This window comes from Acinonyx jubatus, chromosome B2 (genome assembly GCF_027475565.1).
Source record: "Acinonyx jubatus isolate Ajub_Pintada_27869175 chromosome B2, VMU_Ajub_asm_v1.0, whole genome shotgun sequence".
Taxonomy (NCBI): domain Eukaryota; kingdom Metazoa; phylum Chordata; class Mammalia; order Carnivora; family Felidae; genus Acinonyx; species Acinonyx jubatus.
The window spans coordinates 25,569,984-25,642,072 of record NC_069385.1 but is presented as its reverse complement, the minus strand read 5'-3'; the positions used below and the strand labels follow the sequence as shown (position 1 = coordinate 25,642,072).

Below are 72,089 nucleotides of genomic sequence, written 5' to 3'. Positions count from 1 at the left end.
TGAACTCCTTGTCATCATCTACTAAGCTGACTATACTCATACCCCCTGACCTAGCATTTTGATTTCTCAATATATTTTCAACAGAAGTATATTCACAGCTGAAAACTGAAGCCAGCACTGATAAGCAGTTCAATGGATAAATATTTTTAGTGTAAATCTTATAAGTGAAAATGCCTTATAAATGCCTTATTGATTTATCTCAGATACATTATATTGCACAGAAATCAGACTTATAAGAATGCACACTCTGTGATTCCATTCATAGAAAGATCAAAAGCAGACCTAAAATCTTGTGATAGATATCATTATAGTGGCCACTTCTTAGGTAAGGGACTTGGAGAAGACTCCTTTGGTTCCGGTAATATAAATTAAATTTTTATAAAATAAATTTTTAATTTTTTGGTTCTGGTAATAAAATATTCTGTTGTGTGATCTGGGTGGTGGTTACGGTGGTATGTTCACTTAATAAAAATTCTTCAGTCTGGATACTCAAGATTTATACTTTTATGCCCTTATAAAAATGTTTACAAAAAAACGTCATTCACAACATGTACACAAAATGTTAAGGAGAGTTAAGAATCTGGAGGAAGGGATGGGAGAAGAGAGAATGGTGTGAGGATGGGATTATGAACGCGGGCTGAAATCTCAGGAAATTATCCTAAAGATTTCAATTAATGTTGATTTCCAGTGTGTAGGAGTCATTTAAAAATCCTCACACCTTATAGCAAATAATGTTGCAATAAACGTAGTGGTGCATAGATCCCTTTGAATTAGTGTTTTCGTATTTTGGGGGTAAATACCCAGTGGTGCAGTGTCTGGATCATAGGATAGTTCTATCGTCAACTTTTTGAAGAACATCCATACTGTTTCCTACAGTGGCTGTACCAGTTTGCATTCCCAAAAATACTTCATGAGTGTTCCTTTTTCTCCACATTCTCACCAATGTTTGTTGTTTCTTATATTTATTATTTTAGCCTTTCTGACATGTGTGAGGTGGTATCTCATTGTAGTTTTAATTTGCATTTCCCTGATGAGGAGTGATGTTGAGTATCTTCTCATGGATCTGTTTGCCATCTGTATGTCTTCTTTGGAGAAATGTCTGTTCATACCTTCTGCCCAATTTTTAAGTGGATTATTTGGTTTTTGAGTGTTGAGTTTTATATGCTCTTTAAATTTTTTTTAATGTTTATTTGTTTTTGACAGAGAGAGAGAGACAGAGCATGAGTGGGGGAGGGGCAGAGAGAGAGGGAAACACAGAATCCAAAGCAGGATCCAGGCTCTGAGCTGTCAGCACAGAGCCCGATGTGGGGCTTGAACTCACGAGCCGTGAGATCATGACCTGAGCCGAAGTCGGACACTCAACCGACTGAGCCTCCCAGGTGCCCCAAGTTTTATATGCCCTTTATATATTTTGGGTTCTAACCTTCTATCATAGATGCCATCTGCAAATATCTCTCTCATTCAGTAGATTGATTGCCTTTTGGTTTTGTTGATTGTTTCCAAATTATGGAAGCAGCCCAAGTGTTCAACAACTGATGAGTGGATAAAGAAGATGTGGTGTATACATACACAATGGAATATTATTCAGCCATACAAAGAATCAAGTCTTGGTGGATGGAGCTAGAGAGTATAGTGCTAAGTAAAATACATGAGAGAAAGACAAATATCATATGATCTCACTCATATGTGGAGTTTAAGAATCAAAACAAAGAGGAAAGGGGAAAAAAGAGAGAAACCAAGAAACAGACTTTTAACTGTAGAGAACAAAATGATGGTTACCAGAGGGGAGGTGGATAAGGGAATGGGTGAAATACATGATGAGGATTAAAGAGTACACATGTTATGATAAGCACTGAGTAATGATGTAGAGAATTGTGGATACACTATATTGTATACCTGAATTAATATAATACTGTATGTTAGCTATACTGGAATTGTAATAAGAAACTCAATAAAATATTTAAAAAGTCCTCATACACAGCAAGTGGTCAATGCTGGGAATAATTATTTGAGCATCACGGAGATTTGATATTGTCAGAGAGCTACCTGAAATGATTTTGTCTTCATGATCTTGATAACCCAAGATAGTTCAGAACTTGTGCTATGATAATTGATAATTTGGAATAGTTCTTTTGAGAAATGCCTGCTATGTGCCCACCAAAACCCATCAGCCAGTTTTTTATCCACTAACATAACCTAACCAAACTTCTTCTTTTTTTTTATTTTTTTATTTTTTTATCCCTACACCATTGCCTTTTCTCCACTTCAGTAGGATTAGTGTGGTTCCTGGATGGAGACTTGAGTGCGTGCTACCTTCCAAATTAATGACATATTTGTCAGTGTTTTCTTCTTTTAAAGCAAAACAGGGGTGCTTGGGTGGCTCAGTCGGTTAAGCGTCCGACTTCGGCTCAGGTCATGATCTCGCGGTCCATGAGTTCGAGCCCCGCGTCGGGCTCTGTGCTGACAGCTCAGAGCCTGGAGCCTGCTTCGGATTCTGTGTCTCCTTCTCTCTCTGCCCCTCCCTTGCTCACGCTCTGACTCTGTCTTTCAATAATAAACGTTAAAAAAAAATTAAAAAAATAAAGAAAAAGCAAAACAGTGTAACCAGATCAATACCAATCTAACTACTTACTTACAACATGCTTACCTCCAGAGTCCAGCTTGATTTTTTCCTCTTTCATGCTTTGTTTCTCTTGACCGCTTCAACCCATTTTATAAACAGCAGTACTTGCAATCTTCGAGCTCGTGTTTGGATGTTAACAGACTTCTATCTTTAAAAACTTTTATAGCGCTTATGATTTTTCACCTTAAGACTTAGCATTTAATTATTATATTTTTTAAGGTACTTAGTTCTTGCTATGTTAAGAAAAGCAACCAAAATACCTCAGTGCCTTCACACAGTGAAGTTTTCATTCTCACTCATACTACAGTTAGACGCAGATGTGGATTCAGAACTTTCCTTTAAAATGGTGTATATGCCATGTGTGCTTCTCAAAGAACTCCTGTTTGGTCATAACCTGGTAAAACATATGTTTTAGTTTTTCTTTGTGTGCACATGCCCGCCTTTTAAAAATGGCTGAGTGTATTAAATGAATAATATGTGAATGTATCTTCCTCCCCTGTCCTCTTTCCTTCCCCACCTTTTTTCCCCCCCCTGCAGATCTTTTTTTTTTTTTTAAAGTTTATTTATTTATCTTGAGAGACAGCAGGAGATGAGCAGAGAGAGAAGAAGAGAGAATCCCAAGCAGGCTCTGCACCCCTGGCACAGATCCCAATGTGGAGCTCAAACTCACAAATCGCGAGATCATGACCTGAACCAAAACCAAGAGTTGGATGTTTCACAGACTGAGCCAACCAGGCGCCCTTTTCCCTGCAGGTCTTAAGCTACATTCTTCCCTACAATGAGATTTCCTTTCCACAAGTTTTTATTATTTTTTTCATATTAAAGTTCTCCACAATCAATTATTTTTAAAGACCTCTCACTTAGTGGCACAGGCAATTGTAAACAAAATACATTTATTGAAACAACAGACAGGAGATAATTAGCTAATGTGTACAGGTGGTAATGACAGACTTTTGGAAGAATATCGCAAATAACAGTTTGTGAAAATTAGTTTTCTTTCAGCTAGGATGATTTGACAATCTTTGCCAGAACATGCAAAAATTTTATGATGAAGAGCTAAGCAAAATGCTAGCCAATTCTTGAGTATTTGCGTATCTGACAGCTTCTATTTTCAGATTTTATTGATGAGATTAAACATACTAAGTCATAAAGTACTTTAGGAGTTCTTTTCTAATTTTTATTTGATTTTATTCTCTCACAGCACCAGCAATGAGCTGGAAAGCGTTTGTAATAATTCTGAGATAGTAGGAAAGTAGGGCTCAACCGGAAAGGTACTTTATTACCATATGTCGGGTAGGCCCACTTGTCTCTAGAATATATGAGGAGTACAGAAGATTCTGAGCCATGAAGTAAAAATGGGTAATGTGGAAAACTTTCTGTTTTTCTTCAGACTGTCTCAGGATACGTTCATTATTCAAAGCCTGAATTTCTGTTACTTTTCAAAATATGTATGTATCAGTTTCCAGGTACAGCACATTGCAAAGGCAAATAAAAATGACTTTGAAGCCAACTTACTTTAGCCTTACCAACCTGTTCTCCAGTAATTGAATTGCTTCACATGGGCATCTCTATACTTAAAACTAAACTTCAATTTCAGATTTTGCTGAAGAAATAATAAAAAAAAATCTCCATCCCTTAAAACTCCAGTTTGTATTATAACCAAGGTCAAGAGCATGATCTCAAGGGAAAGTATTTGAAACAACTCGGGCAGTCATAATAACCTTATGCTATTTTTCTTAAATGTAATAAAAACTTATAGATTAATAAAGATTTATAGCTTTCATGGCATTTTTCACTTCCATTTTTATTTTTCATTCTATGGAAAAGGAAACTGAGATTTGTAAACACTAAGTATGTTGCCCGAGGTCACTCAACTATTAAAATCCACACAAGTCTTTTGGCTCCTGGTCGAGTATTTGTTTCAGTACATCAAATAATAGTTTGAAGAAAGAAAGAAAGAAAGCAATAGGAGGAAAAGATAAAAGGAAAAAAGGAAAATATGCAATCAATGTCACTGTGAGGACATGTATTGCTTAAGACCTATGAATTACTAAGATCTACTTTTTTAAAAAATTAATTTATGTATTTTGAGAGAGAGAGAGAGCAGGGGGACAGGCAGAGAGAGAGGGTGGGGGTGGGGGTGGAGAGACAGAAAATCCCAAGCAGGCTCCACTCTGTCAGCACCGATCCCCATGCAGGGCTCAGTCTCACCAGCTGTGAGATCGTGACCTGAGCCAAAATCAAAAGTCAGATGCTTAACCAACTGAGCCACCCAGGCATCCCCTGAGATCTACTTTAAGAGACTGTTTTCCCATATCATTTTAGCCTTACAACAAATCCAGAAATTCAGTCACTTAGATGAGAAAAACTGGAGGCTTAGAGAGGTAAGTTAGCCAGTTTACATGGCTTTGTAACTGGCACAGAAAAGCTAAAATTCGGGTCGTTCGATTAAGTCTACCATTATGAAATGCAGTGTTGTTACAATAGCATAGCGAAATATGTATGCATGGATATGTGTATGTAGATCCTCCTAGATATCTCTAGGTGGGAGAATTTTAAGACAATGTTTATATGAGGAGTTTGTAAATGTCAATATAAGTGTTAGAAATACTATACTAAAAATGGACACGGATTATTTTTAATACACTACCTAATATTTAGTCTGTCTATAATTCGAATGTCACTCACTTATATTCCCACTTATAATTAATTACCCACCCATAATTCAAACAAACATTTATTCTTTGGCTACCGTGTGCAAGTTCATTGAAAATGAATCATTCCGGATTCTTCCCAGAAGCTTACAGTCTGATGGGGAGATAAAATGTCCACAAAAAATTATTATAAGTAGTTAGCAAAAATGGTTGCAAAAGAGATATAGAGTACTATGCTTTAGGAGATTAGAGGGGAGAGTGATTGCTGCTTGAGAACTCAATGAAGTTTGTGTGTGATTAGTGTGGCAACTCTTTCTTTAAAGCCACTAGAAAGGTGCTGATGGCATGTTCTGTTACAGACAGTAAGAATGGAAGGAATGGGACATGTAGAAGATATTGATGAGGTAGAATCCAGAGACTTCAGATTCCAGACATGACACAAGGAAGGGCAAGTAGTCAAGAGATCCCAGGGATGTTGTGCCTCTCGGCCTGGGAGGATTCAGGGGATTCATTTCCAGATAGGTTGCACTGCATGTACTAGTCAGGACACCAGATGACAGTCAAATCGACAAGTACTTCTATTTATTTTTAGATATTATTTGTTGTAAAAATAATTTCTATATCTCCCACCGGAGACTCAGACTCAAGACATCGCTATTCTCCTTGACTGTTCCTTCTTCCTTGTCACCATTCTCCTACTCCTTTCAGTTCTATTGCCACATGGTCCCATCTGCCCTCTCCTCTCTGAATCCTCCCACGCTTTTCTGGATTGTGGGTACCATGACGCACAGGTATGCGCACCCAGCCTTTCCGGTCAGGCTATTTCTCGCCCATAAAACGCCGGGACTCAGGCTCCACCCACGCATCGCATTTCCTCTGTTCTCTGACATCTTGTTGTCTGGTCTGCCGTGTAAGCAGCTGCCAGTCATATTGCTGTCATTGCCTTAGGCTGATGCTGCTGTCATCCCTTGGCATGCCACTCAAGGCTGAATTCTACCTGCTTGGCTTGGGCCACCACACGAAGCAGTGCTATGCTCTGCTGCAGGACTGCTTCTTGCCCCCCTGGAAAGGGGGAGGGAAACAGCCCTGCCTGGGCCAGTTCAGGCTGTTTCACAGGGTCTCCACTGCATTAGAGTTTAAGCCTCAAAGTGTTCTTTTGTTAAGCCTTATCCATACGCAGCCTTACTCCCCACAAGGTCTTATATGATATAAGGCTGGCCAGGTTCTTGCAACAGCTATTTTCACGCTATGCCTTTGCCGTCTTCATTCTCCACTCTAGAATCTAACTCAAGGTGCTAGACTTTATCATTTCTCATGGTGAATTTTATCCTTGGAGCCTTAAAGAAACTTCCAGTTTCCTCTCCTTCACCTTCCGTATCTGGCACTTAACTTCTGTTGGGCTCCTGCTAGCCAGGTAAACATGCCTGAACCCCAATCGTTGTTGTAATTAGAGTTCTTTTCTAAAGACAATGCTTAGCCTTCACAAAAAGAAGTTGATGGTAGTGGTAATTGGGTTGGAATTATATCATGTCTGGCATCAATGTCCCATATTCAATCTTCTTAGGCTCAATAGCCTGCAATACATTAAATCTGAAAGAAAAATACTCACTTAAAACACTCCTACCCTGAATTGATTTTTTTACACTTGCTCTCTGTTATATCTCAACTTTTATATATAGAAAAACGGCATGAATTTGCCTGCTTTCTAAATATATTTCTGTGTGTGTGTGTGTGCGCACATGCAAACACATGCATGTATGTATCTATATAAAATAAATTGAGACATAACTGTTTCTTAGTTATCTCTGCTAAAAGTCAAAAGGCCATGCCTGGACTACCCTAATGAGGTCCCATTAAGAAGCTGGAAGCAGTTACCAGAGGAAAGTCTAAGTACCTGGGAAGGATTAAGAAATCTTTCCTGAACTTAGTCTATAGCCTTATTCCCTTTTCAGTGGCTGGAATTTAATTATCTTTCTGTGTCCCTTGAAGTGCCCCTGACTAGATGGGAAGACAGGAGACCTCAAGGCACAAAGTGAAACTGTGCCAGTCTAAATTTACTTTACTTTATTTAAAAAAAATTGTTTTTAATATTTATTTTTCAGAGAGAGAGAGAGAGAGAGAAAGAGAGAGAGAGAGACAGAGCATGAGCAGGGAAGCGGCAAAGAGAGAGGGAGACACAGAACCAGAAGCAGGCTCCAGGCTCTGAGCCGTCAGCACAGAGACCGATGCGGGGCTCGAACCCACGAACCGTGAGATCACCACCTGAGCCAAAGTCGGACGCTCAACCGACTGAGCCACCCAGGCCCCCCTAAATTTATTTTAGTTTAAAAGATCATGTAACTTTGCTCTCTAAAACATCAGCCGTATTTGTGAAAAAAAAATAAATTTAAAAACAACGTTAAACACCTCTACTCTCATCTCTAAACAAGATGTGTGAGGGAGATAGTCTGGCCTATATTGATACGAAGGACTTGGATATCCTTTGGTGTACAAAAACTCTAGTTTGAAAGTGATCATCCGAAGGAAGAGACCCGGAGAAGATGGAGTACCCAGGGAGGAATTATAAATATTATAAGTATTTCCACCTCTACCTATTTAATGATTTTCCTCCAGATTTTTTTTTTTTTTTTTTTTTTTTTTTTTTTTTTGCTGCCTGTGTTTGACCTCCTTACTTGATTTTCTAATGTCTCTGGCCCTAGAGAAATGTATTTCTGTTTCTCATTGTGCATTTTCTATTCTTATCTTCAACTTTTGCTGCTCCTTAGACAAAGCTTTTCTTTTTTAACAATTTGACTTCCCCCTTGCTCCAGCCATTAACTTTTGCTGACTCCTGAGTTTTCAGTTTAGGCTCCTTTCTGCCACTCACAAAACCTATTGTGAGCAACTCTGTTTTAATAAAACTCCTGTGGTTTTTGTATCCCAGGATAAAGCTAAGGGGATAATGGAAAGCCTAAGAATTCCTTAACTACAACTACTTTAATAACAGTGAGAGCAACTTCCACCTGGGCATTTAGGGTGAGGGAAGATATATTTAATCTGAATACTTTTCTACAAGGCACATTTGACATCACGTCATTTGTTATCTTTTCTGGAGTTGAAAGTCTTCGCTTCATGGACACTTTTCTAACAAATATTTAGACATTCCAACATTCACATTGATGAATTGTCCTCGGGCTTTACCAGTTAATGAGAGACATCTAATTCAGCACTTAACCCATAAGGAGACTCCGGTCGGTGTAAGTTTTCTAGCACATTTCATCAGAAATAACCAGATTGAACTGATTCTGCCACGTGAGGAAGCCTCGCAGAAAGACTAGTTGTAGAGGAGGAGCAAATTGCTATCTAAAGAACATTGCTGTTGTTCTGTGTGCAATGTGTATAAAAATATTATCAGCAGTGCACATTTTTAATCTAGTGAAAATTTGGCAGCCCCGCTGAAATTCTTTCTAGCAGAGAGTTCAGAATGACTTTCAATAAACAGAGCCAGCAGCCAGGAAATGCAAACTTCAGCAGATTTACTGCAGTAAGTGATAGCTACCAAAAGGCTCTTATCCCTGGTTAGAGTTAAATAATTTACTCTTCGCTACCATTAAATGTTTTAAAATTATCTCCGTGTGCTTGTATGTGTGTGTTTATTTCGGTATAATTATTCCTTCTTGCCACTCTTGATGTTAAATCCTGAAAATGGATCATGGTTCTCCCTAGGTTATTGGTATATAATTTGCCCTCCAGTTAACTGCCCTGTCCTGAATGTCCAGAGCCACAGCTGTGAATGGCTCCCAGAGTGTCTTTAACTAATTAGCAACCAGACACCCTTACATAAAAAAGTTAGAACAGAGTCTTTAACCAGAAGGCTTCTACAAGCATTTTGGTAGCAGATTCTGACAAATTCTAACAGCAAATTCTAGCAAATTCTAACAGCATGGGGTCTTCCACATATTCATCAGCAGACTTTTTTTTCCCCCTGTTTCTTTTTCACATACTTTGGTTCTTAATCCATTCTTTTACAGAAAATTAGAAACGTATCTTTTCACAGTGATTCTACCTACAGAGGTTTTACTTTTGCCTCCTTTTCCCCTGTCTTGTAGATTAAGAAAATTTACATAGTTTTTCTTACGCAGGAAGAAAGTCAAAATGAAAGAATTTCAAGTCATTTTTCCATTTTATTTATTTTTTATTGAAAGGATTTTATTTATTTATTTTTGAGAGAGAGTCAGAGTGCGAGTGGGGAGGGGCAGAGAGAGAGGAAGACATGGAATCTGAAACAGGCTCCATCCAGGCTCTGAGCTGTCAGCACAGAGCCCCACGCGGGACTCAAACTCGGGAATGGCGACATTATGACCTGAACCGAAGTCAGATGCTTAACCAACTGAGCCACCCAGATGGCCCTCATTTTTCCATTTTACTTATCCAACTTTCATTCAACATACTGCTTAATCTGTGTCTTGAAATCCACTAGGCAATAGAGATATAGATTTTACATGCATTTGGAGGACTTAATGGATTTATTTGGAACACACACAACACTGCCTGTCATGTGGAATTAGTGCTATACGAGTCTCTGATACTATTATTACCGTTGTTACTTATAAGTGAGGTCCAAAGAGATGAAAGCAATTGCCCCAAGACATTTCCTAAGTCATTCCCAAGTCATTTTCCCAAGTATCTGATTAGTATTTGACTGAGATTTTACTTGTAACATTTACAAATGTTATGTTACAATTATGCCCTCCTATATTCTTGCAAGATAAGCAGGGTAGGTACAATTATACCCATTTTACAGATTGAATTGAAGAAACTTGGGATCTAAAGACCTAAGGACTAGTCATAGTTCTAGAACTAATAAGTATAGAGGTTGGCCTACATCTTTGCATTTGAATATGTAGTCTGGTATGCTTATTATAACACCAGGAATACATACATAGAAAGATGAATCTTGTCATGTATATAACTGACAACATCAATTTGAGCTGCATGAGTCCAATTATACATGGATTTTTAGAAAAAATATTGTACAGTACTGTAAATGTATTTTCTCTTATGATTTTCTTAATAACATATCCTTTTCTCTAGCTTAACTTTATTATAAGAATACAGTGTGTAATACATGTCAATCTACAATACAAAATACATGTCAATTGATTGTGTTATCTGTTAGGCTTTTAGTCAGTAGTAGACTTAGTAGCTAAGTTTGGGGGCAACGAAAAGTTAGGTGTGGATTTTTCAACTGTGTGGGGGTTGGGGGCCAGCATTTCTAACCCCCCATTGTTCAAGGGCCAACCGTACTTGCTGAGATTGGACTGAGTTTAAGGCTTTGACATTTGTGTATTGATCACCTGTATTGTTTAAAAAAATCTACACTTAAAAACCCAAAGGTCAAAAATATAACTAAGAGTGATGGGCCATTGTTACCTCCTGGCAGTATTGTCCACATTAACAGTGAAGGTTTATTTCCCATATTCTCTCATTCTAGAAATATCCATGTGTGAATCAGAGCATCCTAGTTAATCTCTTTTATATTGATGGAATGCAGTGATACTTGCACTCAAAGTGTATCAACTCATTGCATAGTGATACATTTCTACCAAATGATAGTTTCAGTTTCAAAAAAGGAGGTAAGGTATGTACCCGATAATTATACTCCATAACTGCAAAGCTAATAATCTGTAAACATTGTGTGACGTACCTAGGATTCCTGACTTACTTAGTCCTACTGCCTAAGAAATCTACCTAAATACACATTAGAAAGTATGTACTCATAGGTGTTAGAATCTTTAATAATAGAAAATTTAAATATGGTTTTAATTTTCATGGTTTAAACAATTGACTTCTCTTTTCTAAGAATTGAAACGTAGGCTTTTTTATAGTATATACGCAAATTTACTTTCAAGGTTCACATGCTGGCAGCATGTTGTAAAAATTTATTATGACTTATTAATATGATAAGCATACTGGTTTTTATTATTTGTTATACTCTACCTAAAATTCCCATACTATCCTATTAAAAATAAAGTTCTATATTTTGGCATTAAATTCAGTTGTCATAATTCTCCTTTCAAGTGTGAAATCACACTGTGTTGCTTTATCTTTTTAATTAAGTGTTAATCAATAGTCTTTTATTGTATTCAAAGTAGGATATAAGTTTCCCTGAAGATACCAACACAATTGCTTATCTTCATTCCCTGGAAAACTATTTTTTAATGGTCTAATCTGGTTGTGTTTTATTGAACAATGGATTCATGTTGATGTGAGCAATGCAATATGTTTTATTAGGTCATTTCTGTAGGAAGTGATGATTCAGTCTCTTGAAAAAGTAAAATAGCTCTCTCTTCCTAATGCCGAGCAACTGGTGAATGATGTTTTCCACTTTGATAGCAGATTTTTCCCTGAGTTCATTAAATTAGTGTTTGTCCTTATTTAGACCTAACCCTGTGCTTGTTTAAACCCACAAATTGCTGAGGTAAGAACATACTTTTGGGTTATATTTTAGCAACCATACTGCCAAACAATAAGATACATACCTAATGTCTGAGTTCTTAGCATTGATTATTCCCTCTCCCAATATCTTCTCTTAGGAACAATGGTCTAGTGCACCGGTAAGGTTTGCTAGAGAACCCATGATTTTATAGCTCTGATAAAGCTATTTTGTCTCTACCATATCTTCCTTCTCTTTCTACATTGCCTTATCATCTTTCTCTGGGGCAATTTTAGGACTTTCAAAGGTTCGTGATACTCTTATTATAGATTCACTACATATATCATATGAAACATGTTAAAACGTTTCCTTTTCCCAACTTAATATAAAGTTGATAACGCAACTGTTATATAGGTATAGGATACAATGGATTGGAGAATGTGCTATTAAAATTTGTAAACTTTTATATATTGTAAAATTTTATTTTTCAACTGTCATTTTCAAATCCAATACATTTTCTGTTAAAACTTCAGAGATGTCTGTGGGCCCTTGAAAAATTACAACATCCTTGCCTTGAGTATGTGGTGATAACTCTTTTTCTTTGCTTTTCTGACTCTACATTTTGGACTCCTTTTTCTATCACTTCCATAGGTTATTTTTTTCATTGTCATTTTCATGATCTGCTCCCTACAACAATTTTATTTTTTGCCTCTTTTTCTGTGTTTTAAAATCTCTAAGACTGGTCACCTCTTTTGAAATGTTTTTTTTTTTTTCCTTTTTTAGATTCAGTTGTATCTTCTCCCCTTTTATTAGTATGTACAAATGATGTGCTCTCAGACATCAGTTTATGTGAAGTGGAATATATATGGTGTTTTCCTGGTCAACGAGTGTCTGCATAATCACGTTTTTCTCTCAGCCAGATATATCACCAGTGAATAGTCTCCAAACATTTTGTTCATTTCAGCTGTTGTTAATAGTTGCTGATATCTATTCTAACTTTGACTACTTCTTCTTTGCTCATTCAGTAAGTCAACAAATGGGCTTTCGGAACATATATACTTTGCTGATTTCCTATTTAAATTAACACATCTTAAAATGGAGGGTATATTAGTTTTCTAGAGCTTCCATAACAAAATACCAGAGACCGGGTGATTTAAACAACAGGTATTTATTTATTTATTTATTTATTTATTTATTTATTTATTTATTTTTTAATGTGTATTTATTTTTGAGAGAGAGAGAGAGAGAGAGCGAATGAGTAGGGGAGGAACAGAGGGAGGGAGAAGAGAGTCCAAAGGAGGCTCCAGGCTCTGAGCTGTCAGCACAGAGCCCTCTGCAGGGCTTGAACTCATAGACGATGACAGCATGACCTGAACAGAAGTCGGATGCTCTAACAACCCAGCCACCCAGGAGCCCCCAGATATTTATTTTCTCACACTTCTGGAGGCTGGAAGTCTGAGATGGAAGTGTCAGCAGGCTTGGTTGATTTCTTATGAGGTCTCTTTCCTTGGCTTGTAGATGACTGCCTTTTCACTATATATTCACATGGTCTTTTGGTTCCTTGTGTTGCTGTCCTAATGTCTTCTTACAAGTACACCAGTCATAAGGGATAGGGCTCACCCCAATGAACTCATTTTAACCTTGATTACCTCTTTAAAGGTCCTATCTCTAAATGCAGTCATATTCTGAGGTAGTGGGGGGTTAGGACTTCAATATATAACTTTTGGAAGGAAAAGTGACACAATTTAGCTCATAATAGAGGGCAATAACAAATAAAATATATGTCACAATATATACAATCTCCTGACCACCCATAGTGGTAATTGTTGTCTGAAGAGGTGAGATTGTAGCTCTTATGATGAAATCATTTTAGTGAGAGGATAATCTGGACTTTTTTTTTTAAACTTATTATGTAGGACCTGACAATGTTCTTTTCTACCAGAACCTAAATCTTGTAAGGGCTGGTGCCCGGGGTTATATTTACATACTTAACTAACAGAAAATACTATGTATTGGCTATAAGTCATTAGCTCATGTTTGAATAAGTCCTCCCTGCCTTACCCACTCATGCTATTCAGTTCCCCAAATTTTGAAATGTCATCTGCATTGCTTACAATGGCTAAAGATGTGAGACATCCTCACATTTCCCTATCATCACCTCCCTGTTCTGCTCCCTGCTACTCCCATATGTGTCGTTCCTACTGTAACCAACCTAAAATGGATGGTATACTTATCTTTTGGCTACTGACAGTTTGGAAAAGTCTAGTGTGCCTCTGTTCTGTGCTGGTCTGCTTCAGTTATTCCAACCCAAGAGAGATGAACGTTTCTTCTTTTTCTTCCCCCTACTTACTCCAACACAGCACCAGGGACTGGAACCATAGCAGGGAACCAGTCAAAATTCTTATTTTCAAGTTGGTCCAAGTGTCAGGGCCTGAGGTATCCTCCCAAACCCTCCACCTCCTGGTGTCTCCAAAGGCAAACCATTCATCAAGAATTTTGTAGCCAAGTCCCCCAAATTTGTAACCCAAGATGATGAATGCTGACATGGCTGGAGTTGGTGCTAAAAAGCAGGTGGAACTGGAGGGGGAAAACACACACACACACCTTCTCAATCAAGTGTTGGAACTCCAACACACGCCTAAAGGGTGTATGCAGTTAAGGAAGAAAATCTGAAGAGTATATGCAGTTGAGGAAGAAAATCTGAAGCTAAAATCATAAAACCAAATTCTTGGACACTATATAGAAAATCTCATGTCATCTTCCAGTGTTTTTCAAAGTGCTGACACAAAAAGAAAAAGAAAAGTAAGGGACTCGTCTCCTTTCTGTTTTATGAGATTGCTGCCAATCCTTTTATTGTTTAACATTTGGATCAATTCCAAATGTTATAGTACCTTTTTGTGTGGCTTCGTTGAATGGGTATGAAGTTAATGTCAGATCTGGGCAAAACTAGGAGCATAATAGAAGACTTGCATGAGTGTGTATTATGAGTCTATGAAAATGTGCAAATGTATTGTAGGAACTTTATAATTAGTAATGTGTATTATTTATGAAACATGAAAACAAATGTATTTCAAATTTGCTTTGATTTATAGATTTAACACTGTCTTTTATTATAGGCATAGTAAGAGATACAAGGAAATAACCATTATGTTGTGAGAAGGTGACCAAAATCATGTACCGAATGCACAGCTTTGTCTACCCTTTCCACCATCTTGTGCCTCTTTTCTATTTGCTTCTTTTTTTTAAGTGTATTTATTTATTGAGAGAGAGAACATGCACGTGTGCCCAAGTGGAGAAGGGACAGAAAGAGGGAGAGACAGAATCCCAAGCAGGCTCTATGCTGTTAGCTGGAGCCTGACGCGAGGCTTGATCGCACAAGCAGTGAAATCATGACCTGAGTTGAAATCAAGAGTTGGACACTCAATGGACTGAACCATCCAGGTGTCCCCATCTGTTTCTCTCCTCCCCATTTCCCTTCTCCTAAGGAAAAAAAAATTGGTTTCACATTTATAAAATTTCAGTAGTTAATCATCTATGAGAGCAGCCTAACCTCTAATTGTTGAAACATAACCAAAATAAGGTACTTGCTCAGTTAGAGCTCGTTACATGGAGTAATAAAAGAGGATTGTTGGTTTCTCTTTAATCAATTAAAAACAGAGGGTGTCAAAATGAAGATTTTTCTTCAAACTGAGTTGTAAATTTGGGAAGATTTGTTGTTAAAAACTTCCTTCGCCTAAAATAATCCCCTTGGTATCTGAGAAAATGAGTGCTGGTCGTGCGTATGTTTGAAATGTAAAATTTTGAGGAAAAATAGAAATAGGTTGGAAAAAGTGCTTGGTAAACAGTAGTAACCAACTCCAAATGTTTTTACTCCAAATCTGTGTTATCTCTGGCACAGAGGAGATCTTTGGGGAACATATATGAAAGTGGATTAAGTTTGACTAACCTTATATAAACCACATCTAGAAGAGAATGGTCACAAGAGTTTGGTCTCAAGGTTTATTTGTAGTACCTGGCAGCTCAACTTTTGCAAAATCCCTTAAGAGTATATTAGTGTCAAAATCATGAATAAAATGGGAGAGTTTTACACATGTACTAATTGATACTTTCTTGTTATTTTATCTCATTACTTCTCCCCAAATTTTCTGTGAACCCTACTACCTTGCAGACTTGTAGTCATTCTTTGACAATTTTTTAAACTTTAGCTTGTAGATCCCATTAGGTAAGGGCATTAGTATCACAAAATAATGTGAAAATGTTAAATAGAAAAAGGGATCCATGAGTACAACTTATGGTTGTTAGATGTGGGCTACTTTTAATTATGGAATAATCTTATGTTTGTATTGATGCAAGATTTGATGAATGACTTCAGCTACATAAATATAGAAAATAGCCACATTGCAAACATTTTGCATCCCTTTTGTGGCCTAATATGCAAACATTTAAAATTGTGTTACAATTTTGCTTTGCTGTTTAATAAAAACCTCTTTCAGGATTAAAAAAGGAAGTCCTTGTCTTCATAAAGATTTATTCTTTTAGAAGGGTGGGGAGAACAAGAAGTAAATAAGAACATACAGGGGGTGGGGCAGAAGGATCTTACTGTATTATAATAACAGGTGAAATACCCCCATTGATAATTAGACAAATGCTGCTAATAAAATTGTAAAACTAAGACACGGATTTCAGAAAAAAGTTATTCTAGACTGAGAGAATAATAAGTAAGATCTTAAGGGGAAAGAGGGTTACTTCTCTTGTTCAAGGTCTCAAACAGTCATTTATTCATTCAACAAATATTTAATTATTTTGTTAACACCTACCACATGCTAGAAAGGGGGCTGATGTTTCAAAAGTGGACAAACATAGGGAGAGAAGGGTCAAGAGGAGTAACTAGACTTTAATTACATAAATATATATAAAATTATAATTGTAACACACGATGTGATGAGGGAGGTTGGAGAAGTGATAACTTCTAATAGAAGAATTCGAACTGTCCAGAATTGACTTTGTGGCTGAACTGACACTCCAAGTTTTAACTGAAGAATATGTGGGAGTTGCATAAGTGAGGAAGAGAAAGCATATTGACCGATAAAGAAAGATGATGAGATTTGATGGGGAGAATTTTTTCCCCCCAGATAATGGAAATACCCTGTGGGAAGTTGCTACCAGAACATTCTGGAGAACATCCCCCTTTTGTGTCATTCTGCCATGACACAAGGCGAGTTACATCACTATGCCACTCACAAATCTGTACTGGAATATTAAAATAGCACTGGGTCTCCTGTCTTTATTAAAAGAGTTGTTGGAATAAGAGACCTTGACTGTGGAGTCAAGGTGAGGAAGAAGCGTGTCAGGGAAAGTGTGTCCTGAGTGGAGCCTGAAGGGAAGGTGGAGATTTGGTATCAGAGGAAAGGTGATTGCTTCACTCACTGTGGAAGGAGTCACAGACTTAGAGAAGAGAAACTCATGGTTTAACATAATCAACCTGTTAGTCCTCCTTTAAAAAAATAATTATGGGGGCCCCTGGGTGGCTCAGTCGGTTGAGCGCCCGACTTCGGCTCAGGTCATGATCTCACGGTTTGCGAGTTCGGGCCCCACGTCGGGCTCTGTGCTAACAGCTCAGAGCTCGGAGCCTGCTTCGGATTCTGTGTCTCCCTCTCTCTCTGTCCCTCCCCCACACGTGCTCTGTCTCTCTCTGCCTCTCAAAAATAAAGAAAACTAATAAGAAAATTAAACAATAATAATTGTGGTTACCTCTTTCTTTTTCTTGGCTTTAAAAATACTCAAGGTCATCCTGCTTTCTGCTTTTATTATTTATATTCACTCCTCAGGTCTTCTACCTTGTTACTGTTTTACTATCTCTTACATCGCATCTGGCTTTCTCGCTTCCAAGAGGTAAACCTTTCAATTATACCTTGGTTAATATTCATTGCAATGACAGTTAGTCCCCTGCTTATCCATAGTTCCACTGTTTACAGTTTTATTCCTCTGGTTGACCATGCTCTGGAAGCAGATGATCCTCTTTCTGATGTATCATTAAGAAGGTCATTAGAAGCCTAACACTCTGTCACAATGCCTGTGTCACTCACCTCGCGTCATCTCATCATGTAGGCATTTTGTCATCTCACATAAGCACATGAAGAAGGGTACAATAAGATATGTGAGACAGAGAGAGACCACGTCCACAGAACTCATTACAGTATATTGTTATAATTGTTCTTTTTTTAAGTTTGTTTATTTATTATGAGAGAGAGAGGCAGAGAGAGGGAGAGAGAGAGAATCCCAAGCAGGCTCTGTGCTGACTGATGTGGTGCTCAAACTCACAAACCGTGAGATCATGACCTGAGTGGAAACCAAGAGTCAAAAAGCTTAACCGACTGAGCCACCCAGGTACCCCTATTGTTATAATTGTTCTATTTCATTACTGGTCATTATTAATCTCTTAGTGTGCCTAATTTGTAAATGAAACTTTATCATCGGTATGCATGTATAGGAAAAGCATAGTATGTATGGGGTTCAGTATCATCTTCAATTTCAGGCATGCACTGGGGGTCTTTGAAAGGTTATCCCCCATGGATGCGGGGTGGGGAGGGAGTACAGTACTATCCTTTCAGACTTACGTGTTAGCCTCTGCTTTTTTTAGTTATCTACTCTTTATAATAGCCCTTGCTTACCTGGGCTTTTTCGTAACTATTTTAGCATGGTTCCATGTGTGGTTCCTTTTCATTTCTAATTAAAAATACTTTTAATATTATTTTTATAGGATCTCATCTTGCAAATGATCATAGCATTGTTTATTCAACAGAAAAGCTTCTATTTGAAGAAGCAGAATACTTATATTTATTTTAAGTAGTCATGTAGATAAAAAATGACAAATGAGAAATTAATAGATGAGTTTTCTTTCCTTATCTATAAGGGATTTTTCCTTATCTATATAAGGTATTTTTTTCAGACAGAACAAAATATATATAGTATTATTTTATAGTAAATAGTTGTGGGCATTATATATGTGTGTGTGTGTGTGTGTGTGTGTGTGGGTGTGTATTTACTATAAAATTTACAGTAAATTTTCTGAAGGCAAAGGGTTTGTCTTATTTAGCGCTCATACTCAGCACCCAGTCCTAGTCTGGGCCCATAAAACATGTTTAATAAATGGCTACATAATAAATGGGGAAGGGCAAATGAAGAAAGGTCTGCATTGCATATCCAGGTGAAGGCTGGGATCTCATATAGATATCGTATTTTATGTGGGTTATGTTCAGATTCTTTCCTGACAAAGTCCTTTTAAATCAGTAGTTCAAACTTATGTGTCCCTCGGTGTCACCTGCGGGGCTGGGTAAAACATGGCTTGCTGGGCCCAACACCCAGAATTGCTGATTCAGGAGGTCTAACAAGTTCCCTGGCAATGCTGCTGGTCTGGGAACTTCACTTTGAGAACACCTGCATTAAATGCAATATCACAAAAGGACAGGGAAGCAGGAAGAAGCACTGAGATTTTCCCGGTCCTTTGATTAAGCATGTATTTTCCTCGTGCAGTTTGGCTCTCTAGTTGGGCTGCATAACCCTCTCTTGATTTCATCTACTGATTTCTATGTTCATCTCAATCATGAATAGGATTAAGATTTTGAGGGGAGATTAACCTTTGATTTGTTTTTAAGTTTCTTTATTGAGAGAGAGAGAGAGAGAGAGAGAGAGAGAGAGAGAGAGAGACAGAGTGCATAAGCAGGGGAGGGGCAGAGAGAGAGAGAGGGAGAGAGAGAGAATCCCAAGCAGGCTTCCCACTGTCAGCACAGAGCCCGATATGGGGCTCAGACACACGAACCATGAGATCATGACCTGAGCCGAAGTCAACAGCTGGACACTTAACCAACGGAGACACCCAGGCACCCCTGATTTTTTATTTTATTTTTTTTAACCGTGAAAACAAACGTAGAAGATGAAAATCTGCTCGACTTTAGCTACTTCTACACAGATGAAATAATCGCTACTCCTGGGTCTTTCCAGAGAAGTGAGAATGAGGTTGTAATAACTTTACAGATTGAATTAACTAAAAAATAATGTGCATATAATAATTCTATGAGGTAGCACATCTAGTCAGTGAGGGCAGGATGGCTTATTTAATAAATGTATTCAGAATATTGGTTGACTTTTATCTCATACAATCAACATAAATTCTAGTATCAGTTCAATGTTTTAAAAGGTATAGAGACTTGAAGAAAATAAAAGTTCACCTTAAAAATTCCAATTTACTTTGGTGATTTATTTCTGTATATAGTACTTTAGTATTCTTGGATAGGAAAAGCTTTTCTAAACATGAACTCATGAAAGCAACCCTAAAAGAATATTGATGGGTTCGAGTAGGTAAAAAACCAACCAAACAAACACACAAAGAAGTACTCTGTCGAAAACCACAATAAACAAACCCGCTGGTAGAAAGGAAAACGTTATTGCAAACTTTCTAAAGTATATTTTAACTGTTTATATGACAAAGTCTTGGAGATTTTACCTTTTGACAGATTTCAAATAAATTATTCTAGAGAAATATTTATGGATGTACGTAAGCGGAAAAGGTAAGGATTCACAACACAGACGGTTAATGACAGCAAACCACTGACAACAGCAATAGAGAATTAAGTCTGTGAATGAGGGACAAGGCTGTATGAGTGTCAAATAGCAGTTGAAAGGTGTTGTACATAAATACTACCTGAAATATATGGTCACAATATAGTGTCATGAGAAAAGCAGGGCACAAAGTTACATGTGCAAAATGATTCTCTTTTTGTTTTTGAAATATCTGTTTTTGGGATATAGATTGGAAAAAAACATGAATCAAAATCTTTAAAGTGTTTGCTTACTCTGCATTGTAGGATTACATGTGATTTTCTCCTTTTGAATTACCTGTTTCCTGAATACTTTGCAACAAATTTGTCTTATTTTTAAAATTAAACAATGTGAAACAATTTGCAAACTTGTATTCATTTTTGTCTCACAAATAGTTACATAAAACCCCTCTTGACCCCATCCAAACACTCAGCTTTGAATTCTTTCATTATGTAGAGGGGAAAAGTTGAGAATTTATCTCTGGGTCCTTAGGAATTTTCTCTATGCAGTTCAAAGTGGATTTGGTTGGCTGGCCAATATAAACTCCACTCCATGGCCCTCTGTCCCCCCTGTCCATGTTGCTATGCGAAGACATAAAAATCTAACTCTCCATAATTACTTTACATGTTGGCCCAGAGAAAGGGTTTCAGAGGAGGTATCTAAACTGTGCTTCTCTTGTATCTGTTTTGCTTTGTAACCCTCTTTCCCTTAATTGAGAAAAGAAAAATGAAAAATAAAGAATTTTGCTGGTTTGGAAAATACTTGTAGAGATCACCGCCTTCAACTGTGCGTGTTCTTGCTGTCTGTTATGGTCCATTCGATAAACATGGTATTCAACGGCCAGGCGGTTGTTGATATATTTGGCAACGCTGATAACGTGATCTATGTTTAGGAGGAAGTAGCTGCGTCATTCGGTGGGGGCAGAGGTTTTCTCAAAGCAATTGTTCCCTTCTCAAGGAAAAGTTAGGTCATTGAACCTGAAGTTCTCACTCTGAGTCTGAGCATTTTCATTTTGTCATCTGTACTTTTTTCTGTTGCTTTTATTGGAATTTTAGATTAATCTTTGGGCTTGTTCTCAGAAGCTGCAAGCACTAACTGAAAAGAAATGCAAACCTGGTCAATTCTGACTTTCAGGGTATAATTAGAGTAATGAGGAAAATTATAATCAGAGTAATAAGGAAAATATGCATCTTAGCATATTTCTTAAATATCCACCGATCACAGCTTTTAGTGTTTTCATTTGGGATCTGCAAGTTTAAAAACATATATACACAAAAAAGCCTTGAATCTCAAAGTTCTCTCTTACATATATATATATATACACACACGCATATATATGTATACACACACACACACACATATATATAGTCACACACACACACACATATATATATGTGTTATATACATACAAAAACATAGTCTGCATGTAATCTGTGTGTGTGAGGTATACAAACACACACACGGACTAGAGAGAGACAATATATGTGTATGTATGTAAGCCTGTGTGTGTGTGTGTGTGTATGTATGTATTTACACACACATACACAGATGTATATATTGTATATACATGTATATATATGTATATATATATTCACATATATAACAATATATATGCACAGACTATATGTACATATGTGCATCTATAAATGATGTGTGCATTCTTATATTTACACAATATATGTATATGAATATATGATCTCTCTTTATACATAGTCCTTGTAGAGGGATTTGAACACATTTTATCAAATAAAAGTGTTTGGACATCAAAGGGCATGAAGTCTGGGACAACACAATGCCTTGTAGTGGCCAGCTGAGTTTTAAATGGATTTCTAGCATTTTTCTTGAGAGGTAGTTCCACTATCTAATAGTTTTCATTGGGAGGGAGATCCCCAGATAGGCTTAAGTTTCCTCTTCTAAACTGATTTTATTAAGCCACATCACCCCTCCAAAGCTGAGTAATTCCTCTCCTCTTGGCATTTCCATTGTTACAGGGGAAGGCAACAACCAGCTCCTCAGCTGTCATCAGGATATTTTTAGCTTTTCTGATCTTCCTTTTTAAGTGGGATACGTACATATACACACATATGCAGATCACACTTATGTAGTCACCACCATGGCTTTATTTGGCATTTACAGAACATCCAAATGTTATCACTATTTCAGATGTGCTATTACTATTTCAGAAATAAGATTCCAGTGTTCTGTAAACTCATGAGAAGCCATTTTTGCTTGCCTTTGTGTGGTGAATCGTTTATGTTCACAAGAGGCCGCTAACAATATACTAGCTTTCACTCACATTTTGTAGAAGTTGGTTATATGTGTGACGAGGCAGAGTCTAACAATCTCTAAGCTTGTTTATGACGAGTTTGGGCTGGAGAAGATACAAAGAAAGTGGAATATATAATAAATGCCTTCAACCCCATTCAGTTCCATTAGGAATGGAATTTTTTTTCATGGGGAAGATAGATACGTTTACTCACCTTCTCGAAAGAGACATTTGAAATCGGTTAGGGGAGTTGGGACCTATAGCCTCTACTATCATGGCAGGAAGCTGTTATTATTTTTAAATGATTTACAAGTATTTCCCTATTTCCTGACATTTTTAGTTTCACAGTGTCTGATTTTGGGTTTTAAGCTAGCTCATTGATGGGGAAAGAAAATGAAACTGTGCTTACCTCTCTGTCCTCCTCTCCTTTCTCTTCCTTTGGCCTCCATTTTCTTCCATTACTCCTTTTTCCCTCCTGCTCCTCTGCTTTCTTCCCATACTCCTTTGCTGACTCAAACCTCAGTTCCTCCTTTTTCCTCTCCCCGGCCCTTTCCCTTCTCCCTCTCTGATTTTTTCCAGTTCTCCCTTAAGGAGATTTATTTTTGACCTTCAAGCACCATATTGCTGTCAGTCCTTGGGTTTCCCCACCTGGGGATTATTTCCTAGGCCCTCCAGGAGGAACTCTGAGGAAGGAAGGATCTTTTCTCTTATGCTCAGATCACTTCTGTATCATAGCATGGTCTGGGTACTAGATGATCTAAAGTAAATGGAAAAGATATCCTAGAAGTCTGTGCATATAAAAAAAAATATTGAAATTTAATACGATGACCTCAGAAGTATTTTGGTTATGACCAGCCTCTTTAAAATACATTAGGTAACATCTCTCTAATTAGAAATAATTTAAAATATATAGAGATATCTTAAGAAAGCATATTTACTTTGAGTGAGAATTGATGTGTTCTGTTGTTATTTTTAATCAACTTTTGTCTAGCCATCCTGGTCTACTCTAAGAACTGTGAATGTTGTACAACTTATTATTAGTTATGGCTTTCTGAAATTTGAAATTGAGACCATAATCACAAATGACTAAAATACCTAATTTTTTCTCCTATTTTTATTTGTTCATCCAGGTTTTAGGAGTTTATTGTTATCTTGAGGGGAGGGGTTCTACCATTAAAAACTCATTAAATTATTTTGAGGCACCTGGGTGGCTCAGTCGGTTAAGTGTCTGACTCTTGGTTTCAGCACAGGTCATGATCTCATGATTTGAAGGTTTGAGCCCTGTGTCATACTCTTCACTGACAGTGTGGAGCCTGCTCAGAATTCTCTCCCTCTTTCTCTTTCTCTACCTCTCCCCTCTCTTGTTCTTTCAAAATAAATAATCCTAAAAATTTTTTTTTTTAATTTCATTAAATTATTTCAACCCAAACTGCTTGATAACTATTTTGGACACTAGTAATTACCAAATCAGCTAGGAAAATAGTTTATTTCCTTTATGTTGATTCAGTGAATAATTTTCACATTGCAAGACAAGTCGGTTGTGTTCTGTGATTGTGTTGACATCTATACCTTGTCTCTTCCCCATCTTAACTGGGTGTTCTTGGGAAAGTCACTTAGCCTTTTTGTGTTTGTTTCCTCTTCATAAAGAAGGATAAAACCATAGAAACAAATTCATATGGGTGCTTCCATGATTAAGTGAGGTAATCTATGAAAGCACGTTGAATACTACCTGACACATTATAAGTGTTCCGATGATAAAGATGGGAATTCAGATACTGACTACATCCCGAGTAACCCTGTTTCACAGAAGAAAAGCTCTATGTGTGCCAAAGATTAAGATTCGTAGTATACTGTTACTTTTTTAAAAATTTCTTTTAATGTTTATTTATTTTTGAAAGAGAGAGAGTGTAAGCGGGGGAGGGGCAGAGGGAAAGGGACAAACAAAATCCGAAGCAGGCTCCAGCTCTGAGCTGTCAGCACAGAGCCCAGCGTGAGGCTCGAACTCGAGAATTGGGAGATCATGACCTGGGCCGAAGTCAGATGCTTAACTGACTGAGTCACCCAGGCATCCCCAAATTCACAGTGTAAAGTTTAAGGAATCTGTTTACAAGGTAAGTAGAGAAAACAAGAACAAAAACAAAATGCAGTTCCTAGGAGGCCCATTAAATTACATACTTATCTGTTCAATTTTAAGTCCAACCCCTTTAATCAGTTTCCACGACACATGTGTCAGCCGACATACCTGCAAGGTGACTCACCTTATTCCAATTAAACTAGATTGAGATTAAAAACAAACAAGCCAACAGCTGGAATGTGACATGTGGGTCAGACTCTTCCGAGTCCAGTGGGGTAACTCCACGGAGATCAGAATGCTCTTCAAAAACCAACAACCAATTGGCACATGTCTCCAGGCATGCTTGGAGTCTACAGGGCCAAATGGTAGAGTGTCCTGGCAGGGCCCAAAATTCTTCCTTGATGACACAGAAAAGAAAACTTTCAAAGCAGTTATGTAACCCGAGAGAACACAATGCATCCACTGTATGCATCCTGGGGCTGTCCATGCAGACATTATTTCTATATTTTTCTCTTCTGTAAACTTCAACACTAAAGATCAACATCATTTCAAGTAAACATCCTTTCTACTTTTTCTTTGCAAAAACATGCCGCAGAGAACACAAGTTATTCATTTTTCTGGCTAAAGAAGGCATTCCTATTTTAATGGTCAATTATATCATAATCTGAATTTGCCACAAGTCTTCTTTTTTATATTTAAACACTCTTTGCACTGTTTTATTTTTTAATCCTTAAATATAAAAGTAAAGTCTAGAACATGTACAAAACAATTGCTCATCTTATGAAACCTCATTAGGGAAGCAGTTTTTATTCACTCCATACTGTTGGCATTTCTCAATTTCAGTAATCATTAATATTTTTAAAAGCTGCCAGCAGATGCTTACATTTCTTTTAGAAACTATTTCCGTCAAAGACAGATTTCAATTACGTCTTTAACTCTTACTGTCATTTCCGTATTGTTTTCAAAGTATTACTAATTCCTCCAAGTTCATTTGTATTCTGTGAGATTCTTCTTGCATCCAAGCAACTCTCCTTGTAAAGTGACTTTTGCATGTGTGTATGACATTCAGAACATAACCCTGCATGTACTTAAAAAATAATTTTCATGAAACTACTCAAAAAGAAACTTGAACTCTGGGAACAAATAGTGGTTCTTTTGAAAATTCTCTCATCTATGGCACCCTGACTATCAAAACAATTTAGATGTCTCTGTCTTGACAAAACTTTAAAAAAATGTTGATTCTTTTCTGTTTTTATTTTTATTTTTGATTCTTTGTTTGTTTTTAGAAGGACACAACTCTTAAAACAGAAAATGTAAAAGAAGAAAATAAAAACCTCCCCAAACAACCATGGGACAACCAAGGCAATAAGGTGCTAACTCAGTAAATACAAATTTGCGTAATACTTCAGATTTGGGCAGTTAGCCAAAGACCTAGTGAGGCAATCTGCTGATTCTGATGCAAATGAAAAACTCGAATGACTCCTTACATTCATCTTGACTGAGAAAACCATTACAGACTCTTTCACTTCCCCTTTTCCTTATGAAGCATATCTTTGAGATTGACACATGCAGAATTGTTAAGAATATATTTATGTAAAGTATACAGTTCTTCTATGACAGCAACTGCAGCTAAGAGTTTAAGGGAGTGTGCTTGGGGTGGAGAGGTGAAATGTGTGAGGGGGGACCTGATCATGCATGACTGAGAAGTAATCCAACAGTGTAATGATGGGTACATAGGCTACACCAGCTGTGGGCTCAGACACTTTGCAGTTGTGCCATTTGGGTTCTGTTAATCTTTCTCTGCTGCGGGCTCCTCCTCATCAAAAAGGGGATATGAGTATTAATGTCTGTCTCAGAAAGTTGTTATGAAGATTACATAAATTCAGTTTCATAAAATATATAAAGTGCTCCAAACAGTGTCTACTGTTCATGTTCTATGTAAGTTTTTATTTTTAATAGATTTGTTTATTTATTTATTTATTTATTTATTAAGAGAGGGACAGAGAGAGCATGAGCAGGGGCAGGTCAGTGAGAGAGGGAGACAGCGAATCCTAAGCAGGTTTCGGATGTCAGTGCAGAGCCTGAGGTGGGGCTCTATCCCACGAACCCATGAGATCATGACCTGAGCTGAGATCAAGAGTTGGATGCTTAACCAACTTAACCACGCAGGTGCTCCAACAGACTAACTTTTTAGAGCAGTTTGAGGTTCACAGGAAAATTGAGATTTCCTATATGCCCTTTGTCCCATATATGCCTAGCCTCCCCCAATCTACGTCATTCACTGGAATGTTGTATTTGTTATGACTGATGAACCTGCACTGTCACATCATTATCCCCCAAAGTGTATAGCTTACGTTAGGGTTCACTGTTGGTGTTGTACATTATGTGGGTTTTGACATATGTATTAGGGCATTATTTTAATAATCAAAAGTGGTTTGAGTGTTAGGGGCTAAATTGTGACACTTTTGTTACAGATGGAAGGAAATTTGGGGGGATTGTTAATGAAATTCCTTTCTATGAGGAAACTGGTAGTTCTTCCTCAAGTCCCTACACCACCCACTGGAAGTTATGATGGAGTCATCAATTAGTGGTCAAACATACATGACCTAATGGGGAAAAATGTGGTTTTTGTAAGAAGAAATCATGGTGACTGGGCCACTATGGTTCTTTGGAAGGTCACAACAAAAGGGAAGGAGTAAAGTTTCAACTTTAGAAAAAGTAAATGAAAGTCTTCATATCAATGAAGATAACATTTTGATGTTATTGTATTTTGTAGAAGGAGGTGAATTAAATTTTGGTGAATTGTTTATGGTGAATTCTAACAAAAATTAACTGTATTATTTTGGAGAAAGGAGAACAATGGTATGGAACTCATTGCCTGGGAGGAGACTAGGTTGAAAACCCAAATTAATGTAAGATCAATTTAGATAAATTCAAAAATTACCAATCTATACTAAGGGAAGACAGAGATTTACTCACTTTCACCCTGATGTAGATACTTGTACAAACATAACCAATATCTTTATCTTTCATAGTGATACCTCTCAACAGACTGCCATATTAACCTTCAAAGTGTGCTTGCCTCAGTCAACTGAAGCAAAGACATACAGAAACAGACCCGATTGAGAAAATGTTCTTAAAAAAAAAAAAACCTACGGAAAAAAGACAAAGCTCATTCCCTCCTTTAGCTCAGAGAAAAAAAATACTGGGACAAAAAATGAAGGAGAATTACGTGCATGTTACAAACTTGAAAAGCATAAATATGTGTCACAGATTTAGAATGTTCTATAATGAAGTTCTGATACACCTCATCTATCTATCTGCACCAAGCTTATGGTGAAGACACAGAACACTTGTCTGTGTTCTGAAATAGTCCAAATTTCTGTTCCTTTATTGTCCAATATGTGTGCACGCGTGGGTGCATGGGGGACAGGAGGGAATGCATGTGTGCTTTTGTGTAATTCTATATTTCATGATTCTGAACTGGAATTGAACAGATACTGGAGCTTGTTACTGTTCATGTCACTTTCTTGGTGTCTACTTAGGCAAATACTCAAGGCTTAATAGAAATTGAATCCTTTTAATGCAATGCTGCTGAGGACGCTTTGCTTCCTTCCAATATGCTATGTGACATGTGACTCACTTGCTTTCCGTATTATCCAGGGAAATGCTGGTTCCTTCCTCAGGAGTCTTCTGTGTCCTACTGTGAGGCAGTATGAGGAGAGTAGGGCCATTAAACTTGTTTGGACTGAGAGAATCACTTTCTGCCTGGTTGGAGTCTAAGAAGAAACACTATGGAGCTTCACGAATGGAGTGGCCAGACTGCCCGGGGAACATTGGTAAACCCACTGTTACCCTCCTTCCTGCTCCCCTCACCCTCTGCCCAGAGGATTCGGCGGCCAAAGTGGTGTCCCATTTACTCGTGCCCCATAACGTGTGGAGTGCGCTAACAGTATCTGCAATGAAACATTATGCTTTCTGGATAATTGCTCTGATCACTTCTATCATTTCTTATTAAAAATGTATATATAGCTCTTAAAGAGGGAAGAGGAGGGAGAGCTGGGGGAGGAAACTGCATTTTAGAGGTGTGCTGGTTGCTTAATTTTTTTTTCCATTTATTTAATCATCACTTTAATATTTCCTTATAATTCACATTTTAATAAAACCACACCGAGGGTCAGAGAGGTCGACTAATTTACACACAGTGCATGGCTAGGAAGCCGAGCCAGTGATCTCTCTATTTCACAGTAAGTTCCACAAAGTGCCGAATTAAGTCCTCAGTAACACCAGCCAAGAAACACTGCATTAATTATATGGATGGTTCATGCAGGGTAGTTTTTGGGTCTGAATTATATGCATCTTTGGCATACCTTTTTTTTTTTTTTTTTTTTTTTTTTTTTTTTTTACTTTGTGTGGAGAACTGGAGATTCGTTAACCACTATACAAGACTGAAGACCGGACATTAAAAAAAAAAAAAAATAAACAACAAAAAAAAGATAATGTTTAAATTCATAAATGTGTGAATGTTTTGGCATACACCGAGATAGGCTTTCAACTTCCTTTCACCTTACCTTTCTTCCACAGCTTAATTACACACTTTTTTTTTTATTGAGGCAACAAATTCTTTCCTCTTTAGATCTGTACCCCACAACAACCCAGAGCTCAGAACATAAACAAAGACACATTTGGAAGCTCCTGCGGAGACCGATATCCAAGATCAACAGATCCTGCAATTTGCTACTTCCTCCTCCCCCCCTTCTCCTCCGAGGGGGCTTATGTAAGTCTCCCCTGGGGCGATGCATGTATGGTTTTACAGAGATGACTGAAAGCTATGGCTGGAGCAGTTATATTAGACCTCCGTAAAGGAGTAAATGGGTAATACTTAACGTTCAGTAAGCTCATTTATAGGATCCCAAATATTAATAAATGAGTGCAATCGACACAGTCTGACACCAACACGTTGGAATTTATGACTTGTAACAGCAGAGGCAATGAATCTGCCAAAGCATCTTTTCAACGTTTTAATATAATTGGGAAGCCTGAAGCCACTAAACTATCTATGAATTTCCTGTATTTGCCCTGATTTGCTCTTGAACATCCACAAAGTCTGGAGCCTCATATAAAACTTTAGAAAGGGGGTTGGTAGTAGAGCTTTTCTTTTAATGTTTGGAACTTGCGACAGCGCGTGTGTTGCAATTTCCGGGCAGTTTAGTACCATTAGAGCAAAAGCCGGATAAATCCGGCTTCCTATTTTCACCTTGTAGAATTCTATATTAAGGGCCACGAACGAAGAAACACATATCAGATGAGCAGCTTGTCCTTTAAAGTGAAAAGCTCCCTTCACCGGGACATTCAGAACCTTCCCAAAATGGACTTGTTTTCAGCTTGTTCATCTTTTCCTCCTCCCGACTGTTTTTTTTTTTTTTAAAGTTTCATGTCCATGTTTGGTGACAATTTATTACTTGAAGTCATCTTCCAAGAGCGAGCCGGAAATGTCTTTGTAAAACAGTCCGAACAAACTTCATGTGCAAAACAAACGCATCGCGGATCAGTAGGGACAGTTCCTAAGCAGAATGTGTTTTAAAAGTTTGCCCGGAAGAATGCTGCGTGGAGCCTGGAACATATTTTCTCGTAGGATGTTATGAATGGTTGTCAGTTCTAAGGTCAGGGCTTTGAGGCCATTTGTCTTGTGAAGTAGCCGCACTGTAGAACTGTTTTATTCATGCTGTTTTGTGCTAATTTAGGATACTATTATGTATCCTTTTATCCTAATAGGATACATCGCCTATTAGGACAGTGGATCCAGCGTGCTGGATAGCATCATATGCATGATAGAGTAACCCAGCTCCAGCATCAGTGAACTTCTATTATTCCCCCCTTAGAGGGTAAGGACTGCGACATGGGTGCATAAATTAGAATAATACATGATTCTAATGATGATCATGATCTGCCCAAGGATCAAGTTGTGCAGTTTGGGGTAAACTCCCCCCATTTTCCTTATATACATACGTAAGTAAGAGTCTTCTGGTGTCACCATGTTAGGTTGGGTTCGTGTTATGATTCATCAGCCGTGTGATCCTGGGGAAACACCCGTCTTGGGAAAACATTACCAGCATTTGGCTTATACACTCCTTCTCTACCTTTCCTTGCTTCCTGCTCCTTTAGGACTCTGCATCTGCTTTTCTCTATCTGTCCTCCGGCTCGCTGTCAGGGCTAGGGTTGTACAGCACACTGGCCAACTCGTTGTGGCTTAAGCAGACTTCTCAGGTGGCTCTAAAGGACACGGAGACCAGGAATCACTGGACCACCAGTTGTGCACGTAAAGGATGTCCCGGCCCCTCCCGCTTCACCAACAATCAGCATCGTTTGCTGTCTGCCTACCCTGCTTCTGCTTTTCCCAGTGTCCTAAATCCTTTCCGTTCTGCTGTGAGCGAACATGCTGGGAGACCGCCCTTTCTTCTCTTAGACATCCTTATAGAGATGTAGGCTTGGTTCAGACACTGTGCTGTGGCTCCATTTCACTACGTAGAGTTTTCTAGAGGGAAAAGCCTTCCTCCTCTTTGGTCGCCATCCTCACCATTTATACTCAAGAAGGTACATGGGGATTAGAGCACAACATGCAGTTAATGAAAAGAACAATAAATACTTGGTCGAGTGGCTAAAAGCTACCACAATTTGACTAAAATAGATGGCTGTATTAAATCAGTAAATCTCCGTTTCTGAGCAGGCCAACATGGCCTTGCCCAGTGGAGCAAAAGCAGGATGCCGGGTCCTGCCCTGGGACCTCAGGAATGGAGGTGGATCATATTTCAGAGGGGGACAGTGTGAGCATCAGAGTTAGCAGAAGTAAGGGCAAGGGGAAAAGGTATCTTACTAGTTTCACATCTGCGTTAGGAGAGTTCTTTAGAGATCTCTTTTGAAGATCCAAAGGTCATGCCTCAGTAAGTCTTAAGGCTCTTGGAATCTAGCATATTGCCAGAGGAAATTTAGTGCCATTTTACAAATCATAAAGGTAATTTAGGCAAAGAGGAGTGGAATAAGCATTTGTAATTTGTGCTTTTTAAACTGCGATAGTGAAATCCATCCAGTGGATAACAATTAGCATTAAAAAGGGAATGGAAAAAAATCAAAGCAAATTGCATTCGGTAAGAGTTAAATTTATTTCGTGGACTTTTGTTTCAGTGACGTAGACATGCATTCTGAGTCATGATGTAAAATGCATCTTCCACTGAGGGTTTTGGTCAAAACTTTAAAAGCTATTGCTCTGTGCTAATGGTTTATGTAAGATGTATAAATAGTCATTTTTTATAGGCTAGAGTTAGAGGAATAAGACATATGGGTACAGATTATGGCCTCTCAGGTTCTATGCCTACAGTAAAGGCTAGTTTCCTCAGGGGGAGAAAAGCCAGTAGACTTGGGGCAAGTAATTAAATGTCTAAACTGCTCAAAGGCATATATAAGATAGAACCACTTATCCTGTGACATTATTCTATTCTGTAAAAACTAAACTCTTGTAAATCAACAAGCAACACTATTAACTAATAAATCATTGTTCAAATAAAACTCAGAAAATATTTAAGTAAATATGCCAGTATACTCAGATATTTTCTTATTAAACTTTAATCATTCCTCAGCCTGTTTTTTTCACTCCTAGAAATAAGTACAAACTTGGTCCGAATGATTTTTTTTTTCCTCCTTTGGGCTGGTCTGCCACTTTTATATTTAGCTTTCTTCTTCTGTCTCCTTTTTGTCAAAATTCTCTGTTTTCCTCTCTCCACGCCTTTTGCTCCAATCAGAAGTGAGAGAGAAATGGGATGGTCTTTTTCTCTTACGATGGTCTTTTTCTAATCAAGAGTAATTGTCTTCCATATCAGTATTTCTTTTCTCTTAGCCCCCTTTGAAGCCTGAAGCTAGTATAAAAGCTAATTTGAAATTAGCATACAATCGGGTTCCTTATTAGTCTCTATAGGCATGTTTTTGCAGATGTATAGCTTGGCCAGGGTCACAGATCCCTGACAGAAAATTGCTTCTTTTTAAAGGGCCCAAGCACATATTTCTTTAGAATATATAAAAATATTGCTCAAAGAACAATATGGCATTTAAGGGGAGATATGAATTGATTGTCTCATAGTACACTTACAGAAACACCTTCTGTTTCATCTTATGTACCTGTCGAAATAAATAGCAAAATGACTAAAAAATTGTGCCTTTAAAAAATTAATGGTGATTATGTCCCGATCAAGTACAACCTTGTATTTTGACTGTCTGTGGGGAAAGTATGTCAAAATAGAATTTGGTATGTAGGAAATGTCAGTGAATTAGACCAAGCTTTTTCTCTACAAGATCCTTCTTGAATTATCTATCTAAACATTTTTTTTTTAATTTAACCAACTATCACTAGTACCTACGTCAGAAAATTTCACTCTGGGGTCTATTTACCATCTCAAATTTTATGTAAAATATATGAGTATCTACAGTTTTTAATGACTTATTTTTTTTAATGTGTTAATATGTAATTGGAATGCACCCATCCTAAAAGATGATTTCTATGAGCTATGACAATTATATACACCTGTGTAGTTACTACTTAAAATAATATATAAAAGATTTCCATCATCCAGAGTTCCCTGGGCACCTTTTCCAATCAATTTCCTATGCACCACAGAGCAACTACCACTAGAAATTAGTTTTGGTTATTTTTGGAAGACATCTTAATGGAACCATACGATAGATATTCATTTTTGTCTAATTCTAATGTTTGCTAATTTCATTATGTTATTACATCTATCAGTACTTAGTTCCTCTTCACTGTTGAGCAGTATTCTCCCATATGACTATACCAGATTTCAACTGTCTTTTTTTTTTTTTTTCTATTGATGGACCTTTGACTTGCTTTTCACTATCATAAATAAAGGTGCTATGACCATTCTTTTACATGTATTTTTGTGGACATACCTTTTAGTTTTTAGGGGGAGACGTGTAACTACCTAGGAGTGGAATTGTAGGCTCTTTTGGTAGGTATGTTAACTTTATTAGAAACAGGTCTGTGGTTTTTAATAAACTCTCAAAAAGAGCTTTACATCCCAAATTTAATTTTTTTAAGAAACATTGCTTTTAGGGCATGAGTGCAGATGTTTTTGGTTATTTTAAAGTCTTTTCTCACTTCTCCTTAGGCTTCACTTACTGTAAAATGAGTGCTGGACTATGTCTTATGTCTATAATGCATTAGTGCATCGGTACCTGTTGAAATGAAATGTTTTTAATAAGTTCTTGGATAATAACTGATTCATATAATAGAAGAAACCCACTAGAATATAAAGTTCATAAGGACGGAAGCATTGTTGTCTTCACTGCTGTAACCCAAGCACTAAGATCCTACTTGCACAGAGTAGGTGTTCAATAAACATGTGCAAAATGAATGAATGAATGAATGAATGAATGAATGAATGAATGAAGTACTAGGAATATGTTGGGAGGCATTGTAGTCACTTTTAAATAGCGTTTCCCTTAATTCTCACAGCCAATCTTTGAGTTAATTCCTCTTATTACTTTTAATGAGTGAAGAAATCTGGCACCGAGAGGTTAGGTAACATGCCCATTGTCACATGGCAAACAAGCTAGGATTTGAATCCAGGTGGTGTCACTGCAAAGCCAACAATTTCAGCTCATTAAAAAAGACTACACGTCTGTGTGTCTCTTGCTTTTTAAGTTTTGTTTCAAGAAGTCAAAATAGCCTTCTCATATTTTCTAGCTGTATCTTTTTGGAAGGAAAAATCCTGGATAGGAAATTCCACTCACTGGTTTAGGATGGTAATGGTATTCGTCCATTTTTAATTCTCATAATTAAATGGATTTTCCTTGAAATTACATTCTGGTTTATTTCTATAATGGAAGTAGGGGTCCCACTTCACTTTTATTATAGATAAAGGATATGAAAGTCCTCATACATAGTTCTTGAATATGTTTGTTTTCTCTTATCTTATTTTCTCTTGCATCATTTCAGGTAAGGCTGAAAGTTTTGGTGTTTTTTATGTAGGTTAAGAAGAATGTTGAATCTGAAGTGCATGACTGCTGTTACGAAGGCTGTATTATATAGTCCTTTGTGGTGTCATGGGTTTTGGGACATTGTGATAGGATGGTATCATCCATTTTCATAATTCTTAGTCATTCCTCATTACTAAGCTTTGTTTAACTTATTTTTTTAAACTTATTTTTATTTTTCATTTGAGAGAGAGGAGGAGAGAGAGAAAGAGAAAGAGAGAGAGAACATGAGCAGGGGAGAGGGGCAGAGGGAGAGAGAGAGAAAGAGAATCCTAAGAAGGCTGCATGCTGCAACCCTATGTGGGGCTAGATCTAACGACCCTGAGATCATGACTTGAGCCAAAGTCAAGTGTCAGACACTCAACTGACTGAGCCACCCAAACACCCCTCATTACTAAAGTTTTTAGTAGTGTAATTCTCCGTCTCCTCAGTCTTTCTCAGGTTACTGTGGTCCCCCCCTAGCTTCCAAGGAGTTTGAAGATGGGTCAGTACATTGTAACAAACTGGCTTCGTCTACAGATGGTGAATTTGTTTTCTGTTTAAAAAAGCTCATCCCTCACTATCTCTGCAGAACTTCCTCATATCTGATTTCTGCTTCTGATTATTTTAACAGAAAGATTTAAATAGTGCATTCTGATTAATATTTATCTCTATGTAGCCAAACCAGGACCAGATAGGCTTCAAAATGGCATCTGTTAATGAAATTGCTTCCCAATTATTATATTAGGTGGAGACCTACCCCCATTGGTAAGACATAATGACCTCACATCTCTCCACTGTATCATGTAATGCTCACGAGTCTCCCGTGAGTGCTTTAGAGGCAGTTCCCTTTTCCTGTAGTGAGGCAGAGATAAACAAGATTTTGAGGCTAGAAAACAGTGACCAGAAATTGGTTTATATGCCTAAATGTGCTAATCGTATTTGCTTTTGCCAAAGTGAAAATAAATAAAGGCAACCTCATTTAAAATGGAGTTGGGCAGCCCATTAGAGGGAGCTTTCATGAGCTACCACTCATCATACTAAGCACACTTTACGTTTCCCAATAGAAAGACGCTTACTTTACATACCCAACACGAGGAAAGAAGAATTTCTCCTTGCCCAACAACAGCCCAGCCAATGAAAACTCAGCAAAACAGCCCTACCCAATTCCTTCCTTTCCCTTATAAAAGCAAGCCACTCTCCTGTATCTTGCCTATGGTTTCCCATATTTGCTTGTCCCAAAGTGCTATTCCTCTGCTATTTCTGAATAAACTCTATTTGCTGGTAAAATAACGGCTCTTTTGTTTTTTAAGATCAACATCACCAATAAGGAAAATTCTCCTGTCAAAATTTTATGTGCTTTTATATCTCTTTTGCAGAATGCTTTAACGATATGAAAAATGATCTGTACCAAGAAAAACTTACCAGTCCTTAGGCTTCTTAGCTTAGTTCACAAAGAAAGTAGATCTGAAATTCTTTAAAATTAGGTCCATTTTCTATTCCAAGGATAAGGCTGCAAAACAGTCCCCAATTCATTAATATCTGTCATTCTAAGTGACAATTAAAAGCAATATTTCTTAAGCGACAGTCCCAAATAAAAGTGCTATGAATTAAAAAAATAATTTGTTGTTTTTAATCTAATCACTTCCTTCTTCTTATAGATTAGTCCACAAAATAAAACCAGAGCTGTTATTTTACCTAATACTCTCAAATGCCAAACAAGATTATGATTCCTTGCTTATGATCTCCTGTAATTCTAACCAATTCTGTGAAAGCACAGAGCTATTTTGGCATTTCACGTTTCTGCTGCTTCATCATCAAAGCCAAGCTCTTTTGCTGCAGCCTCTTACCACATTCATAGCACATACATCTCTGAACAACCGTGTTTTCAGTCGTCTTTTCAACAGAGGACTCTAATCTTGTGATTCTCAAATGCCATACCAAATTTAGGTTTTGCTGACACTTCCCTGATTTTCTAGGATTTAAAACATTTTCAAATAAAGTTTTGAAGCAAATGATGACAAGGTGTTTTCATGCTTATATAACCCATCTCAGAGCTATTCCAGACTCAAGATGGAATCATAACCCTGTACCAAATAGAAGAGAGAACAGCACGTTATTCTGGTAATCAGAGCAGTAGTGTTTTCAGGTGTTCGGTGTCATTCTACCAACCAACAGGGAAGCCAAAGAGCAAGAAGTTAATGTGGATGTTTTAAAATAAAGGTGTAGACATGCTGTTTTTGTTTGAGCTTTTGAATGTGTGTTTTAATACAAATAATACATTGAAATTCTGTGCACTGAAATGAGGGAACTTGATGAAAGACTTTTGTCAGATTTAGCCTGGGGGTAGAGATGCCACCGACCAGTGACATTGTTTAAGAACTGCCGGGAACCAGATGGTGAGGTCTGAGTTGGGAGAGTTAAGGACACGGTTGACTCTATACATGCGAAAGAAAGAGAATAATTCACCAAATGTATTTCTCAGTCACAAACTTTAAAGTACTTAAAAAAAAAGCACTTTTACGTACTGATTCATTAACTTTGTATGTGTAGATAGAGGTTGTGTGGTTAGAATTATTTGCTTGTGGAATTTGAGGTGATACTTTCAATAGGGTTGTTTGAAGTGTAAATAAAATTGAGCAAAGCTACAGGATTTATATAGCAATTTAAGGGTAATGGGTGTTTTTATATGTACTATCACTTTTTTATCCTTCTCATAAGACATTCCGGTAGGTCTAAATTATCATCCCTAATTTATAGCGAAGAACACTGAGGTTCAGTTGCCCAGAATTGTACAGCCAAAAGAGGTGACACGTATGTCCTTACTTAAACCCATGACTGGAGAGGTCATGCATTGAATCTCTTTATTGTATGTTCTATTTTCTTTTTTGCCTTATGCTTCCTATGTTTCTTTTGTTTCAGATTTTTTTCCCCAGCTTTCTTAAAATCACTGAAGACTTTAGATCTTGCTCCCCAGGGAGTGTGTATAGGCTTGTACATAACGTTTATTTCTGGATGGTTTATTGCAGATATAGGATGGCATGTCAATTAGATTGCACACTATTTGACTTTAGGAAAATTACATTCAAGTTAAGACTTTGCCCATTTTATGGGAGCTGGACTGTGCCACAATACCTGTGCAACTGGGATTGCTAGATACTGGGAACTGATCCAGCTGGGACCAGTTCGAATGACAGAGGTGGTATATGAGGCCCAAGTTTTAAGAATTTGGCTTTAAGAATTTTCAGTTGAGTAAAATGAAGCTCAGATTGGGTAAGCTAGGCTATAATCGTGTCTTGAGTCCAGCTGGCAAAATTGATCACCTTTCAAGGATTCCTTTAATGGGTATGAAGTGGTACAACTCTTAATTCTGGAGTAATGCTATGAAGGTACACTGTGGAGACTGTTTGTCTTGCTTTGTGCCCTCTGCTGGGTCACACTTATTAGCCATGTGACCTGGGAAAAGATATTTATCCTTTGCTGCTTCGGTTTTTATTTTAATAAGCTTCATCAGATTGCTGTGAAGATAAAAGGAAATAAGACATGTAAAGTTCTTGGAACAGTGTCTAAAACAAGGTAAACATTGAGCAGAGGTTATTTATTATTATTATTATTATTATTATTACAGTAGTAGTAGTATTTAATTGGGGGTAGTATAACTGGCAAAAGCAGCAAAGGAACCAAGGGGAGGGGGGAAGTAAGTGCACGAGGATGATAGTTTCCAAGTAGGTTTTGAATGCTAAGATTATCTGAGGGACAAGGTAGACATCTAGCTTTGTGCATTGAGCCAACATTAGAGAACAGATAAATTGAAAACACACTGACATTGAGGAGGAACCTTGGTGATGCTATTGAACAGACTCAAGGAGCAGTGTAGAAACCTAAGAGGCTGTGCTGGACTGAGGGCCTGGACCTGAGTGGTCTTAAGCTGGACCAGCTTGTATGAAGAATAGCATGTGGGGCACCTGGGTGGCTCAGTCAGTTAAGCATCCGACTCTCAATTTTGGCTCATGTCATGATCTCACAGTTTGAGTTTTGCATTGACTGTGTAGAGCCTGCTTGGGATTCTCTGTCTCCCTCTCTCTCTGTCTCTCCCCCACTCGCTATGTCTCTGTCTCCAAAAATAAACATTAAAAAAATAAAAATTAAAAAAGAAAACAATCTGAAAAAAGGAAAAGGATAGCATGATTTGAGCCTACAAAATACTTGTAGACCTGTAAGTTGCATCTTCACATTGGCCTGAGAATCAGGATAGGATTAAGTTGGGATGCCTACCTGTGGGAGTCTGAAGGGAAGAAAAAGGCTGGAGTCTTGGAGATGAGCTGAAAATGAAGTGCTAAATTCTTATCTATGAACACTAATCACAGGAGAGTTCACAGGAGGAAGAATAAATCAATAAAGTGGGAGAAATTCACTGTAGTTATGGTGGAACCAGAGCTGAGTCTTAGGTGATGAATAAGATTTGTGTGAAGAATAAGCAGAGGAAAAGAGGGAGTAAAAATGGTCAGAGGCCTTGAGACTGGGGTGAGGGTGAGGCCTATTCGTAAGTTAGTAGTGCTCTTGTTCTGATTCATACACAGTTGTGGATAAAATGTCCTCAAGTAGGAAAGACTGGATTAGGAAGTATTTTTATCAACCTGGCACAGAATGACAAGGAAAGCAAAGGGAGTCATTAATGGTTCTTAAGAGAGAAGTGACATATAACACCCAAAACCAGGAATTACACATCACATAAAATAGTGTTCAAAGAAAAATAGTTTGAGAAACAGTAAGACAATGGAAAACCATTTTCTGAATACCAACATGACATGTATGATATAATTTATTTTATTATTACAATCTTGTGTTTAGGTGCTAATGTGACAATTTTCCTGAAAAAGGAACTGAGATTTAGAGAGGTAAAGTGACATGCCCAAGGATCAGATCCAGGTGTGCTTGATTCCAAAGCATGCTCTGTTTTCCTGTGCTGGGTCGTTGTCCACAACATAAAGGAGGTGGGGAAAAGCTAGAATGAACCATGCAATCAGGGATGAAAGTCCAGATGAAAGAAGGGGCATGGGACAAATACAGCTTCCTCAATAAAAGGTAGCTTTCCTTCTCTTTCTTTTCCAACCATAGTGTTTATATCTTTCTTGTTGCCAGTCTCATTCATCTTGTATTTAAGATATTCTTATACCTGTCTTATCCTTACTATCCTTACTCCTGCTGATTGTGTATGTTTTGTTTTGGTTTTGTTTTTATTTGTATTTTTTTTTCCTGAGTGCTTTTTGCAACATCTTAATATAAATCACCAAGGGAGATTTGTGAACTCAGGAGAGTGCACCCTCCATGGAAAGCAAGCCAGGCAAGCTTTTGAAGCAGAGCAATCTGGTTTTGTGTTATAGATTCACCAGTTACCAACTTGGTGCTTTTAGCCAATGCACATAATTTTTTTTAAGAACCTCAGTTTCCTCATCTATAAAAAGTATGAGAATAAGACATTATGCATGGGATTGTGGGGATGAAGGGTGTCAAGCATAACATGTCAAGCACAGTTCCTGAATCACATGGAATAATCATGAATTTTGTTATCTTCTCCCTTCCTTTCCATGAATTGAACTATTAAATATTTAGGGAATGTCTTATAGAAAAATGGAAGTGTATAAAAAAAATAATAAAAGTTAAGTGCATTAATAAAAATGTAAGTAAATAAGGAGAATAGTTTGATTGATGATCATTCTACAAATCATGGTTAATGATGCTTTGTTCCAAAAGCTATATATATTAGTCTTTAGACAAAGCTTCAGTTCATAACCTGTACATTCATTAAACCTGAAATAGGCAAATGGATTGCTCTCAAAAGTCAATAGACTGAAGAGAATCACTTCTTAAGGAACATTTTTTATTTGTTATTGGCCCATTTGGACCTCAAGGATAAAAGATACTACTTATCAACTAATTTATACAATGATGAGAGAGATAATATAATGGATGAGAGAGCCAAGAGGAAAAATTATTTCAATAGGTTCAAATAATGGACCCAAACTAACCAGATAAAATTTAATAGAAATCAAAGTCAAGACCTGCGCTTAGGTTCATGCTATTAATTCTATACATAAGAGAGAAAAGACTTGTCCAGAACATGATTCATATGAAACCTATCTTGGAATTTTTGTTGACCAAATGAGCTTATAACATGAATTGATTTTGAAAAATAATCAGAGCGGGAGATAAGGGAGTAAAAAAGGAGTTGGGGCAGTGGGAGATTTTTAAAGGTTTGTATTATTTTTTCTACTAGTATTTATTTAACATCATCTAGTTGAGTATTATACCAATCAAATCTTTCTTTCTTTTTTTTTTATGTTTGTCAATGTTCCCAAAGTCTTTGAGCTAATAGATGTGTTCGCCTTTGTCCCTGAGCCAAAATTCTGTCTCCTTCTGCTTGTTATGTTTTAGTAAATACACCTCTTTAGCTGCCCAATGAGGGCAAGGGAGTTTGTGCTGTAAAATGCAGAGGAGATATTTTGTTGTTTTCATGCAATTTGCATGTGTGCACATCTAGGAAAATGGGAGATGGTGTTCAGGTCCCAAGCATGGAATTTTTTTTTTTGCCCCAAATGAGATTCTCCAAACGTTCCAGTCAACTCTTTGCTCTGACATTTTCCTACTCATTGAAATTTCTGGGATTCTATCATCCTTTGAGGATGCTCAGTGTGCTCACTGTGGGCCTGGAGAGTGCATCTGTGAATATTTGTTGCAGCCATGGTCACTGGCTGTTCTAGTTAGGTGAGCAGTGCAGAGCTCTATGTATATAATTGTGAATGCCACAACCATCACTACCTATTTTGGTGCTCAAGATGAGTCACCTTCTAAAACAACTAGCCCTTTACCCTACTCAGTGACATGCTGCCATCTAGAGTCTTGTATCTGGCCAAAGAATGTCTACAAATTGGCCGTGGCTGCCTATCCCCCTTGCCCCACCTCATGGACGTGTGGCTTCCAAAGTCAAACACACACACAAACAAATGAAACCATGCAACCTGACTTCGGTGTCTTTTCAATATTCAGTAGAGAAATATTGGATTTTTCTGAAGCTCATTGAATCTTCTCTTCTTCTATCTATCTTGTAGGGTACCACACCACAGGTGAGGGAAAGAAAGTCTTAGTGTTACAGGCTTTTTTCTTCTCTACTGGTGAGACTATTCTTTTAGAATGGTGAGACTAATTTTTCAGAAAGTTAGTCAGGAAAAGTAATATTGATATAGAAGTCATTAATAGAAAGGTTTTCCTTTCGGATTTGTGCACATATATGTGGGGGAAGGGTGGGGGTCCAAAGCAGCACAAAACTTCATGTATGGCACCAGTGTAACCTTGCTCTGTAAATTTGCTTCCATCATCAGATCTTCCATATCCTTAAAATTATGCACTTCATGGTGAGAGTAATCTCTCTTCTTGGATACCTGAAATTATCTTCAGCCACCGTGTCAAGTCCCCTAGTGATAGGAGCAGATTCCATTGAAGACATTTGGTCAAGATCACATTTCCACGCTTCCTCAATGGACATCTGTTGTCCCTTAGTAATCCTGAATTACCAAATAAAGTAATCATAGACACATCAGTGGACATATCTGCACATTCATCTTTTATTGAACTCCCTCTTGTTAAGTCACAGGAGTATTTCCTTCCAGAAGACAATGACAAAAGTGCCATCAAGATGATTGAATGGGCTGAAGGCCAAGCCCTCTGAGGAACATTTGTATGAATGGAGGACATTTCCTTTGTAGAAGTGAAGAAGTGAAGACAGTAGACATGGCGATTATCTTTGTATACATGAGGGGATGATGTATATAGTGGATTGCTGTTTAACTTCAGAGGGAAGAGCTCAGATTCAGAAATAGAAGTTTTAGGGAGACCGATGAAATAACAGGTTTAAAATAGCCAGAGCTCTTTAAATACTGAATTCAGCTGTCCTTGTGAAGCAGTGGATTCCCAATTATCAAAATCGTATAAACAGGGCTGTCTGAGAGAAATTTGATAGTGGTGAGAGAGCTACATGTGTAACAGAGGTTTCCTTCAAACTGAAGGCTCTATAATTCCATGAGTCTAGATCCAGGGATGCTGTTACCATATTTCCATCTCTCACACCTTTTTAAAAGGTTTGCTCTTCCTTTAACTATTTCTGGCATCTATCTCCAATCCTTAGGTTTCTATGCTCAATAATATGAATAATTTAAATGAGTAAGCTGAATGGATGGTATTACACTCTTAGGTACATTTCTCAACCAGGCCTGTTTCTTCACTTTGAAAAAAAATGCAACATTGCTTTCGGCAATTACTTTATGACTGTACCTTCCTCTGAGTGGGAGGATGCTGAATAAGGAAAAAAAAGTCATTAAATATAGGAAGTGGCACTAAAGTTGTTTTTATTTGTTGATTCATGAATCTAGGCATATGTATGTTTGCTAATATAACCTGTGGATTAGAAAAACTCATCATTCGTAAATGTTTTATTTCAGTGACTTTGATTATTCACAATTACATGGAACCAAAACTTGCCAGGGTAAAACATAAGAGTCATTCTTAACTTGATTGGTAGTGAAGTAAGACATTCCGAAGATGTACTTCTTTTCTGTTTGAGTGATATTTTACTCTTGATTAAGAATTCGTCAATAGAAATCAAATTTCCCAAATCTGTCTATTAAGATGCCACTTCTTCCAGCTTTTAAAAATGTACATAGAACTTAGCAAGTAATTATTACATAGGAATGTTGCTTTATGCTGTTTCCTTTTTCACTTAAATAAAATTTCATTTAGGAGGAAGATGTCAAAATATGTCTTCCATATGATATCATTTAAAAGCAAATAAAATCTAAAGAAGACATAATTGAAAATTGACTGCCCGATTTCTGGAAACATGAAAAAGAATATCATAGTCATAGCCTAAAGATATTTCCCAACACTCATGGCATAAAATTTATGTAGCTCTCAAAAACTTCCAGAATGTAGGAAGGTATCTGATCATTTACTCAATAAACTTTGTTAAGTCTTGAATAAATTCACTCAGCATTATTACAGTTGAATTTCCTTTTTGGAGGGGAAATTTTCAGTGTTCTTGAATTTTAGGGTGATGTTCTTTTCATGGAAAACAGAAAACAGACACAGTACATTATGAGACAAAAGCGAAATTCTCAAGCTATCACAGTAATTAGATTCATTAATTATAATTAGAGATTTGGGAGACAACCTTCATAGATTAATCTGCCACAGTTTAGGGAATTGCAACTAACTGTGGCCTTAGACCTAGGTTTATATAGATAAAAATAATGCAATATTGTAGAATTTGTACTATCACATTTTATGTGCTAAGTACTTACAGGGTTCTTCGTTTTAAAATAGTTTCCTTTTTTTTTCTCTCTCTCTCTAAGTAATGTAGATGGATATTACACACTATGGTAGTAAATATTCCATATACAATGCCTATATGGTTATTTAGATTATTTGAATGGAAATTGAAATAAATAGGTGGTCTGCCGTATCTATACTAAGGTAATAGTATTTAGAAGAAATAGAATGTTGTTTTTAATACTCTAAAATTAGAAATCCAGTAAGTAATAAATTCTGATAGGTAGTCCAGACCTAGCTCAGACCTCTATAATGTTTGAGCTGACTAGGTAAGTCAGTACAGCTCTCAAATGTGCAGTTGGCAAGGTGCCCCGACCAGAGTCAGAAAACATGCAATATTCAGAGAAACGAACATGTAGAATTCTAGAAAACTGAACAGAATTGCAGTCATAAGCTCACAGGGATAATACAATCTTGTTTTCAGAAACAATTTAGGCAGACAATTAAGTGAACTTGCACATAGGGTTGACTCCAGAGTAGGAACTTTTCTAGTGTCAAAATGTAATTCTAGGTACTTGATGACAGAAAGCATTTCAGAGGAGGTAAAATACAGAAAATAGTGTTTTCCACACACATACACCAACATATTGAGATGGGAGACATTACAGTATTCAATTATTTCCTTGTATTTTTATTTCCCACTCAGGAGTTGTTTTGAGAAAATACCCATGTAGTAGTTAATTTTGATGACTGAATTGATGGATTGTGGGCTGAGGACAAGGAAACACTTCTCGTCTCTGGGATGTCTATTCCGAATTACAAACAAATGTATTCCTTTTCATCATTAATGTATAGCCTTTGCTGCTAGTCCCTAGAGCTTTACATTGAGAGTAGTTTGAAGCACAATTTAATTTAAAAACATCTGTGCCATTGCAATAGAAATGATACATAAAGTTTTTCAGGACACACTCAAGGAAGTAAGCGAGAAAGAGCAGGAGAAAGGAGAATTTAGCAGCACTTTCTTTTCTCCTGTGCATTAATTGGAGGGTCTTGGGGGACGGCTGGGGAAAAGAGTGCAGCTACACTAACACTATGGGCTGGAAATTCTGCCACATATCCATTGAGAGAAAAATGCCTTAAAAATATTTTTCAAATGATTTAGAGTTGGCTAAATCCGATGCATGTTTTTACCATGAATTTTCCATTTAAAATGTTAAAAAAAATAGGGTTTTAAAAAGAAAATGTAACCATATGTTACTGATTCATTCACACTTATCATATTGTTTTGTGTGAGCAAGCTGGTGTCCAAAATAATTTAGTTTTTTTTCAACCAGGAAGTCACATTTTTACAGCACCAAAAAGGACCTTGAACCTGGAAAGTTTCAAATTTCATTTTAAACTCAGAACCCAAGGAATTTGAGTGGGTTCTAAACTTGGCAATGTGCCTTCACCCTAGTTAACATATTGATGGAGTTACATATTCACGAACATATGGGTTAAAAGTGGAGCTGTTAATTCTGTTTTGATATTGATGCTAGATATATTCATTTTGACTTCCTAGTTTGTTTGCCACGAGGAAACAATCAGCCACTTATTTTGTTATTTAAAAAACTTTACATATCGACCCATATCCTTAAATATACAATAAGTGTTATCAAATATGTAACAAAGCTGGTGTATGGAAAATGCATAATTTTCCCTAAGGGTTATTTGCTAATATGGAACACAGGCCTCTAAAATGTGATGAAAGGGAGGACTGTGGAACAATGGGTCATGATGGCTAATTTTATGGGGAACACATGCATACAATGTAATTTAAAACACATGCTAGAGCAGTTATAGTAAAAGGCTCAGAGAATTAGAATGGAATTCTGCTTCATAAAAAAAGAAAACAGTTCCCTCTTTCTCCCGACAAAATTGCATTTCTCCTCTAGGAAAGAGATCCCATTCACTAATGCTTTAGCAATTGCAAGGCCCACCCGCGAGCTCACGTCTATTCTCCCAATCTCCTCTTCCAGATATGGCCCATCCTCTGTGGTTGACTGTTCAGAGATATGACATGACATTGATAGCAAACAGTCTAATATGTGTCTGGCATCTTTTTAGTGCAATATTTATTAACTGTTCTTCAAAACTAAAATATAGTGTGCTATTTGTTTAATCTGTGTCTTAAGCAATGTACTATAGTCTATTAACATAGGAACTTTAAGGGAGAGGAACAGATCATTCTGTCCATTCTGTTTCTAGACAGATGCTTTAGGCTTACTTAAGGTGCAAGCCTAAAGCAAGTCAGACTGTTGAATGTACTGTTTTGAAGATCTTCAGGAGTGATAAGACTATAACCTTGGAAGCAACTGGTTGCAGTAATATAATCACCAGCTTTTTATTCATGCTTCTCGACTCCAAAAGAAAACAACAAAAAGAAAATTCTTTCTCTTACTGTGATTTAAGCTTATTTTCTCTTCCTTTATTTAATCTTTTATGAAGATGAAGAACAATTTGTTGGTAACTTCATCAGAACTCCTCATATCCTTACATATAAATGTTAATCATCAAAGTTCAAAGTAATTTTGGAAAATTTTGTTGACATTATTCTTATAAAAACTTTTTTTAGAAAATATGGGTTCATGTCACTGATCTCAGATTTTCTCTGCAGATAATCTATTCCAGTTTATTTCATCTTTTCACGTTTTATTTAAGAAGTCATCAGTGAATAATGGTGTATATTGCTTTTAATCCACAAACCTGCAAGCTAGAGTAATTGTTAAGATAAGGGTTTGACTGATATGGAAAAGACAACAGGATCTATCTTCTGCTAGAATAATCAGACTGTGTCAAGTACCTTTCTAGCTGGGCTGGTTTCTCCAGCTTCTGATTTTCATCCAGTGGTCTCCATGTCGGTCGTTCTCTGACCAACATGCCACTATAGGTCACACCCCCTCCAGTGTCCTCAATCTCATGGCTTCAAAAAGGAAGTGGATTTTATACTCACTTGGTGCTCTCCTATAATGCACCTACAGCCTCAGGGCTCCAATTCTGCCCAGAACTTTTACTTATATAAGTGAACAACATTGACTTTTTCTAATCTGTTTATCAACTTTGTAACTTTATGGACCTGTTATTACTGTTTTAAAAATTTTTTGTTGACGTAGAGTATTTGCAACAAGAACGGAAAAATGACATAATTGGGTTTGAGATCATCACGGCTAAAATTTTTAGTGTATTTATTTTCAATTCTTTTCCATCTACATGGTTTACCTAGAAGTGATCAATTTTGTTGTGGAGCTCTTTAATGTAACATGTCAATGCATTAGTTTTCTCATCTGACTAAAATATTTTTAAAGACTTGACTTTTAAAAATATTCACTCTGTAATATTTCATTTACTTACAGATTCCATCCTTGTTGAAATCTTTAATTCCTTCCAATTTTTTTTTTCATTTGTGGAATTATAAGATCAAAGTATGAAGCTCTTTCATTCTGCTTACTATTAACAAATCCCTTTCAAAACAAAGTTGCTCAATTTATTCTTCTACGTGATATGTAGTAGAAACTAGCTTGTCATATGCTCACCAGCACTTGGTGATCATAGTTTGTATAATTTTCTATTTTGAAAAAGGAAAGAAAGTGTCTTTCACTGTATCTCTTTTATTACCAGTAAGGGGAATAACTTTTCAAGTAGTTATCATTTGCATTTTTTTTCTTAAATTTTGGGTCCATATCCTTTGCAAATTTTCCAATTCATGCTTTCATGTTTTTACTTATTTAATTGTTAAGTATGTGTGTGTTTCTGTACCTGTATATACTATGCATATATTTTTTATATAAATCTTTCCCACTGTTTTTTATCGGCATGTTTTTATTTTGAAAAACTGAGGGTCTTACTCTTTATGCAGTGAAGTTCTTCATTTTTTTCCTCTGTGAGCTTCGGCTGGTTTCATGTTTCAAAAGATTTTTTTCTCAGGAATTTTTTTTTTTATTTTAATTGGTGTACTTGTCGTACTTGCTACTGTCCATCACAGGCTAGATGCACTTCAAGACCAAGAACTTTGGTTTACTTATTTCTTCTTTCTCAATATTTGTTGACTAGCAGAATTCCTAGAAAAAGAGTAATGTCTAATTACATTTTTGGCAAAATCTGGAAACGATGTCATCGTATTTTCCTCTAGGTTTTAAACAATGAATAGGATTTCATTTAAGAATTAAATGGGGCCATTGAAAAGCCGTGGCAAACAGAGGGAAAGTAATGGATAGAGATTGGTCAAAATTTTGGTGCATGGGTAATGAAAACTAAAAAGGTAGAAAAGTCAGAGAAACTGTACCTGGAGTAAATATTTCTTGCACTTGTCTGAATTTTTATGTAGTTAATTAAAATTATTTTTGCAGTGGGATATAGTAATACATAGCTTTTTCTTAGGGTAATTTAGTGTGGTGGGCACAATTCTGTAATGACCCCTAAAGCCCATCCCCTTCCTTTCTGCTTCTCCTGCCAGGTGTTCATGTCCTACATAGTCTCCTTCTCTTCACTGTAGGAGGGATCGACCTACGAATATGGTAAGAGTCATTTCATGACTATGTTACACTACATGGCCAAGGTGAAGGGATTTTAAAGATGGAATCAAGGTCCCTAATTAGTTTAAAAGAGGGCTGAGGCCTTCCCTGAGATCAGATACCCCGTTTCCTCTTGCTCTTGGAGAAATAAACCACCATGAGATCTATCACTGCAAGGAAATGAATTCTGCCAAACATGTCAGCTTGGAAGAGGATCCTGAGCCCTGGATGGGGATATGGCCCTGACCAACACCTGAATTGCAGCCTTGTGGGGCCCTGAGCAGAGGACCCAGTTAAGCCATGCTCAGACTGCTAATCCCTGGGAGCTATGAAGTAGCTGCTAAATTTGTGAGAAGTTGTTATGCAGCAATGGGAAATGAATACACTTGGAAATATCTATCAAATGTATTAGAGAATTTGTAAATACTTTTATATGAGAATTTAAAGTTTAGTATAACCTAAGAAATAATTATAATTTCTACTTAGCTGTGAAAATGTTCAAGTGTTTATAAAAGTGAAAAACTAGAAATTTCTTAGTTGATACAAGCACAATAGTTAAGTATTGGGCTTTAGGGACAGAGATGGTGTACTGATACATGTATTTATTGCCTCTTTCCCAACCCCGTCCCCCACCCCCGACAAGTTCCACTGAGAATAATGAATGAAGTCCATCAAAGAAAACAGAATATGAGATGTCATTGGAAACTAATTGTGACACAAATTTGGAAAATAGTAAATAGTTAAAGTATATTTACAGACTTAACCAAGAGGGGTAAGGGGTTAATGTACGAGGTTCTGAAGGGCCCTGACCTTCCCAATAACTACTCTGGATGCTTGAAGTCATAGAAGTTCCATTCAAATCTTCAAAATTGGACCAAAGATATTTTCTGTGCAGAATTCTATATCCAACCAAAATAAATATAAAGGCAAAACAAATACCTTAGACATCTAAGGATCCAAGCATACTTTCTTAGGTAGCTATTAGAGAATGTGCTACAGCAAAACGAATGCGTTAACTAAGGAAGAACAAATTACAGTATCTACGCAAGAGCTGACTTCAGAGAAAGTGCCAGTGTGGCAACTTCGCATACATGGCATGAGAGTGAGCAATTCAGACAGAAACCTAGGAATGAAGAGCTCTAGAAGCAAAACCTTTGGGGAGAAAATGGAGTGAGCCTTGTTATAAAGGATGATATGATGGATTATTTGGAAGAGATATGTAACAAGTCATGTAAGTGAAAGAAATATACCATTTAGTAGATAAGGGATTGATTGCATAAATCATGGTATAACCATACAGTGGAATACTATGTAGACATTTAAAAGAATGTGGGCAAATCTGTATGTACTGATAAGGAACATATCCCAAACACATTATGAATGAAAAGACAAGGTAAGGAACATATACGGTATGATTCCATTACTATTTTTTTTTAAAAGACAGATACACATACTTCTTTAGTTATCTTCTATATCCAGAGACTAACTCTTGAAGGGTCTATAATAATCTGGTAATTGTTGCTGTGGTAAGGGGAAATGGAGAGTCAGGGAAAGAGCTCAATCAATGAACTGATAAAAATAAACATGGAACAAATTAATAAATGAAAATAAATAAATAAATAAATAAATAAATAAATAAAACTAATAAATGTATGGTGTATTTTTATATTAACATTATGTAATGAGAAGTTATATAATAATATGGAATATGTTATCTATAGATTATAAGTAAAAACATATTACAAAATAAAACTTCTTGTCATTCAAGTTTTTTTATGTTTATTTATTTATTTTGAGAGAAAGAGAGAGTGCATGGGGTGAGGAGTGGAGAGGAAGAGTGAGAGGGAGAGAGAAATCCCATCAGGAGTCGATCTCACAAACCAAGAGATCATGACCTGAGCTGAAATCAACAGTCAGACACTTAACCCACTGAGCCACCCAGGTGCCTCTTTAAATTCAAGTTTTATAAATGTATCGATGTATAAAAAAAAAGTAGGGAGGTATAAACACAAAAATAATAACAGTGGTTCTTTTCAGGTAATGACATTTAAAAAAAAATTTTTCTTCATATTACTTTTTTATTTTATTTTATTTTTAAAGTTTGTTTATTTTGAGAGAGAGAGTAGGGAGGGGCAGAGAGAAAGAAAGAGAGAGAGAAAATCTCACGCAGGCTCTGCACTCCCAGTGCAGAGCCCCACACGAGTATTGAACCCGTGAACAATGAGATCATGATCTGAGCTGAAATCAAGAGCCAGGCGCTTAACCGACTGAGCCACCCAGAGGCCCCTATATTATTTTAAATATGAGAAAAAGATTGTAAAATTGAACATGGGCAGGGCAAATGCTTAAATGTCTTTTAAAAATAGATTAGACTACCTGTTTTAGTAACCACCTTTTCAGTCTTTGTCTTATAATTTGTTTTAATATATCAATATCAAACATATTTGAAAACCTGTTTTTAGCGGCATGATCCTAAAATGGCACGATACTTGAGGAATACCAAGGCATTCTTTTACCCAAAGGGAATTACAGTCTAGCTGAGGAAATAAGATACATGTGAAATAACTACAATACTATATATTGAATGCCTGAGAGAGTGAATAGTTTAGATATTTCAAATTTTATAGGAAGGAAAGATCACTGTTGCCCAGAGAAGTATAGTCAACCTTGAGTAATGGGTAAGAATTAGAGGGGAAAAAGGAAAGAAAAGAACCTTCCTGGTAGAAAATTACCCGGAGGAAAGGAATAGAGTAAGTGCGTTACAGGGGCCACTTTCATTCTCAGAGCAGAGACTTGGATGGTAATGATAGAATCTCTTCCAACGTTCAAAGTGGCTTTGCATAAATTGTCTCAGGTGTCATACAGGCAGAGTGAGGGATAGCCCGGACCCTGCAGGCTGACAGGTAGGTCTTCACATCTTAGCTCTGCCACCACAAGATGCGGCCGAAAGAAAGTCAACTTTTAAGGCGATAGGGCCTAATGTGAGGTTTGCTGTGAGGGGTAAAGGAGGGAACATGGGGAAAATGTCCACCACTGTGCCTGACACACCGGAGTTGTGAAGAGAGGTTGGTTCCCTGCTTTTGGCTTCCCGTGTTGGCCTCATGACATCTGTGTGGAGTCACAGGTAGAATGATCAGCCTCATTTTGTGGGCAAGAAATCCAAATCTCAAGGGTGTTAACTTTCGTACAACTCATTGAAGCTAATAAGTAGCAGACTTGCATTGTCTGAATTTTAGGTCAGTGACCAGTCCGTGATGAGTAAAACTTTATATATATATAAAGAAAATTGTGATGCGGGATGTTTTTCAGTGGAGATCAGTGTTTAGTCCTCAGGAGGACATAAGATGCTGTTTCTCTGGATGAATTCACCACAATCCAGTCTGTTCCTCGATTTTGTAGGCTCATAAACATGATTTTCTGAGCACATAGCGGGAGTCTATTAACCTTTCAGGAACAAACTCACATTAATTAACTTCACAAGGGAAATTCCTTAAGAAGAAGACTTTTTCTTAAGAACGCTTTCTCAGTAAACCTAGCGCCTAGCACAGGATCTGGAACCAAACAGAGCGTCACCGCGTTTCATTTTGTCGTTAAGACCAGAATGCTAATTTTTAAATTTATAATAAAAATATAAATGTCAAAGTCTTGGATACTCATACTGTTTGAATAAAGAAAAAAAATATATAAAACCAAATAAGACTCCGCTTTCTGAGCCTGGCGTTCAGAGCAAGGAACATTTAGCCTTTCAAAAATTAATGGCGATGGTCCTGATGCACTCGTCCCCCCAAGAGAGATGCCTGGAATTTCTCCCTTGCATGGGCCCACACACCTTATTCTTAATGGCTTTACATGTCTCTGATCACATCCATCCTGCATTGATTTTCTAGTTTAACTTTGAGATGACACCTCGCTTTCAAGATCTACAGCATGGTTTGCTGCCTGCGCTCAGTCTGATAAAGTGGTTTCAACCTTCTTTTGCCTCTGAAAGCAAACAGTGGGTAACATTCACTCATTGGCATAGTGGTTATAAAGCCTCCCTTTACCTCCCATTCAGAGAAGGATATCAGAGTACAGCTGAGCGAGAGTTATTTCAGGATAACCTTGACTTCGCTCTAACTTACAAACAAAAGTAAATCATTTGCAAACTTTGAACTATTAATAGTAACACATTACTTGCCACAGAGCTCACAACAGATTGTGACATACCGTTGGATCTTGACCTCCGTGTCTAGTGGAGAGAGTAAGTGCTGTTTTGATTTCTTGGATTTCTCATATTTAAGAGGACAATAACACACATAACCCGCAAGTTTTAATTTGACTTACAAGTCATAGGGAGTAGATTTTGTATCACAAGGAATACTTCTTTCCTTAAATTCTTAGAGAAAGGAAGAATTGGATCAACTCTTTACCAGTGAGGTATTTTTCCTATTCCCAGAAGAGGATAAGGAGGGCATATATATTATTCTAATAAAAATAATAAATCTAAGTTATCTTTTTAGAAAACAAAAAGAAGAAAGAAAAGGGGGAAGGAAAGTAAACAACTTCCATATTCCGAGGCTCTTTCTGCTTTAAGAAGACTAAATATAAACCCACAGTATTCCTTTTTTCCATTAACTAGAGAACTTCTAATTCTAGCAGAAGTATGAGCGATGATCATTTAGCTTTGAGCAGTACTTTGTGTTTTCTCATCCTCCACTTGCATTTGTGGGTCAAAAGAGAAGTCATTAGGGACTTGTATTTCCTGTCTCATCTTTTCCTTCCTCCTTTCTTAAAACTTTGTGGGAAATCAACTTTATAAAATACTGAAGAGGGCCATGTGCATTAACTTCTGAAAAGTCCTCCATAATTCTTGCTTATCTGTTTCCAAGTAAACTTTTCTCCCAGGGCAAAGACCAGAATGAATCTTGGTACAGAAGAGAAAAGTCAGTATTTGCAACATTTCATCGTATTTCTCTTAATCAAAAGTGGGTTACTATTGTTTTACTTTTCTTGTCTATTTATAACCATTTCTTGGAATACTGTCTGTTCTCTGTCTATTCCCTACCCGACTGATAATTCCTTGGAGAAAAAATTTAACTGACTTTATTTACCAAACTTCATCACTGTTGGTATCTGTATCTACACCTTCTGCAATTCCATTTTTTCTCTCTGAGATGTAAAATGGTTCATTTGAATAAAGAATTATCTTCACCTGAGAATGTAGAGATTAAAATATCTTCTTGTCTCAAGAATGTAGTGTAAGGTTATTGCCTAGTAAGTAGTTCAGGACCTTGGCCTTTTTTTCTTCTTCAAGGTTGATTCCTCTACTGCAGTGTCTGGGTGGATGTGGCTGACAGGTGGCATTGCCTCATGGCTATTCCTAACAGCTAATGAAATAAAAATAAGACTTTATAGGATTTCCTGGGACAAGCACTGAAGGATGCAAGGGAATATCGTATTACATAAGACCAAGGAAATGTTTCTCTCTGTTATAGTGAAAAAAGTAATAATAGGTATTGAAAAGGCTGCGAGTTTTAATGATATTTTGCCATTCCTTATATATTTTTTTATTTTTTCATAGTTAAGTGACTCCTGAGGAAAAAAGGACAGAAATTTGAGGCAAATTAAGAAAAATAGAGGAAGACACATGGAGTACCAGGATGCAGGGTGAGAAGACCCACATCTCCATGTACTTAGGGGCAATGCTCTTTCATACGCAAAGGCCATCAAGGTGCTCAGTGAAGAGCATTCCTTCAGAAACAGAAGAGTCCTGAGATTGAGGCTTCCTTTTAAGGCACTTGTTTTAGATGACTTTTTCCTCTGCCATTTCTAAAGATATCAGAAATATATGATCTTAGAGTTTGAAGCAAAAACAGACATGTTTAACTGAACCAGTTCAGCACCTGTCCCTAGGGCTTTCCTGACAGAGACCTCACTATGGCCCTGATTTAGCCTAAGGGCAGTTCTAAATAACTTGGACAGATTTGTAGGCAGTGTCTTTGAGACGACATTTAAGGACACCAACCCAAATCTACCCACAACTGGTTTTAACACCACAGTAACTTTACAAGGAAGGTGGGGACTCTAGGGCTTATCACTTTCGTCTATGGCTTTCATCCCAGTCAACTTCATGCATCAACCAAAATGCGATATTTCTGATAACCAGTATTTGACTATTCAGTTATATTTCTCCTGCTGTTGACCTGTTCCCCCTTGACTTTCTGTGCGATTGCTCCTAAACATGTTCCTTCTCTTTCACTGTAAACCTCTATTCTTTCATAAATAAATTGATAGTGCACCTCAGCCTCTTCATTCAGTACTCTCTCCTTGTTCTTACCAAAATCTTGCTGTCCCTCAAGGTCACTCTTTCTGTTTACAGCTGTTTTGAAAAAATTCCTCCTTCTCCCATGCTCCATGTCTCATGCCCATAAATGCTGGGATATGACACTCTTGAACCCTAGAAGATTCAGACTCAACACATTTACAGCGTGAATGAAGCTGACCCAGTTGTAATACTCAGTCAAGGATGTGATGTATTAGAAAACAAATGTCTCATGTAAATATGGCAGGTGCCTTGGAGCTAAAGAAGGTTCTACCATTCAGGTCTGTAAGTACACTTTGCCAGATCTTTCAGTTTTTCCAAAGGAGTCAGAGAGTCAGGTTTTATTGGTGATATATTTATATTTTAAATGTTGGCAAAAAATTTAAAATGTATGAACACTGTGGGATAATAACACTAACTTATAGGCTAAACATGTCCTGTAGCCTGCATGTTTATCACAGTTATTCTACCCTTTCTTTATCAACTCCTACAATATTCCTCTCTCATCTATTTACCAAGCCCTTCTTCCTCTAACACTATATGAAGTTTGGTTTTATTAACTTCATCAACTTTAATCTTGACCTGTGGAGTGGCCATCTAACTCTGTGTGCAGATTTTTACTCTATACAACTTGCCTGTTACTCTGCACATCATTTCCTTTCATCTATAGCTGGAGGAGGCAGCTTTTTTTTTTTTAAAGGCCAGATAGTAAATATAGGATTCTCCCCTTATCCACTATTTCACTTTCTGTGGTTTTAGTTACCCACAGTCAACCATGGTCCGAAAGCAGATGATTCTCCTAACAAATCTCCAGAAAGTCAATAGAAGCCTAATGCTGTGTCACAGTGTCCATATCACCTACCTCACTTCATCTTATCTTGTAGGCATTATCTTACAGCATCACAAGAAAGAGAGTGAAGACAGTATAATAAGGTATTTTGAGACAAAAGGACCACATCCACATAAATTTCATTACAATATATTGTTATAATTGTTCTTTGATTATTGATTCTTGTTAATCTCTTACTGTGCCTAATTTATATACTAAACTTTATCACAGGTATGTATGAATAGGAAATAGCATAGTGTATATAGAGTTCAGTACTATCCATAGTTACAGGCATCCCCTTGGGGTCTTGGAACATATTCTTCACAGATAAGAGGTGGCTATTATATTGTTGACTTTGTGGGACATATAGTATGTTGCAACAACTCCGCTGTCCCATTGTAGCATAAAAATAGTCATAGGCAATACACAAATTGAGTGTAGCTATGTTCCAATATAGCTTTAGTTACAAAAACTATTGGTAGGTTGGACTTGGCCAGTGAGTTGAGTCATTGGTAGCTTGCTGACCCTTGACCTCAAAGATGAAGACAGAGTTCCTTAGCTTGGAGTCTAAGACCCAGCATGGTTTGTCTCCTGTCTTCTTTTCCAGCTTTATCACTTATTCTTTTCCCAGTGAGTTAGATTAGATTTTATCTAATTAGATTAGATTACATGATATTAGATTACAATTACTATTTATTCAGCCCTTTCTATATGTCTGTTACTATTCTAAAGTGTTCATTTACATTAAAGTTTTTAAAGGACAAAAAAAAACCCACAAGAAACAAGAGATAGGAAACATCATTTTATAGGTGAACAAATTGAGCCACAGAGAGATTAATTGTTTTGCTCAAGGCCACACAGAAAATAAGTAGAAAAGCTAATACTTGAACCCAGACAGTCTGGTTTCAGTGGTTGCGCTCTTAACCACTCCACCATCCAGCCTTTCTGAGGTCTTCCCAATACCCTTGAACTAGATCAAGTGTTTCTCCTTTGGCAAGACTTCCATTACTCCACTCCCTGACACTGATGAAGTTGAGATGCTTCCTGTTTTGGGGTGTAAAATCATTTTCTAGATATACTGGTCACTGTGCTTTTAAAATTTTCTCAGTAATTGTCTATTTTGAAACTAGTGATTTCTCTCAGGTCAAGGTTTACGGGTTATTTGTGCTCGCACACTTCCTGCTATAGTATGTGCTCAATAATTGTTTGCTGAGTTGAATTCAAAGGTTGACTTATCCTAGAGTTTTCACTACTTCTGATTTATGCATCCGTTCCTATTTTGCTGGACGTGACGTTTAGAGTCTTGGTTTGGTGTGCCTCAGAAATGGAGCTTGAGATACAGGTTAATGTGTGAGTAATTTATCTGGGCAGAGAAGAAAGCAGTGGTAGGAGAAGGGGAAAGTGGGACAACGAAGAAAAGCAGCCAATGAAGTGTGCGTTATCAAGGATCCTAGACTATGGTCCACCAGAGCTTAATTCTGCCGGGGGAGCGCTGAAAGCTGGCACAGAACACGTGCCTCAGAGTTCATCTACCCAAGGGAGAAGGTTACTGGGGTATTTATACACCAATTCCTTTCATTCATTGCTTGAAGTCTACTTCCAGGGAAAGTTAATACACAAACATACCCAGAATGCCGCACAAGGGGGCCACGTGAGTTTTGTCAGCTTGAGGAAGCCCTCTGGCAAAGAAGTACAGGTCCTGCAAGCCCACCCAGTGTGTCCTATCGTGTGTGAGGACTGCCATATATGGGCAGGATACCCACAGCATCTGCTCGAGCTTCTCTTCCAACTACTGAAATCGATTGTAAGGTGAGGAGATCGTTTCTCTCTTTCCTCTTTGGTAAACCGAGACTCTTAAAGGTGTCTATAGAGATAGAATCTTTCATAATAATTACAGTAATCCCTGTTTCATGATGTGTATGAGGAAAAGATCGTCCCTGCCATTTTTCAGACTAGGTGACCTCTACGGTGCACTGGCAAGTATCTCTGCTTACCTCCTGGGACTACCTTCCAAGACTGACTTCAGTCCCAGATCTTTGACTTGTGGCACATTTGGATATTTTCTTGACGCAAGAGCTGTTGCACTGCCATTTCTTTCACAACTATTGCTTTTGTCTAAGGCAAAACTTTCAGTTGCTATTTATAATAGATATTGTTATGGTTTACTCAACATTCTAGGTGTTCAAATAGATTCATGGAGGAATAAGACATAATGGTTGCCTTTAAGAGTGTACAGAGGGGTGGCTCAGTCGGTTAGGTGTCTGACTTCCGCTCAGGCCATGATCTCACAATTCGTGGGTTCGAGCCCCATGTCGGGCTCTGTGCTGACAGCTCAGAGCCTGGAGCCTGCTTCAGATTCTGTGTGTGTCTCTCTCTCTGCCCCTCCCCTGCTCGTGCTCTGTCTGTCTCTTTCTCTCAAAAGTAAATAAACATTAAAAAATTTAAGTGCACAGAGAAGTGCCCAGGATAAATACTTAAAATTGAATATAATGACTGTTGAAAAAGAGAAAAATGCAAAGTCAAAGAGGGTATGGTGGAAGGATTGACTAGGTCCCTTATAAGAAAAAAAAAATGTAATTGAGGATAATGTAAATTTACCCTAAAGTAAAAGGAATTCTTTGTCGTTTGAGTATCTCAAAGTCATGCTATGGGCTGGCTTTCAAGTTTTTAATTTTTTAAAACAACACTGTTTTGGAATAAGAATCCTTAAGCTGAGACCTCCTTCTTAGAGGCTGACAGTGGAAAGACCATTAAGGCTTTTTCTTATTCAGGTCTTGAAATAAGATGGCCTCAGCTGGCAGGGAGCAGAGAGAAGGGATTGAGAAGACTCAACAGGTGTGATGGACAAGAACAGGGTATTGGGTACTTGAGAAGACAGAGAAGAGGCAGAGATGGACGGGTACATGTTGAGGCTGAGATTTTGAGCTTGGGAAACTGAGCAAATGGTCTCCTATCTACTCAAGATAAGACAGCCATGCAGATGGCAGGAGGCTATGAGGTCAGCCTGGACGAGATGGAGGCTGAAAGTGCTTGGGGCTCCTCCAGGTAGAGCTGTACACAGACATGAAACTCACACCACTACACCCACTTAGGGATTAATTATTCTGGCAGAGGATTCAGAAAATAGCGATTATGATAATAGTGGTGATAATGACAACAATAAATATTTCCATTTCCACAGTAGTGGGAATGCAGGTTATTGTTTTAGGAATTTCTCACACTGCTTGGCAGGATTCTTGTCACACCAGAAGATACCCATCGTTTTGGATAGCCTCATGTTGCTTCGTTCTCAGCCTTTGCGGGCCTTCTTAGTACAAGAAAATTTGAAGTTCAGGAACAATAATAAAAGTCCAAAAAGGATTATGCCTACAGATGGATATGGAAGCTGAACACTGTTAAAATCATCATCCCCCCTCCCCCTGCCCCAGAGTATCTCATTCCATTTATTTTGGCTGGCATGGTAGAGAAGGTTTTCCTTTTTGCACATTGGATTCATTTCATATCTAATATGTGCGAGACCCTCCACACACATTGTTTCCAGTTCTCCCAGCCTGCTGCTGTTTTGCCTGCAAGGAAATTGAAATTGAAACTGCTCTGAGTACCTTGGTGTGTCCATGGCCTTGGCTGACTTCTTTTCTCCAATATTCCCAAATGTTACTGGCAGGATCACATCTTAGCAACAGGTGTTCCCCGCAGTTGGTAAAGAACGGAGGTGGAACCCAGGCCCGTTCATTCCCTCTGCTATGCCATGTGGCCCTCCATTCATTACCTACTGTGTAACTGTTAGCACCTGTACTCTCCATTATCTGTATTACTGTGTTTGTCAAGTTTCTCCAGAGAAACAGAATACATGCATGCATACATATAAGTATAATTTGTCATAAGGAATTGGCTCATCTGATTATGGAGGCTTACAACTCCCAAGATCTGCAGTTGGAAAGAGGGAGACCTGGAAGATTCGATGTTCCAGCTGAAGCATTCAGTCCTGAGAATTTCCTTTTTATGCCGCCTTTCTGGGCTATTCAAGCCTTCAACTGATTGCGTCAGGTCCACCTGCGTTGAGGAGAGCAATCTGCTTTACTCACCGTGTTAATTCAAATGTTAATCACTTCCAAAAACTTCCTTACAGACACACCCAGGAAGCTTGACCAACTATCTTGGTGAGTATCTAGGTTGATACTGAGGCCCAGTCAAGTTGACACATAAGATTAACCATCACACATTCAACTTCTTTCAGCCCTTTATTTCATGCTCAGCTTCTAGCTTGTCTGATTTTGTTCACTTGGGTGCTCTCAATCTCTCTGACAACTCAGTTCATTCAGAAAATGTGCAATATTTTTTAAAAAAAGAGGGAAAAAGGAGGACCATTTAGTTGCCTTTCTCTTGACATCACGTTCTGTTTTGCCCTCTTCTCTCTGGAAATAAAGCTGGGAGAATAAAACTCTTTCTGTCTTCTCTATCTCTCTACCTCTCTCTATTGATCTCTTTGTCTCTTTCTTCTCTGTCTCTCTTGCTCTCTCTCTCTCTCTCTCTGTGTGTCTCTGTCTCTCACCCTTTCAAGCTTGAAATTTGGCTATCCTTCATCCCATTGATGTGTCCTTTTACTGCATCTTTTAATATTCATCCTATTACATTAACATGTTTAAAGTGCTTTATGTTTTATATTGGTCTTCCCTATGCATTTATCACATTTATTTTTCAAAACAACCTCTCCTCATTAATAACTAACACTTTACGGAGTCAAAATGAAAGCCTTTTTTGCCATTGGCAAAGAGCAGAAGAGCCAGGATTGGGACTCAAGATTTTATCTGTCTTCAAAGCTTCTGCAGTTTTTATTACATTATCTTATCTCAATAAACTATTCTATATGGCAGTCTCAATGTGCTTTGGAAGCCCTAAAAAAAAAAAAGAATGATAATGACAATTTGTTGAACTTCATTTTGTTAGGAAGTAAAAATGTAATACCATTCAGAATATTGGCAACTCAGTAAATGAACAATCAGTAAGTGCATTCATTTGAAGACTTGCTAAGTATCATGGAAGGTCTTCCAGTGTGTCCCCAAACTGTAATTATTAGACTTTATGGAGGCTGGGATAAGAACAAAAATATTAATTATAATGCATTACAAACTTACAAATTATACATAATAAACTAGAAACAATATATATGAATACTATCACAGCATATGTATTAGGTAATATTTTGCTATTAATCAAAGTGTTTTTTAAATCCCATGCTTTCTTTGTTGTCACAAACTGTCTGTATTCCCATCGGTTCAGGTTTATTACTGTCCTGACACAGAAAGGATCTTTCCAAACCAAAGAAGGATGATGCGATACACGTAGCTTTTAAAGAGAAAGATTTGTAAAGAAAACTTGGTTCCCTAAACCAATGTAAAAAGATCTGTGGAGCATAATCAAGAGTTAGAGATAGGACTTCTATATTTTGATTAGAATGCACTGCTCCCTGGTATTCCCATTCATGGGATATTGGGAATTGAGGATACAGTGAATCTTTATTCCATTCCTTGAGTGAAGCTTGGGAGGACAGCAAGCATCATAGACAATTATTCTGCACCAACATGGTACAATAAGAGTAGGGTAGAAAATGCAGAAAGTCATGTCCTACCTGGACCTCTTTTTTGGGGGAAGTTACAGATGCACCCCACCTAACAGCTTATTAAGGTCAGTAAATTAATGGGGCATCAGGGCTAAGAGACCAGGTTCCCTGAAAGCAGAGTCTAAAACAAAACTTTGTGTTCATATGATTTATTGAGCAATGTTCATCAGGAAAAATCTATGAGAGAATTATAGACTAAAATAGTGTTCCCCGAAGATGGCATTGTTAACATGTGACGGAAGGCCTGTGGGTCAGCAGGCATTTCAGCAGATGAGAGCACAAAAGGTGGCTGACAGTGATCTTAATGAAACATGGATACATTTCAATGAATTCCAGTAGGGATTGCTGCAGACTATATGTCATCCACACTCCTTCCAAAGTATCGATATGCTAATTGAAGAAGAAAAATGCAATTTAAGAGAAAGTGAGGGGCTTAGGGAGAAGGAAAATCAACTGGCTCTACTTAAGACAACTTTACTGAAGTATAATTTACATGCCACAAAATGCACCCATTACAAGTTTAGAATTGAATGATATTTGGTAAATTTGTAAAGCTGAGAAATCCTCCACAAGTCAATTTAAGAAAAGTTTCTCCATCCCCAATCTTTTTTTTGCTACATGCTTACAGTTAATCCTCAGGCAGCCACTAAGCTGCTTTCTGTATCTATAGATTCACCTAGGGTTTTTTGGGGGAATTCCACATAAATTGAATTATATAATATGTCGTCTCTCATATCTTGATTCTTCCAATTAGCGTAAGTTTTAGATAATTCATATTGTAGATATTTCATCAATTCTTCGCTTTTATTGCTGAAGAGTATTCATTGTGTAGATATACCACATTTTCTTTATCCATTCGTCAGATGATGGGCATTTAGATTCTTTCTAGTTTTTGGCTATTATGAATAGTGCTGCTATGAACATTCACGCACAAGTATTTACATGGACATACGTTTTCATTTCTCTTGAAATGAAGGTAGATACCTAGGAGTGGAATTGCTGATTGGAATGGTATGTTTGTTTAAGTTTAACTTACTGAGAAATTGCTAAACTGTTTTCCACCAGCAATGTATGAGGCTTCTAGATTTTCCATGTACTTGCCAACACTAGACTTTGAGTTATTGTGATGATACCCACCCTTGTAGGTATGTAGTTGTATCCCTTATGATTTTAATTAACATTTTCAAAATGACTTATGGTGTTGAGTATCTTTATATGTGCTTACCAGTCATTTTTTAATGTGTTGCTGGATTCAGTTTGCTAGCATTTTTCTTATGGGTTGTTCTACACCTGTGTTCATGAAGCATAGTGGTCTGCTATTTTCTTAGGTTGACTTTTTCTGACTTTGGTATCAGGATTTTCTGGGTCATAGAATGAGTGGAGAAGTATTTCCTCCCTCTATATTTTTAGAAAGTGTTCATGTAAAGTTGATATTATTTTATCTTAAAATATTTGGTAGAAATCATGATTGAAACGGTCTAGGTCTGAGCTTTTTTTGTGGGAAAATTTGTAACTATCACTTTTATTGCTTTACTTGCTATAGATTTAGTTAGAGTATCTATTTCTTCTTTAGTTTGAAAATTTGTGTCTTTCTAGGACATTGTCCGTAAATACATAAATTGTTTAATCTATTGATATTGTGATGTTCACATTACCCTTTATTTTAATTTCAGTAGAGTTAATAGCAATGTCTCTTCTTTCATAACTGATTTTGGTGACTTTTGTTTTCTTTCTCTTCCTCTCTGTCTGTTGACCAATACGGCTAAAGATTTATCCATGTTGTAATCTTTTTAATGACCCAAGTTCTTATTTCCTATTTATTTCTGTATTGTTTTTCTTTTTCTATTTCATAATTTTCTGCTCTGATTTATTATTATTTATTTTCTGCTCCGGTTTATTATTATTATTCCCTCCATTCAGCTTATTTTGTATTAAATTAGCACTTCGTTTTCTAGATTCTTAAGGAGAAAGTTTAGATCATTAATTTGAGGCTTTTTCTTTTTTTTTTTTTCTAAAAGAGGTATTAAAGCTATAAATTCACTCTAAGCATTGATTCACATCCACCACAATATTTTGATGTACTGGCACATTGTTTTTGTTTTCATTCACTTCAAATTATTTTCTAATTTCCTTTAGTTTCCTTTACAGATATTTCTCCAGGTGTTTTCTATTGTTGATTTCTAGTTTTATTCCACAGTTACTGTAGAACATGTTTCGAATGCTTTTGAATTTTTTTATTATTATTAATTTTATTTATTTTTTTTTTTTTTGAGAGAGAGAGAGAGCACATGAGTGGGGGAGAGGTGCACAGGGAGAGAAAGAAAATATTAAGCATACTCCACAGTCAGCACAGAGCCCAACAAGGGACTTGAAACCTTGGGATCATGAAATAGTTGGACACTCAACCGAGACACCCAGGGAGTCCTGTTTTTTAATTCTTTTAAATTTATTGAGACTTGTTTCATGTCCTAGCATTTGGTCTCTCCTGGAAGATGTTCTGTGTGTGTGTGTGTGTGTGTGTGTGTGTGTGTGTGTGTGTATTAATTTATTTTTGAGACGGAGAGAGATAGAGACAGAGACAGAGAACGAGCTGGGGAAGGGTAGAGAGAGAAAGATACACACACACAGAATCCAAAGCAAGCTCCAGGCTCTGAGCTATCAGCACAGGGTCACCCAGGTGCTCCTCTTGGGAGAATGTTTTATGTGTTCTTGAAAAGAAAGAATATTTTAGGGGTTTTGGGTAGAGTCTTTCATAAATGTCAGTTAAGTCAAGTTAGTTGATAAGTTATGCAAGTCTTCTTTATCTGTGATGATTTTCCATGTTGTTACATCAGTTTGAGAATGGAATATTGAAATTTGTTTGTTTTCTGCTTGTAACTTGTCATATTTTTTTCCCTCTGTTCTACCTTTTGTGCTAACAAATATTTAGTGTCTTATTTTAATTGCTTTGTTGATTGTTTATGCCTTTCAGTTATTTTTTAAGCAGTTGCTCTAAGGATTACAATATGCATTTTAACTTATATAGGGTCTACCTAGGCAATGTAATTCCAGTAAAATATAGCCATTTAATGCTAATAAAATGTAGCTACTTTCCTCTACTATTTCTTCACCATTTTTGTGTTATTCTTTTTGTATATACTATATATAAGTATAAGCTTAAGTTAGAGTATTATAATTATTGTTTGATATAATGTTATATCTTTTGTAAAAAGTATAAGGAAGGAAAGCATAGTTTATGCAATCTTTTACATTTATCTGCATTTCTATTTCTTTTTAATTTTTTTTAATGTTTATTTATTTTTGAGAGACAGCATGAACAGGGGAGGGGAGAGAGAAAGAGGGAGACACAGAATCCGAAGCGGGCTTCAGTCTCTGAGCTGTCAGCACAGAGCCCTACACGGGGCTTGAACCCACGAGCCATGAGATCATGACCTGAGCCGAAGTCGGATGCCCAACCAACTGAGCCACCCAGGTGCCCCTACATTTTTATTTCTGATGCTCTTTGTTTTTCCTTGTGGATTCCAGTTATCATCTGCTGTCATTTCATCCATTAGAATTTCTTGTGGTGAAGGCCCAGTAGTATTTATTTCTGTTTCAGTCTTTGTTCAAGTCAGAATGTCTATACTTGGCCTTTATTTTTGAAGGATAGAATTGCTGGTTATAGTGTTCTTTGTTAAGTATAATATTCTCCCAGTGGTTAAAATATTTTATTCCACTGTCTTCTAGCATTATATCTGTTGAGAAATTATCTATTCATCTTATTGTTCTGTGCATGTTGTTTTTTCCTTTGTTTTCAAGGTTTCCTTTTCTCCTTTGGCTTTCAACAGTTTGACTATGGTGTGTTTAGTTGTGAATCTGTGCTTATCCTAATCAGGCATCATTGAACTTCTTGGATCTATGGATTAATATTTTAAAATTAAATTTGTAAAATTCCTGTTCATTATTTCTTTAAATTTTTTTTTTTTTGCTTTTATATTCATTTATTAAGTTCTTTAAATATTTTTTCCTACCTTTTCTCTCTCTGTTCTCCTTCTGGGACTCTCATTACAAAGATTTTGCTATTATTGATGTAGTCTTACACGTACATCTTTGAGGTTGTTAAATTTTCTTCAATCTTTTTGTCTCTATTCTTCAAGATTTACATTTTCTTTTCATCTATCATTAATTTCACTAATTATTTATTCTTCTGTGTCGATTAAAAAATCTACTTCTTCATTGAATTTATTATTTATTGGTTCATTATCATTATACTTTTATTTAATTCTTTAAATAAGGTATAATTATTTGCATATATTCATGATAGTGACATTGACATTTCCATTTGCCAAATTCAACATCTGGGCTCACTCAGAGTTATTTTCTTTTGACTATTTTTTTTAATTCCTGCATATGGGTCATATTTTCCTGTTCTTTTGCAAGTCTCAAATTTTTTGTTTGTAACTGGACATTTTATATAATATATTTAAGAAATTCTAGGCCTGATTTTTTTCCCCTGATGGTTGTTATTACTTTCTCTTTTCCTTTTTTAATTTCCTGGACTTAAAAAGGCTTCTACCATTTATTGATGGATTTTTGTATGGGTTGGTGAATGCATTCAAAATTCAGATATTTTTCTAATTTGTTCAAGCTTTTCTTTTTAAAATTTGTTTTAATGTTTATTTATTTTTGAGAGAGAGAGAGAGAGAGAGAGAGAGACAGGAGGGGGCAGAGAGATACGGAGACACAGAATCTGAAACAGGCTCCAGGCTCTGAGCTGTCAGCACAGAGCCCGATGCAGGGCCCGTACTCACAGACTGTGAGATCATGACCTGAGCCAAAGTTGGATGCCTAATCAACTGAACCACCCACATGCCCCACTTAAGCTGGTCTTTTTGCTAGGCCCTCTCAGGTCTTTCTTGAATGAATGAACAGCTTCTCTGTCAGCCACAGATATGTAGAGAATGTGGACTTTCCAAGGTCATTTATTTGTGTTTACACAGACTAATCAGACAGTGATGTGTGCTAGATTGGGCCTTCTTGAGTCTCCTCCACATGGACTGCCACCTTAACCAGAAATGTAAAGAGAAATTACCTGGTTAATCCATGATTCTGCCATTTCAAGGACGTCCCTGTCCCTGATCTGTTGCTTCCTACAAGTGGAATTAAAACTTAGCCTAGCAGAGCTGTATGCTTTTCTTGTTCTTTTTCTACCAGGTTTGCTATTTTCCCCAGCAGTGCAATAGAAAAGGGAGTTTTTGCCTTCTGCTCAAAAACAAGTCAGCCTCCACCAACAGGGAAGTTGCCGGTTTTCATGGCCAACTCTGCCCAGTATCCCACCATCTGAGCTGTGGGTAGAAGATGGGAACAGCCTCAAACAAGAACATTACACATTCCCAATTTTTACAGGATGGTCAGCAGCTTTTCATAAATAAACATTTTTAAAATTTTTTTTGCCTTTGGTTGATATTCAGAACTCTTAGATAACCGTGTTTTGAAAATTTTGCATAGTTTTATAGTTTTTCTTTTCTTTCTTTTTCTTTTTTCTTTTTTTTTTTCTCACTAGAAGTTCTGATCCCTGACTTACTTTTAAACAGTAACTAACTGCAAAAGCCTAGGAGTTACTTAATGTCATTGAAAATTACTAAATTAACTATAGTTGGTTAATAGCAGCCACATATTCTTTGCACTTTATCTGTTAAGAGGTGGAGTTTATGTTCATTTCCAACCCTCCTCCCCCTCCCCACAACTCCCTTGACGGCAGGAGGCTTTGTGGAAACTCTGACTTATAGAATACAACAGAAGTGACTCTCAGCCAAACTGCAGGGCCTAGGATTTAAGAGATTGGCAGCTTCCACTCTCTTTTGCTTCCTTGCAAAACAGTTACTGTGCTGTAAGGAAGCAGCAACTCTGTGAAGAGGCCTTATGGAAAGACACTAAGATACCTGGCCAATAACCTCAGCTGAGTACTAATTTTATGGCCACATGAGTAAGCCATCTTGGAAGTGTATCAACTAGACCTTGTTGAGCTACCCCAGTTAACTCAATCTAAAACACAGATGAGCGCTTCCTGCCAACACCTTCTCGAATTGTAAATTTGTGAGCAAAATAAATGATGATTGTTGTTTTAAATCATTAAGTATCTGGGTGGTTTGTTACACAGCCATAAATAACTAGAACATTAATTTTCTACCTTCTCAAGGAATGAGAGTTGTGGATTAAAGCTAAGAACAGTTATTATAATGTCCATTTATCATCTACCTAGCAAGTAAGATTCCCATGGCCATAAAATTGAATTGCAAAAATATAACCTAAAAAAAAAGAAGAAGAAGAAGAAAAAGCTGTGTAAGTTAAGCTTTTTATCTTGAATGGAAAGTGGTCATAATATAGAGGAGTGAAAAGTTTCATCCTGGGGATTATAGAGCAAAGAGGGAGGATTTAATGACAGAGGAAGGAGAGGAAAGTGATCAGTTGTTTATTTAACATGATTTGGCATAGTAATAATTGGAAGTGGGTCTGAGCACATGGGTGGCAGTTCGTGCACTAACATCAGTTGATGCTCTGTGAGGAGGCAGAAGGAGGTTGCACACTAGCATAGGTTATCAGCCCCTGAATTGCAAGCACAAAACAAAACTGGGGACTCTACACAGTGAGGAATGTAAGCTCCTTTCCCACACCCCTGGACCCCATCTTAGAAAAGAGCCAAAGAAGGAGGAGGTTCAGAAATAAAAGGATTTAAGTAATTCACTAAACAGATTGAACACACCTACAGGGTTTAAATTACTAAATCACACTGAATTGGTATCTATATTGGATATTGGTAATTTTCTCATCATACCTAGTGGCTGGAACTCATGTGGAAGACGTGAGTACTTAAATATGAAAAAAAAAAAAACATGGGGATGTCTGGGTGCCTCAGTCAGTTAGGCGTCCGACTTTGGTTCAGGTCATGATCTCACAGTCTGTGAGTTCGAGCCTCATGTCGGGCTCTGTGCTGACAGCTCAGAGCTTGGACCCTGCTTCAGAATCTGTGTCTCCCTCTCTCTGCTCCTCACTCACTTACACTTTGTCTCTCTCAAAAATAAATTAACAATTTTTTAAAAATAAATAAACAAATATGAAACTGTAAAAAATTCTTTTTGATTGCATATCCCAGTATATAACATGAGTATAACATAAGTATATAGCCTTGCTATATAACCTATATAACCTGACTGAGAATTTGACAGTGGTGTGCAGTTTTCTGGAGGCATTTCATGAAGAAATAAGTATGGCAAGTATTTTCCTTCACATCTTTTTTTCTTCCCTCAACCTTTGTCACCACTCTGTACAATCAAGAGACTAAAGTCACAGATGACTTATCTTTACTTAGGAAAAAATGGAGAGATTACCATATGGACAGGAAATATAAAGCAGTGGCTAAGAACTAGACTCTGGGACCAGAATGCATGGATTTGAATTCTGGCTGTGTCATTTACTGCCTTAGTGACAAGTCACCTAGCCTCTCTGGGTCCCCAATAGTTTCCTTTGTAAAATGAATACAATAATAGTGCATCTTGCTTCATGTTGTGATTATTAAGCAAGTGACTGCATTCGAAGTGCCCACATATAGTAAGTATGATTAGTGAGCTTGGCTATAATTGTCACTTTTTTTTTTGGAAAATCCAAGCTCACTGGGATGGCAGCTGGAATTTGCCAGCCCTGAATGATGTTGGGACTCTATTGAGAGGAGTAGAATAAATGGAACATGGCTGAACTGTGAGAAAGTGTGGCTCCCTGTTACTGAGGAGTGAAGACGACGATGATTCTGATGGACAGAAGAATACCTTAGGGAAAAAACCCTAAGAGACTCTTCCTTGGGACCTGGGCAATGGCTTAAGGAGAGCCCATGATGGCTTAAAGGGGAGAGACTCTTACATAAGAGCACATGCCTCCCAAACATGACAGATCTTTTACTATCAAGGTTAGTGGGGCTCAGAACTAGATGAAATTTGATTTTACAAATCCACACGTGTGATTTTTCCTCTCCCTTAACATAAATTAGAGGATTTAATAACCTTTGCTTATGATGGTAGCCAAAACTCAAATGTATTTGACCAAACTTGATGCTTCTGAGAAACCATTCAGCTGTGTTCCATGCAGTGCTATGTTTAGACCTTTTTCTTTTTTTACTATTAATTAGGGTTCTATTCTAAATAGTTGAGAATACATATTAAATGCATATTACATATTACGGTGACTAAATATTTTCTTAAAATTAGCTCAGAATTTAAAAAAAATGAAAACTCCTGCTTTAAGAATGTAAACGTAGCCCCTAGATATAGTCTTTAGAAAATGTCTAAGTCTGAAACCAAAATGACATCTGTGAAGTTGGATAAAAAATCTAATTCAAGAGCTAGAGGGCATATATATCATGGAGTAGGAAAAAATTAATGTGAATTTGCAAATTCTTAGAGCTAATAAGTCTATGCTATTGGCAAAGTTCAATCATATGCTCATTACACTGCCCTATGCTTTCATTTCCTAACTGGGAATGGAAATTATTTTTGTCAAACTAAGTTATATAGGGAACACAGTCCCAGGAAATAGAAATCCAGATACTTACAGCAACAATTTCTCCCTAATGTAAGAAAGCATATTAAGAGAAGCAGCTTGAGTAAGACACAGTCCCAGAGGAAATTGGGAGCACTATAACAACTTAATTTTTACTTCACCAAACTATAAGAAATGTTTATTTCTTTTAAAATACAGAAGAAAAGTCACTTTTCATGTCTAAGATTCTATAACTAGCATCAATTTGTTACCCCCCCCCTTTTATTTTAGCTGGTAAGCAAAGACTTTCGCAACCAGTCATTAATGTCCAAAGTAAAAATGGCCACTCTTTAAGTGTAAACTCAGTCATTACATTAGTGATATTGGTAATGCACATTTGAAATTGCAGGATGTGATAAACTGTAAGCACTATTGATTGTACACACACGCCCACATGCGCACGCACACACACACGCGCGCACACACACACACACACACACACATACACACACACACTCACATGCCACATGCAAGGTAAAAGTTTTCAGGAACTTGATAACAGCCACACCATCTGTAGTTATTCACCGGGGCCCAAAGTAGTAACACTCATCATGCCTTTCTGAGTCAAATGTGGACAAAGTAATAGTGATATTTTTAAAAGGTAACGTGGAATCCATGCAGGACTGAGGGCTGTGCCAAGATGTCTGTCAGAGATTCATATCAAATTGAGACCATCAAGGTAAAGTTTAGTGGGGGAGCATGATGTCACAGAATTCCAGGCAGCTACTGAGCTCTGCTGTCATGAACATCCAAAAAGTTCTATTTGTAGAGCAATGTTGAACATCTAAGTGAAATCTTCATATAAATAAAAACTTTGAAAAGAGTACTTTTATTAAGAAAGGCGTGTGTATATGCACTTGGGAGGCATGGTACTTTTGTAAGAGTGTATAAGATTTGGGATGGATTGCTTTATTCTACTTCATCATAGAACTAGAGAGCAGATAAGTTTGGTGAGAAAGATATCGAATGATTTTGTATAAAACAATAAACACGCAAATTACTTACAGTGTCATAATATATATCATTATGTATTCTATGCTTGTGGGCCATGTAATCAATATGTAAGTATCAGTTAACTGATATTCAGTTATGTTAATAAATAATTTTTTTGTAGAAACACAAAAGTAATTAGAATCATGCCACAGCTATATTCTTATTTATAGCAAACTTTTGCCCTATAATGCAGGCGTTTCTAATTACCTTTTGAAAGTTGTAGTTAATACCAACAAGAAAATAAATTGCCTGATATAACCTAGATCTTGAAAATGAGCATCTTAGCAATAAGTGTTATTACAAAGAAACATTCACCACAACAATGATTTTTTTTTGTCTTAAAAGTTGATACAAATAAACAATGTTTTGTTACCTTGGTTACAGCAAATTCTGTACAATATGCCCAGTTGGTCTCTACAGGGACTTCATGTATGTTTGTGGGTTATTGCAGAAGATAGTGAGACAGGGAAGTTGATTTATTTTTGCAGATTTTTTTGTTCTGCTATTAAGTAATCTTTTGTGTAAAGCTTCTTTCATCAGGTAAGTGAAAATATATTTATGCAAACATCACCCCCATGTCAAATCATCCCTAGGCATACCTCCGTATGCTTCTCAGTTACCCCTGAACACACAGCCTTTGCCTCAGCAAAGGAAATAACAAAGAGTTTTGTGGTCAACATGAACATTGAAAGTGGCTCTGTATATTCTTTCCCCAGCTCTGGGATACTAAAAAGACCAGGACTGAACAAGAAGAGAAAGCTCTTTAACTGGAGCTGTTTCCTCTCTCATGCTTCTTCTTGGCCTAAAAAACAGGCAGAAGTGAGTCATTCCTGTGTGGCAGTGAGGGGATGGAAGTGATGAAACACTAAAAAAGCCAGAGTGTAAACTCTCCCTCTTCCGCCACTGTTACTCCTTTGGGACAAGGGAAACTTACATTTTGTCTGCGTTGGCCAAGAGTGGCTCCACTAAGGAAGTAGCCAGTCAATGCAAATGGCAGTGTGAACTCTTTCCTCATCATGACAGTGATATGCTGGCTTCAACTCTCCCTACTATAGATGAGAGCTGGAAAGATGCTCTCTCTCTTCTGCTGTTTCCCCCAGCTCTTCTACCATAGTGCCAGAAGTACTTGCAGGTAGCCTGGTGCAGAAAAATAAGTGGCAAAAATGTGGCCACTTAGCCCTTTAGTGGCCAGTTAGCCCTTTAATGGCCAGTTAGCCCTTCTTTCTTTATAGCACTCTGAACATTGCTGAATTTTTA

At 37.2% G+C, this 72,089-nt stretch overlaps 1 long non-coding RNA gene and 1 pseudogene across 1 annotated transcript; both read left to right on the top strand.

Annotated features, from left to right (window-relative positions):
* The first annotated feature begins 14,179 nt into the window (after window positions 1-14,179).
* On the top strand, window positions 14,180-15,918 carry LOC128315765 (short coiled-coil protein B-like; annotated as a pseudogene).
* Window positions 15,919-17,707: 1,789 nt separating this feature from the next.
* LOC113598464 (uncharacterized) lies at window positions 17,708-59,759 on the top strand. Its single transcript, XR_008298306.1, has 4 exons — window positions 17,708-18,079; window positions 28,294-28,469; window positions 29,267-29,407; window positions 54,082-59,759. It is a non-coding gene; the product is annotated as an uncharacterized LOC113598464 (long non-coding RNA).
* The last annotated feature ends 12,330 nt before the right edge of the window (window positions 59,760-72,089 follow it).